The sequence below is a fragment of the Somniosus microcephalus genome, unplaced genomic scaffold (assembly GCF_052327205.1).
Source record: "Somniosus microcephalus isolate GS21.2 unplaced genomic scaffold, FLI_Smic_1.0 unresolved_chr4, whole genome shotgun sequence".
Taxonomy (NCBI): Eukaryota; Metazoa; Chordata; class Chondrichthyes; order Squaliformes; family Somniosidae; genus Somniosus; species Somniosus microcephalus.
In genome coordinates, this window is record NW_028225182.1 from 13,003,578 (window position 1) to 13,075,666 (window position 72,089).

The following is a 72,089-nucleotide window of genomic DNA, read 5'->3' on the forward strand; positions in this document are numbered from 1 at the left end:
CAGTAAACTTGTTATTAATTCCTGCAGTGAGCAACACAATGTTGTGGGTTGATTAATGATGATTGAATCAATTATGAAGGTTCTCACTGACTTGAATTATCCCTAAATACCTTCGGTTAACAAAATTCTCTCAATCGCAGATTAAAATGAACAAATGATGTTGTACCTTTGAAAGAGCTATCCAAATAGTCCCACTCCGCTGCTCTTCCCCCATAGCCCTGCTGACACTCCTGCCAGTGGAAACTGTTTCCCCCATAATTTTGAACAACTCTCTTAAATCTCCCCTGAAATGGGATTAATGGAGGTGAATGTGGGCAAATGTCAAGTCATCCACTAAGAAAGATTGGTCAGTCTATAATCTGAAAACATTGGCAGAGAATATTTTTTTTCTGTGAAATAGCCGGTCCTGTTTAATTTAACAGAAGTTGCCCCAGATCCCTGCTCTCACAAGCAATGAACATTTGAAAGCATTCTCCTAAAATACGATGTGTAAAATGAGATATGGGTTAAAAGTTCAGCACATGCAAGAGCAAAATAATCCGCTGTATTTCGACTATCCCTCAGTAACCACATTTTAATGTATTTCATTCTGCAAAAGAAAGTTATTGGCTCAAGATCAGTGAGTCAAAACAGGACAGAAGGGGGCCATTCGGACCATTGAGTCCGTGCCGGCTCTCTGTCGAGCAACCCAGCCAGTCTCATTTCCTGCTCTCTCCCCGTAGCCCTGCAAGTTTATTTCCTTCTAGTGCCTATCCAGTCTTCCCTTGAAAACATTGAGTGTCTCCGGTTCCACCACTTTGGGTCGGAAACATTTTGTAAAATATTCCCCATTAAAAATGAATTAACATGAATAAGTTAATTAAGTTTGTGGTTAACGATGAATAAAATAAAATCTCTTAAAGCACGTATAGTTTCTCTGTGCAATTCTGGGCCATCAGCAGCAGCAGAATTGTATTCAACCACAATCTGGTCGGGCAGATCCATCACTCTACCATTACCTTCAAGCCAAGGGTCCAAACCTGGTTCAGTGAGATGTGTAGAAGAGCAGGACAGGAGCGGCACCAGGTGCACCGAAAAATGAGACCATTCCAAACTGGTGAAACTGGATATGGAACCAAGGCGGGCCAATGCAGCTGAGATACAGATTATCCAGGATATAATTGAATGAAGTGTGATGAAATATGCCATTCATCAGGCACTCTGTATTCTCTGTGTTTGATTGAGCCTGTGACTGTGACAAGCAGGGGAGTTTAGTTTCAGTTTCATTTCCTTACCTGTATTGTATTGTGTGTAGGGCTCCGCCCATTCCTGGCCCCTACTTAAGCAGGCCCCAGCGTGTCTCACAGGCAGTACAGCAGAACTCTGGATGAGAGACACTTCTCCACTGTGTATTACTTTCTGAGTTAATAAAAGCCTTGCTTTGCTCCGTTAACGTTGAGTCTCGGATTCATTGAGGCACATCAATTTTATTAACTCAATTTTCAACGCAATGGATCAACTCTTGAAACCCGAACGTTTGGATTTGGACCCGCATGCTTCGGACGCATCGGCACGATTCGGACACTGGTTGTAAGTGTATGGAATTCTTCCTGGACAATTCCGCAGCCATCACAGACGCTACGGATGCTGAAAGTATGAAACTCAGAATCCTGTGGAATTGGGTAAGCCACCGGGTTTACCCCCTCATCCAAGACGCCAACACGTACCCGGCCGCATGCGACATCCTAAAGGTGCATTACCAGCAGCCTATGAATGAGGTGTACGCTAGGCATCTGCTCGCTACTCGCACACAGCGACCTGGGGAATCGCTGGATGAGTTCCTAGTCACCCTGAAAACGCTTGGCAAAGACTGCAAGTGCCAAGATGTAAAAGCCGCAGTGTACACTAACGAGCTTGTTCGTGAAGCCTTTATCACAGGCCTCAGCTCCACTTACATCCGGCAGAGACTACTGGAAAAAACGGGATTGGACCTGAAACAGGCTGTGGCCCAGAGAAACTTGGGCGCCTACTCTTCAGCCCGCGCCGCCCACGCCACCACGTGTGCACCAAGGGCGCCGCCATCTTGGAAGGCATCTTCCCCGCCCGGCAGCCCGACACCGTCGGGGCCCCGCTCTCCCCCCAGAAGCCCTACGACAGCCGCGACGTGTCGGGGCACCAACTGCTACTTCTGCGGGCAGCCGAAGCACACCAGAAACCTGTGCCCGGTGAAAGGCACCACCTGCTTTAAGTGCGGTAAGAAGGGGCACTTCAGGAAGGTGTGCAGAGGAAACCCCGCTGGTAAACCCGCCACCGCTGCGTGTGCGCCGTGGGAGCGGCCCGACCTCGTGGGGTCCGCCATCTTGTGAGCAGACAGCGTGGACGCCATCTTGTCTCGATCAGGGCCCTACAGTGGCATCGGTCAAAGTGGACCAGACCAGACCGCACCCGCTATCCAAATCAATGGTGGACATCGAGGTAAACGGGTGCGGGGTTAAATGTTTAATTGACAGTGGAAGCACGGAGAGTTTTATCCACCCTGAACTAGCACAACTCTCTCTAATGGTGGTCCCTGCTCGGGGCACCATCTCTATGGCTGATAAAACCCAGACATCGACCATTATGGGTTACTGCGCGGTACAATTGTCCGTTAACGGAACTGTATACTGTAAAGTCTGTAAGTTGTGCAGTAAATAACTTCAGAGACTTTAGGAGTACAAACAAAACAGGTCTTTACTATTCAGAGGTCTGGGCGATTTCTGCCCTAGTTAACGTATCACAACCCTTATATACTGGTGTGGTCACTATCGGTATTACAGTATACATGAGCCAATAGATAGTGCCACCCTAAAGTAGTGCTCTTAAAGGCGAACGGTTACATTCTATAGTTCCCTTAAAGGTAAACGGTTACATACACAACACTCCTCCCTTCCTAGCTTATTACTTACAGAATCCCGTTAAACATACAATCTTCAACTTTATATAAACAGTTTGCAGATATACTCTCGATGGAGTCAACGTCATATAACAATTTACAGATATACTCTCAATGGAGTCAACGTCATATAACAGTTTACAAACATACTCTCAGTGGAATCAGTTTACAGGTTCAGTCTCTGTGGGAACAGTTCATAAATTCAGTCTCTGGTATTAATTCGTTCCAGACAGCATCCTCCATAGCCTTTTTTTTTTTTAACAGCTTGTACTTTCGTCCTGTTGAACCAGCAGTGCGGACTTATACAACCCACTGGCTGTCTTGATAATGTCCCTGGATTTTTTTTACAAATTTAGCACCTTTCGTAGTGTTCGGACTGAGGTAGTAGAAGTAATAATATTTTAAACAGTTATTATTTTCTGCTTCTTCTTTTTCTTTTCTGCCTTTTTGAAACTCTCCGAGCTCTTTTCCCGGCTGCCATCTGTAGCGCCACCAACTCTCTATGTTCCTTAGACCTTAAGTGCTTCCTCAGGATTTCAGCACTTTGGGAGTTCCCATCACAATTTGGGCAGACCACATCCTCATAACATTCGGTGTCACTCAACAGGTCAAAACCCTTCTTCAAGCAATCATATTCATCCTGCTCTTCCTCGGATGTCTGCCCTTCCTTCCCTCCTGGCCTCATTTGTGCGTTCAATCCTTTCCCTTCCTTCAGGGATTTCGTTATCAGGCTATTTAATCCTTCTACTGAAGTAGCTGTTTCCCCATTCTCCTGTTCCCCTGGACGTAATTCAGCGTACTCCTCCATTTCATCCATCATTTTCTCCAATGCTTTCATCTTCTCTTCCTCTTGTACTTTGGCTTCCAGTGCTTGGAGAAGTTGCGCCTCGATGCTCTCTAGCTCATGTTCAGGGCCCATTCCCAGTTGAAACTGTTCTTCAAGTCGGTCAACCTCGGTAATTGCCGCCTCATATTTGTCTTGGGCTTCCTTCCATATTTTTATGAGTTCTGCCATGTCTTTCACCTCTACATCCTCATCTATGTATGGAACTTCTACCGATGAGTCTGTCTTGGCCCTGAGCTCCTCAAGAATTTCCTGCAGCCTTTGGACTTCTTGCTCATGTTCAACCTTTAGTTGCTCATATACTTCCAACGAAACTAGCTTTTCGGAGGTTGCTGAGTTAACCCCCTCCAGAATTGTAGTCTGGGCCTGTTCATACTGTTTTTTCAACTTCTCGCACTCTGCTTGTAAGGAGTCGTAGAGAAGAACTGGAATAAAATCCTGGCTTCCTGAAGATTCCTCTTCATTTGTTTCTTTCGCAATTTCCTGTTGGAGTTCAGCCAAGGCTGCTATGCTATCTGCCTCTCGAAGTCTCACTGCCATCAACTCTTCTTTATTCTTGCAGTCCATCTCAGCCATTTCCCGTTTACTTTCATTTAACTGAGTGAGTAGTCCCTTATTTTGGGCTGAGAGATATTGCACCTTCTCATGTAGACCCTTGCACTCCTTCTCTGCTTGACATAGCTGATTACCGCTGATTTGGTTCTGCGTTTCAAGTTCCAACATCCTTTGCTTAGCTTCTTTCAGTTTCGCCCCTATAAGCTCCTCTTGCAACATGGCCACATTATTCTCATCAGGTAAAGAAGCGTTTCTCTTTTCCATGTCCAAGATTTGTTTCTGCATCTCCTTAAGAGCACCCTGTGATTCAACTTCTCTTAACTTTGCCTGCACTAGCTCCGTCTCTAATTGCAGAACAAAATCCTCAGTGCAGCGTGATTTGCCCTTCTGCTGTATCTCTAGATCATGCAAATATTCTAACCCCTGAACATCATCAGGGAGATGTGATCGGTAATTGGTCACGATGGCTCTATGGTCGCTCTCTGCTTGAGCCAGTAGGTTCTGTTGTCTTTCCAGACTCTCCCATTCGGTGTCATAGAACTTTTTCATTGTTTTCATCTCTTGTACGAGGCGGTAACTTAATTGTTCTAATTGTTGTTGTACTTTGAAATAGCGTTGAGTTCGAGCCCGGTGTTCCTCCGTAATGCATATGTCTGTAGCTTGAACAGACTCAGAATTCTCTGTCTTTATGCACGCCATCGATTTTCCAACCTTAGTCCGTGAGTTAATGTTAACCTTGTTTTTCATACATAAGCTGGACTTATCGTCTTCCGGCTCAGAGTCTGAGCTGCTTGTCTGCACCGAGTCCTCACTCGTCATTGCTTGTCGGTAGTGCCATTCCATGTCTATTTTCTTGATCCACTCCCGTCCTAGAAGTGGTGGTCCTCCCTCAGGTAGTACGTACAAATTCATTCTTGGGTGTACTTTACCCCTATCTCTCACCTTGACTCTTATTTTCCCCATGGGGTATACGCGATGCCCCGTGTACGTCTGTAATACGAACTTGGTATTTCTTAAGGGTATGTGAGAGAATAGTCGGTGGTAGTCCTTTTGGTTGATGACTGATACAGCTGATCCCGTGTCCAGCTCCATTCGTACTTGGACTCCAGCTATTTTTAGTGTGACCCAGATCGTCTGTAGACCAGTTACTTTACCCACATTGTGGATTCTCAGACTATCCAACTCCTGGCTGTTTGGGTCTGAGTCTGAATTTTGTTCGTCTGAACTCTTTTCAGCCACCTGATGCACCTTGTTGTACTTTTCTTGTGGTGGTGGCTTCCTTTGTTTGTTGGTCTTCTTTCTGGACCTGCATACCTTCGCGATGTGACCCAGTTTGCCACATTTCCTGCACTCTTGATTCTTAAACCAGCACTGATTCTGGTCGTGCGTTGTCTTTCCACAATGGTAGCATTTGGAAATGCTTGCAGTAATTTGATCCTTCAGCACTGCTACGATCTCTTCGAAGGTCTGGTCCACTGGTTTAACTGGTGCTATTAGATGTTTCAAGAGCCCGTATGTTTTTGCTCCCATCGAATTTAACAAAGTTATTGCCTTGGCGTATATGGCTACGCAATATATTCCTATGCGTTCCCCATACGTGGCCCTGTCTTCTATTTCAGCATTAAAATCATTAATATTTCCTCGCTTAGGCATCTTCTTCTCTTTCCGAGAACAGCACAAGTATTTCTTTACTTATTATAAATTTTCTTCTCTTCTTGAGACCACAAGTATTGCTTTACTTATTTCTTGTTTCTGAAAATTCTAATTAATTTTCTTCTCTCTTCTTGAGAACACCACAAGTATTGCTTTACTTATTTCTTGTTTCTGAAAATTCTAATTAATTTTCTTCTCTCTTCTTGAGAACACACCAGCCTTTCTGAAAAATCTTATTACTTTCCTGAAATTCTTAATAATTTCCAAGATGGCGGTTTCCCGCTTCTTCCTTCTTCTTCAGCGGTTTTCCCGCGAAAAATGGCGGCTTTCCCGCGCTTCTCGGCTCTCCCCGCCCACTTTAATGGCGGTTTTCCCCGCGCTTTTCTGTTCTCCCCGCCCACGGCAATGGCGGTTTCCCGCTTCTTCCCCTGGCGGGAGGGGTACACTTTCCCCCACGGGCGACGGCCGCTGGCTACCGGTCCCCAGCCTGTGCGTCGGCTTCAGCGCTCTCCGCTGGCTTTCAGACCCCCAGCCCGCGCGTCGGCTTCAGCGCTCTCCGCTGGTTTTCAGATCCCCAGCCCGCGCGTCGGCTTCAGCGCTCTCCGCTGGCTTTCAGATCCCCAGCCCGCGCGTCGGCTTCAGCGCTCTCCTTCCCACGGCAGGCAACCGGCTCCGGGTACCCCCGATGACGGCGGACAGTTACAGCCTCTGAACTGGCTCTCGGCCAATTCCCGATTTCTCGGCTCTGTCTCACCCGGCCTGCTCCCGCTCTCAGCGCCTCTGGACCCGACTTTGTCTGGCTCCTTTCCCCCTCGACCGTGGTCGAGTGTACCGCCCTTATCCTCTGGTTTTACTCCTTCCTTATTTTCTTTTACTGTTCCCTTACTCACAGTCCGTGGCAGCCTTGCCTCTCTTGTCGATCGGCTCGCTCCTCACTGTGGCAGAAGGGACCGTCAGTGCCTGTTGCAGATGGAAGTTTTCAATGCCAAAATCTTCCTCTTTGCTATCGCTGCAGCCTCGAGTTTTCACCCAGCAGAACGACGAGGGCGGGTGCCTCACTTCGATGCTCCTTAGTTGCTTAGGAACTACTGTTGCCGCAGGGTACGATCGGCCTCGTCGCCATTGTAAAGTCTGTAAGTTGTGCAGTAAATAACTTCAGAGACTTTAGGAGTACAAACAAAACAGGTCTTTACTATTCAGAGGTCTGGGCGATTTCTGCCCTAGTTAACGTATCACAACCCTTATATACTGGTGTGGTCACTATCGGTATTACAGTATACATGAGCCAATAGATAGTGCCACCCTAAAGTAGTGCTCTTAAAGGCGAACGGTTACATTCTATAGTTCCCTTAAAGGTAAACGGTTACATACACAACATATACGATAATTTTAAATTACTAATCATGAAGAGTCTATGTGCGAGCGTGATCTTGGGCCTGGATTTCCAGTGCCACCACCAAAGCATCACGCTCAATTACGGTGGGTCCCAGCCGCCCCTCACAGTGTGCGGTCTGGCTACCCTGAAGGTAAAGCCGCTTTCGCTATTCGCGAACCTTACTCCCAACTGACGGCCAATAGTGACCAAAAGCAGGAGGTACAGCTGGGGGGACAGGCAGTTCATCGTGACGGAGGTGGACAGGCTGCTGAGGGAGCGCGTTATTGAACATAGCAACAGCCCGTGGCGTGCCCAAGTGGTGGTGGTGAGGGGTAGCGGGAAGAAACGGATGGTGATCGACTATAGCCAAACGATCAACATATACACCCAACTAGACACCTACCCACTACCCCGCATATCAGAAATGGTGAACCAAATTGCCCAATACCGGGTGTTCTCCACCATCGACCTCAAGTCAGCGTACCACCAGCTCCCTATCAGACCAGAGGACCGCCCGTACACCGCCTTCGAGGCGAACGGACGCCTCTACCAATTCCTCAGAGTCCCCTTTGGGGTGACGAATGGGGTCTCGGTCTTCCAGAGGGAGATGGACCGCATGGTCGATGACCACCACTTGCAGGCAACCTTCCCCTACCTCGACAACGTCACCATCTGTGGTCACAACCAGCAGGATCACGACTCGAACCTCGAGAGGTTCCTGAAAACTGCACAAAAACGCAACCTCACTTACAACGAGGACAAGTGCATTTTCAACACCACGCGCCTCTGCATACTAGGCAGCGTGGTGGAGAATGGGGAAATCGGACCGGACCCCGACCGACTGCGCCCCCTATGGGAGCTGCCCCTGCCCAACACTCCCAAAGCCCTGAAAAGGTGCCTGGGGTAATTTTCTTATTATGCCCAATGGGTCCCCAACTACTCCAACAAAGCCCGCCCCCTCTTGAAAGCATCCTCTTTTCCGCTCTCTGCTGAGGCCCATGCCACCTTCAAAAGCATTAAGCAGGATATTGAGTGGGCCACGCATTACGCAGTGGACGAGAACACTCCCTTTCAAGTGGAAAGTGATGCGTCTGACTTTGCCTTGGCGGCCACCCTCAACCAGGTGGGGCGGCCCATAGCTTTCTTCTCGAGGACCCTCCAAGGGCCCGAGATCAGACACTCCTCCGTGGAAAAGGAGGCCCAAGCCATCGTGGAGGCAGTGCGCCACTGGCGCCACTACCTAGCCGGCAAACGCTTCACCCTACTTACCGACCAGCGGTCGGTAGCATTTATGTTTAATAATAAACAGAAGGGGAAGATTAAAAATGATAAGATTCTCAGGTGGCGGATTGAGCTCTCCACCTTCGAGTATGACATCATTTACCGGCCAGGGGCCCTTAACGAATCCCCCGACGCCCTCTCACGAGGGATGTGTACCAGCGCCACCGGGGATCGGCTACAGACCATCCACAACGACCTCTGCCACCCAGGGGTCACACGGCTGTTCCACTTCATAAAGTCCCGCAACTTACCCTACTCGATTGAGGAAGTTCGGTCTCTGACCAGGAACTGTCGCACTTGCGCTGAATGCAAGCCTCGGTTCTAACACCCAGACAGAGCCCACTTAATCAAAGCTACACGGCCCTTTGAGCAGCTCAGCTTAGATTTCAAGGGCCCCCTCCCGTCAGTCGACCGCAGTGTTTACTTCCTGAACATTGTGGACGAATACTCCCGTTTCCCATTCGCCTTCCCCTGCCCAGACATGACCAGCGCCACGGTCATTAAGTGCCTCAACAGCCTGTTCTGCCTGTTCGGTATGCCGAGCTACATCCATACGGATAGGGGGGCGTCCTTCATGAGTGAAGAGCTACGCCAGTACATGCTGTCCAGGGGGATCGCCACGAGCCGTACCACCAGCTACAACCCCCAGGGTAACGGCCAGGAGGAGCGAGAGAACGGGACAGTATAGAAAGCAGTCACTCTAGCTCTAAGGACCAAGGGCCTCCCTATCTCCCGCTGGCAGGAAGTCCTCCCAGATGTGCTCCATTCGATACAGTCGCTATTGTGTACTGCCACTAATGCCACGCCTCATGAACGAATGTTTGTCTTTCCACGGAAATCCACCTCAGGCGTATCCATGCCGTCATGGCTCTCCACCCCAGGTCTGGTGTTTGTACGAAGGCATGTGAGGGGCCACAAGATGGACCCTCTCGTGGAGTCAGTGTACCTACTCCACGCCAACCCCCAATACGCGTATGTCCGGCACGCCGACGGAAGGGAGGACACCGTGTCCATAAAAGACGTCGCCCCAGCCGGTAATGACAACAACCACGACAACAACAGCAACAACGATCACAGCAACTCTTACCCACCCACTATCGTTTCATCACCCCCGGAAGAACATCGACCAACGGTGCCCCCACCAACTACCCCTTCAACAACCCTGGCGGCGCCACCGGCAGAGACCCAGGAGGCCACCGATGACACCCAGCCGACACCCGCGGCACCACAACAGCAATGTCGGTCACAGAGGACTATCAAACCCCCGAACAGACTAAATCTGTAGAAGGGGTGAATGTGATGAAATATGCCATTCATCAGGCACTCTGTATTCTCTGTGTTTGAGTGTGCCTGTGACTGTGACAAGCAGGGGAGTTTAGTTTCAGTTTCATTTCCTTACCTGTATTGTATTGTGTGTAGGGCTCCGCCCATACCTGGCCCCTACTTAAGCAGGCCCCAGTGTGTCTTACAGGCAGTACAGCAGATCTCTGGATGAGAGACACTTCTCCACTGTGTATTACTTTCTGAGTTAATAAAAGCCTTGCTTTGCTCCGTTAACGTTGAGTCTCGGATTCATTGAGGCACATCATGAAGGAACAAGGCTGAGGGGCTGAATGGCCCCCTCATGTTCCTATTAGTCAGTCACCATTAATAAAATGTTACGGAATGGCTTTCTCGGATCCCAATGGATGATCTCATACTCACCGACATTGTACCCAGTGCTGCAGTATATCCCATGATCTTGCAGCCAAAATACACATTTTGAAAACCTGGAAAAGGTTAACGCACCTTCACTGGGTGGGTGCGAACCACCAACTTTTCGGCTAATAACAGAACATGCTAATCGATTGCGCCACAGAGACTGGCGGAAAAATCGATTACAACATATACTAAAGCCGGAGTTTACGAGATAAAACCTCAGGTCACAGAGAGCAAGATAGCAACTGTCCAGACTCTGTTTACTTGTGCAAATTAAAGAAATGTAACCTTCATTGTTGGAGGGACTGAGGTTGTTATTTCAATGTTTTCAGCTGATTTCACAGGCGATCCCCAGCTCTGAATCCCCGAGCAGAGAATTCAAGGAGAGTTTGATATAAATGAGATTCAACATTAGTATCCGAACATTACTCCTTGATTCGGGACTCTGATCTCTCTCCAGCATGTCGCTGCTGAAGATTGAATTTGACATAATTTCACCTTGTCTCGTGATCAGTGCGGCTCAGTGAGACTTCGGCCGTCTCTCCCTTCACAACCCATCAGTGTGGAGAAAAGAACAGGGAATTTTACACATGTGTTGTGTTCTGTAACTTTATTTGAACATTTCAGTGCATTTCACGCTGTGTACAACACGGTGAGGTCCCCCCTGGTGTGTCAGCTTTGTATTTTTATCAACACCCCAGCTTTACATTAACACAACCTGAGCTCCTAGATCTGGTCGGGTCACATTGGGCGAAGTGAGGAATGAGTGAGAGGGGCAATTCCTCCCGGGGTTAGAAAATCCTCCGAAAGAATGACAGAATATTTAATTTGCTGTGAAGCCGAAATAGCTCAGTTGGGAAAGCGTTTTAAAGGTCCCTGTTTCAATCCCGGGTTTCGGCAGGTTTTAATTATATTTTCCTCCTTCACTTTAAGAGGAGCGAATCAGAGCAAGTTTTCCACTCCTGAACAGGCGTCTCCCAAAGGAATGGGAGTAAAACCGTATCGGACCCGCTCGATCCCGCTCCAACCGATTGCTGCCGGTTCGAATCCAGCCAGGGTCCCCCCAACTGTTTTTATACCGGGACTGAGGGAGGAACTGTTCAGCGATGGTGCGATAATAATTTTTAGAATGAGGTTTGTTAGATTAAAGAGCTCTTTTACTGTTACTTTCGATTTAAACTCTGCCCAGTTGTATATAGGAACAATGTCTATGCGATGTGGTCTGTTCAATGTTTGTGCAGTAACTCGGTCACCCAGTGTGAGCCTGAAAGACAATCTCCCAGCCTGGGTTCGGGCCTGCCCAACGGGTAAATTGTGACCGGTTAGCTCAGTTGGTGAGAAAGTGTGCTAATAACGCCAAGGTCGTGGGCTCGATCCCCATACGGGACATGGGAATATTTTCATAATTTTACGCATTTCCCGCACATTTCAAATACAAACTTTATAAGGAAGCCGATGCACACAGAATCTCACGGGGGATTTATTTGGATTAACATTCATTGCACCTTTGCCACCGGGGCTGAGAGACACATCTTTCTGTTTATTTGTCTTTCTGGGTTTTCTGATGAACGTTGAACAGGCGGCCTGTTCCCGATAAAGGTCACAAGCAGGTACGAGACAGACAGAGCGGCTCTGACCCCGCGAGATGGGCAAAAGGCTTCAGTTCAGGACAAATGCATCAATGAATTGTTCACCCGGCACCGAGAGAGACAACATCCAGAGAAAAACACAGGAGGAAATCGATTTCAAGTGGATGCCGACCCGCTCTTGGTGCCGTGCTTTCGCGAACACGTCTGTTGTGTTCTCATCTAAAAAGTGTCATTTTGTACAAACAGTTTGCCTGGCGCGAAAGAGTTAAAAAGGGGGCTCATACTGAAATGGACGTGGTTGCTGCGGTGGGTGAAATATGGTGACGATCTATCGTTATTATCCGAGGCGACGCTGCAGGATCCTTTCAAGGTTTCCCGCGGATCCACTGAAACCAGTTGAATGTGCAGCTTTGAGAGGGGCTTTCTGCGCCTTCAGGGCAGGAAACGGGAGTGAGGCAGGGAAACTGTCGGTATCTGTGCTGAGTGTCAGTCTGTGCAGAATTGTGCAGAGAAAATATACGGGTTCGTTGAGATTTTTAACTTTATTGAAATGTCAGCACATAATTTCTTCCATTTTCTTATATTAATTCAATTTTAATGGGGAAGGTTTTCAAAACGTGATAACCACTACACTACGGGAATCTCTGCCGTAATTAGTTACAGCAAGAACATCACAGAAGAGAACTGCGATCTGCAAATGCAGGTCCGGGATTAACTTTTGTATTAATACACGTTATTATTTGATTTTTACAAAACTCATTAAACTGTGTAAAAAGATGGACAATTGTTCTAATTGAAGAATCAACTTTCTGTTTCAGACTGAAGGAAATCCAAAGATGGTCACCGAGTGACAGGCAAAACTTTCATAAGTGTTTTGTCTTTTGCTTGTGAAGAATTTTCAACAGCAGTTGGTTAAAAATGTTCAGTGTTTGTCACACCGGGAATCTGCTGCAGCCGTTGTTCAGCTTAAGAGGAACCGACAATTGTCGCCGCTTTTACACAGGGGAAGAAACTCGCCCCTGGAGGTTCAACTGGAGCAAGTTCCAAAATCATTCATCCCGCCCTGGAGCAGAACCGAGGGCATTTCGTGTGTAAGGCGAGCTGGATAATTGCTGCAGTCCCGAAACCTCTGCTCTTTTTGTCAGCCACAAGACAGAAGGATGTGTTCAGGGAGAAGGTGACCCGCTGACTCACCTCTCTCTGCACTGATTGAGATTGTGTCGCTTCTCCGTCAAACAATATCACTTCTGTCCCACACTAAAAACTCTCAATCCTTCTCCTCCGCTCGCTTTCTATTCAAGTAATTGGACAATGAATCAGTAATAAGGTTCCCTCGGGCTTTTGCTGGTGGATTTACAGATAAACCGGGGAATTGTAAGGAAACTGGAGCACAGGCAGGGTCCTTGCGACAGACCAGACCGGCTAGCCCAGTCGGTGGAGTGTCGGATACTTCATCCCCACGGTGGGGAGTTTGCGTTTTAAATTTTTGGGCTCATTTTAAAGGCGATTCCGAGCTCCGGAATCTTGTCTCTCTCCAGCCGCCCGCTGCTAAAGATTGAACTGATTTTAATTTCACCTTGGCTCGGGGTCAGTGTGGCTCAGTGGGACTTCGGCCCGTCTCTCCCTTCACAAGCCATCAGGGCCGAAAAAAAAACGGGTAATTTTACACACGTGTTGTGTTCTGTAACTTTTTATAAACACTTCAGTGTATTTCACTCTGTGTCCAAGACTGTGAGGTCTTCCCTGGTGTGTCAGCTTCCGGTGTTTATAAACACTTCAGATTTCCTGATAATGTTGTAGAATCGCATTTTTTGAAAGAGTCATTGACCGAGAGGTGCCGGGGATTTAGAGCTGGGGATCTCCTGTGAAACCAGCCCAATAATTTGAAACACAAACCACCCCTGAGATTAAGAGTCTCAGGCTCTACCGACTGAGCTAGCCGGGCCGGTCTGACCCCGCGCACTGCTTGTGTTACAAACCATGAACCAGTTTCCCCTCAATTCCCAGGTTTACCAGTAAATCGGCCAACAAAAGCCCGAGAGAACCTTATTACTGATACTTTATCCAATCACTTTAATATGTGTTTTCTGGTTAGCAACACTTCTGCCGCCGGAAAATGTTCTCCTTGTTTACTTTATTAAAACTCTTCATGATGTTGAACACGTCGAGAAAATCTGCCCTTATCTTCTCTGCTCTGAGGAGAACAACCTCTTCTTCTCCACTGCTCCACGGAACTGAAGTCCCGCATCCGTCCTAAAGCGCAGTGCCCGAATTACACACAATACTCCAAAGGTTTGGTATAACTTCCTTCCTTTTGCCCTCTATGCCTCTGTCTGTAAAGCCCAGGATTCCGTTTGTTTTTCTAACACAGGACAAAATGCTGCGGATGCTGGAAGTTTGAAATAAAAACAGAATTTGCTGAAAATACTCAGCAGCTGTGAATGGCAGGTGAGTTGGAAAAAAGCGAATTAGGCTCGGAGTAGTGTGTAAGTGTTCCATGGTGTAATGGTGAGCACTCTAGACTTTGAATCCAGCAATCCGAGTTCAAATGTCGGTGGAACCTGGTTCCCTCTTGTCCCAGCTTTTGTAAAAGTAATTTTGATGGCAGCTGTGTGATTGGCTGCTCAGCAGCGGGAAAATGTCGAAGCTGAAGGTTTGGATGAGAAAAGGCCGGGCCAAAATGGAATGGTGGAGGTAAAATTTGTCCAGTTCTTCCAATATTGCTGCTGGGCGAGGTTTACAAGTAGCCTTGAGAGGGCAGTGATGTATCGCCATTGCAGTGCTGGTCCCCGACACAAACTCCATTCCCGAGCCTCCGACTTCATCCCAATTCCTGGTCACTGAGACTGAACCAGACAGCTTGCAACCTTGGTGCCGCATTTGACACTGAGATGAGCTTCCGCCCAAGACGGTCTACTTCCACCTCTGTAACGTCGCCCGACTCCGCCGCTGATCTGCTGCTGAAACCCTCATCCTTGCCTTTGTCACCTCTAGACTTGACGATTCTAATGTACTCCTGGAAGGCCTCCCATCACCCTCCCTCCATAAACTTCATCTCATCCAATCCTCTGCTGCCCGTATCCTAACTCGCACCATGTCCCGTTCACCCATCACCCCGGCTCTCACTCACCTACATTGGCTCCCAACCAGGCGACAACTCAATTTTCAAATTCTCTTCCTTGTTTTGAAATCCCTCCATGGACTCGCCCCTCTCTATCTCTGTAACCTTCTCCAGCCCTACACCCTCTGTGATCTCTGCACTCCTCCAATTCTGGGCTCTTACACATCCCCGATTTTAATCCTTCCACGATCTGCCGTGGTGGGATTGTGAGCTCAGGTCTCCAGATCATCATGAAGTCTGCGGCTGAGGAACAGTTTGTGGCGGGACCAGCACTGCAATGGCGATTCATCGCTGCCCCCTCAAGGCAAACCTCTCCACCAGCAAGCACTGGACAATTTTTTCCCCACCATTCCACTTTTCCTCTGGATTACAGGTCGAGTAACATAATCACTATGCCGCCATACCCCATAATTAATTGATTGAAGAATCGTTAATGAGCAGCGCAGAATCTGAACCAGGAAGAGTCAATTAGAATAGGGAATTCAATGTCCAATCAGGCACAGAAAGAGAAATAAAGAGAGGAAAATAAATGTTGGATTAAGAGGGAGAAAAGAAAGAGACAAAAGTAAAAACATTTTTATAATATCAAAAATCTTCAACAACAATTTATATCTGAAGGAATGAGATTCCACACTTATAAAAGTTAATTTTCAGTGCTAGGGAGGTTACTTGGTGGAAATTAAGACGACTTCGACTGAAATGGACGGGGTTGATGCGGTGTGTGAAATATGGTGACGATCTATGGTTATTAGCTGAGGCGACGCTGCAGGATCCTTTAAAGTTGTCCCGCGGATCCTCTGAAACCGGTCGATTGTGCAGCTTTGAGAGGGGCTTTCTGCACCATCAGGGCAGGAAACGGGAGTGAGGGAGGGACACTGTCGGTATCTGTGCTGAGTTTGAGTCTGTGAAGAATGGTCCAGGATCAGATAATGTACAGCCTCTATGAAATATTTTATTTTATTCCTTTATAATTACAATATGATTTCTTCCATTGTTCATTTTTATTAAATTGAAATAGGAAAGGTTTATTTTCAGTTTGAACCACGCACCAATTCTAGAACATAATGTTTCCCCCCAGGATCGAGCCGGAGACTTTTCGCCTGTGAGGTGAACATGATAAACCGCTACACTACGGGAACCTCTGCTTAGCTAAACATCCAGAAAGAACTGTTCAGCGAGAAGGTGAAATGCTGAATTCCAGATTCTGGAATAATTTCCTTTCACTAACATTTCTCGAACCGAAACTGCACAAGTCAAAAATGTTCCTTTCAAAATCATTAAACTCTCGAATTTCCAGGTCGCCCCCGAATCTTCTGAATCAGATGCCTCCAGTTTTCCCACTCAATCAATGTCCCTTTGCAATTTTCTGCTCCTATCCTCACTAATTACTGTGCCACTGTCAGACTTGGTTTACAGTTATCGATCGTAGGATCCGGAATGCACTGGCTGAAAGGGTGCTGGAGGCAGATTCAATCGTGGTTTTCAAAAGGCAGTTGCATAAGTAGCTGTATGATTGTATGATTCACTGAGATCACCTCTCGTTCTTCTCAACTCGAGAGAGTATAGGCCCAATCTACTCAATCGCTCCTCATAGGACAGCCCTCTCATTGCAGGAATCAGTCTGCTGAACCTTCTCACACCCCATCTAAGGCAAGTATATCCTTCAACAGGTAAGGTGACCAAAACTAAAATACGGTTTTGATCTGCTGGTAGTAAGCGAGCAAGGATCTGCGAGATATTGCAGTTTGTACAAGTGTTCCCTGGTGGTCTAGTGGTTAGGATTCGGCGCTCTCATCGCCGCGACCCATTGGTTCTTACAAAATTGTTTAATAAAATAATTCAAGTCTGTTAGACACTTAATAATTCTCTTAATCGACCCACTGCTTTTTGTTGCACACTGAAGGGAATGCTAACATGTTTTCCAGGTGAGAGTCAAACTTTAGTAACATTTTTGTAGAATCAGACAGCACAGAAGGAACCCATTAAGCCCCATCGTGCCTGTGCCGGCTCTTTGAAAGAACTATTCAATTAGTCCCACTGCCCTGCTCTTTCCCCATAGCCCTGCAAGTGTTTCTTTTTCAACTACATTTCCCATTTGAAAGTTAATGTTGAATCTATGATTCTATGACACTGTTTTTATTTTTACACGGCCTGGTTCACAGTTCTGAATATTGTCCATACGCCGCAAGTTTAATTGTTGTTCAGAAGCTGCTCGACCAGTTGTGTATTTTGAGCAGTTTCCCAGTTTATTTCCCTGTGATGTGATGATTGTGGGGGCTCGGTGTGTGTAACTGGATTTGCTGCAGTCCGCCGGCAGCAGGTGGTGAAAGCGGGCCAGAGACAGTGACTGCCAGGTGAGCTAGATTTCCTTACGCACCTTGGAATTCAGGAGAACCTGGTTCATGGTTTGCAGAGCAAACTGCTGAAATAAAGTGTGTAAAATGAGAAGGGAACAAATTCATGACATGCAAAGCATGGAAATTACTGTGTGAAATGGGCCTCGGATATTATTAACGTCAATATTTTTCTGCCTGACATGGTGGTGGAAGCAGATTCAATATTAACTTTCAAAGGGGAAGGAAATTGAAAAAGAAACACTTGCAGGGCTTTGGGAAAAGAGCAGGGCAGTGGGAATAATTGGATCGCTCTTTCAAAGAGGCACAGGCACTATGGGCCGAATGGCCTCCTTCTGTGCTGTCTGATTCTATGATTCTATAATAAGTTATCGCAGTTTGTCTGTCACCCAGTAAACTTGTTATTAATTCCTGCAGTGAGCAACACAATGTTGTGTGTTGATTAATGATGATTGAAACAATTATGAAGGGTCTCACTGACTTGAATTATCCCTAAATACCTTTGGTTAACAAAAATCTCTCAGTCGCAGATTAAAATGAACAATTGATGTTGTACCTTTGAAAGAGCTATCCAAATAGTCCCACTCCGCTGCTCTTCCCCCATAGCCCTGCTGACACTCATGCCAGTGGAAACTGTTTCCCCCATAATATTGAACAACTCTCTTAAACCTCCCCTGAAATGTGATTAATGGAGGTCAATGTGGGCAAATGTCAAGTCATCCACTAAGAAAGATCGGTCAGTCTATGATCTGAAAACATTGGCAGAGAATTTTTTTTTCTGTGAAATAGCCGGTCCTGTTTAATTTAACAGAAGTTGCCCCAGATCCCTGCTCTCACAAGCAATGAACATTTGAAAGCATTCTCCTAAAATACGATGTGTAAAATGAGATATGGGTTAAAAGTTCAGCACATGCAAGAGCAAAATAATTCACTGTATTTCGACTGTCCCTCAGTAAGCATATTTTAATGTATTTCATTCTGCAAAAGGAAGTTATTGGTTCAATAATGGTTATTAAATCAATTCTTATTTTATCACATTAGATGCATGTTATTAATTTAATAAAATTACTTCGCATTAATTAATTAAAAACGGTGATATCAAAATTAATTCCCTAACCGGGAATCGAACCCGGGTCAAAGTGTTGAAAGGAATCGGTTATGAATCGTTTAAAGTTGTCCTAGAAAAAATTCACACTGCTAAATTAAAATCACGGTTACAATGTGACAATACAAACGCTAGGCAGCGCCCGCGGTAAGACAATGCTTAAATTTAAACAGATAGTAGCGAAGTAACCGCTGAGCTGAAGCTGACACCAATAAAAAAAGTGGGAAACAACTCAATATAAAGGATGAGCTCACATATATCAGGGCCCGTGCAGTCTGGTCAACGTCAAGCCCCTCCTTTCTTAGTCAGAGATGTGAAAGGGAGTCAGACGCCACAAACTTGAATTAAAGGCACAAATACGAGTAACACTTACTTCCAAATCTTTTCACTGTAAATTAATTTCACTTTATTTCTCAGCTGTTTGCGTTGAATCTGAAATTCAGCACAATGGGATTTTATGTTCACTACTGATTCTATTTTCTGTGCACGGCAGAAATAACCGGTCCTGTTAAATTTGACCAAAGCTCCCCAGATTCCTGGTGTCATCAGCAGTGACCATTTTTAAACCAGACTCCTAAAGTTCTGTGTGTATAATGAGATATGGGCAACGGTACAAATTATTGAATTATCGACTCTACCACTGTTAGCATTTCTTTCATTGTGCAAAAGAAGATTATTGGTTAATTAATGATGCTTTCCCGTGAAAGCAACATAAAGTTTATCAAAATGCTTTCGCCCAACGTGGGGTTCGAACTAACGAACATTGAAATTAAGAGTCTCACACTCTGGCAACTGAGCTCGCCGGGTCTGATCACTTTGAACGTCTTTGTCGCTGCTTGCAGCCAGGTGCCTGGTGGCTCCGCTCCAGGGGTTTAACTTGTCCTGCAAACCATGAACCAGGTTCTCCTGAATTCCAAGGTGTGTAAGAAAATCAAGCATCAAAAGCCCTTTCATTAACCACAGGGCTTCAGGCAATGTTCTGATCGCAAAGCGCTTTTAGACACAAAACTACGGCATCTTTCCAGCAATCTGAGAAGTAGAGTTCTCATCTTCAGTTTCTTCAGGTAATCCACTCCCCAGGTCATTACCTTCTTTATTCAGGGCTATGGGTAGAACCAAGTGCCAAGAGAGGACAGGTGGGCTGGCAATATCAGCAATCTTTATAAACCCAGTATATCCAGCTCTGTGCTGATAGTTTTTGGGACCGGATCCAGTTCTTCATCAATGATGACAGGTTCTGGTCTCGGAAACATCTGCTTGTCAATATCTCTTGCCGATTTCCCGGTGTTTCCCGATTCTGTCTGTCTCTCTGGCTCTGTTTATTCTATGTGTGGCCACCTGCAGGTTGACTTTGAACGAATAACTGTATTTGTGAATAGTAAAATTAAATACATGAGGGCATCAGGCGCTTCTCTCCCTGACACTGGGGAAACAGTGAGACAGACTTTAGAGCAAGGGTCTGGTTATCGTGAAACAGCAAAGAAAATATTAATTACGGGATTATCCAAAAAAACGATGACCTCGACGTGATTTGAACACGCAGCCTTCTGATCTGGAGTCAGACACGGTACCGTTGCGCCACGAGCTCCACACTGCAACCAGCGATGTTTGTATATATACACGTTCATCAAACACTGTTTCATTTCTCCTGCCTTGGAGTAATGAACGGGCTTTATAATCCCCGCCCACTCGAGTCCCCCGGGTGTCAGACAGCATCAGAAGCAGCGCTCACCTGTCACTCACCGTCTCACGCCCGCTTTCACCACCTGCTGCCGGCTGACTGCAGCAAATCCAATTACACACACCGAGCCCCCACAATCATCACATCACAGGGAAATAAACTGGGAAACTGCTCCAAATACACAACTGGTCGAGCAGCTTCTGAAAAACAATTAAACTTGCGGCTGGAAGCAATATTCATAACTGCAAACAAGGCCGTGTAAAAATATAAACTGTGTGTGTGAGCCGAGGCCCTAAGCTCTGGAATTCCCTCCCTAAACATCTCCGCCTCTCTTTCCTCCTTTAAGACGCTCCTTAAAATCTACCACTTTGACCAAGCTTTTGGTCACCTGTCCTAATATCTCCTTATGTGGCTCGGTGTCAAATTCTGTCTGATAATCGCTCCTGTGAAGCGCCTTGGGGCGTTTCACTACTTTAAAGGTGCTACATAAATGCAAGTTGTTGTTGTTGTTATGTATATGTGTGTGGTGTTTATATATAAAATGGGTGTTTATAGAATGAGTACAATGCTGTGCACGTGTGTCAGTTGTAAATAGTGGTGAACGGTTATTTTTCAGACTGGAGGGAAATACACAGTGCTGTTCCCCAGGGGTCGGTATTAGGACCAATGCTCTTTCTCATATACATTAATTACCTGGACTTGGATATACTGGGCATAATATCAAAGTCTGCAGATGACAGGAAACTCAGAACTGTCGTAAATAATGAAATGGGCAGAGACATAGCAGATGTGTGAAGTGATCCATTTTGGTGGGATGATTGAACTGAGGCAATATAAACTAAATGATACAATTTTAAATCGGGTGCAGGAACAGAGAGACCTGGGGGTGTAAATATCTATCTCTGAATGTGGCGGGACAAGTTAAGAAGGCTGTTAAAAAGCACACGGGATCCTTGGCTTTATTAATAGAGGCATAGAGTACAAAATCAAGGAAGTAATACTGAGCCTTTATATATCATTGGTTAGGCCTCAGCTGGAGGATTCTGGGCACAACATTTCAGGAAGAATGTGAAGGCAGAAAAGATTTACAAGCTTGTTTCAGGGGATGAGGGACTTCAGTTAGGTGTATAGATTGAGACGTTTTCGTTGTTCTCCTCAGAGTAGAGAAGATAGCGATGAGATTTGATAGATGTGTTCAAAATCAGGAGGGGTCTTGCATGGTCAAGGAAACCTCCAGCTGATTACCACATACTGCTCTCCCTCAGCTGATGAATCAGTACTCCTCCATGTTGAACATAGATACATAGAAGATAGGAGCAGGTGTAGGCCATTCGGCCTCTCGATCCTGCTCCGCCATTTAATGAGATCCTGGCTGATCATCCAAATTCAGTACCCTGTCCCTGCTTTATCCCCATATCACTTGATCCCTTTAGCCTGAAGAAATATATCCAACTCCTTCTTGAATATACTTAATGAATTGGCCTCAACTTCCCTGTGTGGCAGAGAATTCCACAGGTTCAACGTTCTCTGGGTGAAGAAATTCCTCCTCAGCTCAGTCCTAAATGGCTTAATCCTTATCCTTAGACTGTGACCCCTGGTTCTGGACCCCCCCGCCATCGGGAACATCCTACCTGCATCTAGTCTGTCTAGTCCTGTTAGAATTTTATAAGTTTCAATGAGATCCCCTCCCATTCTTCTAAACACCAGCAAATGTATGCCTAATCGATCCAATCTCTCCTCATACATCATTCCTGCCATCCCAGGTATCAGTCTGGTGAATCTTCGCTGCATTCTCTACATGGCAAGAACATCCTTCCTCAGATAAGGCGACCAAAACGGCACAGAATACTCAAGGTGTGGTCTCACCAAGGCCCTGAACAACTACAGCAAGACATCCTTGCTCCTGTACTCAAATTCTCTCGCTATGAAGGCCAACATACCATTTGCCATCTTAACCACCTGCTGCACCTGCATGCTTACCTTCAGCGACTGGTGCACAAGGACACCCATGTCTCCTTGCACTTCCCCTTCTCCCAATCTATTGCCGGTCTGATAATAATCTGTCTTCCTGTTTTTGCCACCGAAGTGGACAACCTCGCATTTATCCACAATATACTGCAATTGTCATGCATCTGCACAATCACCTAACCTGTCTAAATCATACTGGAGTTTATCTGCATCCTCCACACAGCAGAGACACCCACCCAGCTTTGTGTCGTCTGCAAACCTGGAGATATTACATCTAGTTCCATTGTCTAGATCATTTATATATATTGTGAATAGCTGGGGTCCTCGCACCGATCCCTGTGGTACCCCACTAGTCACTGCCTGCCACTCAGAAAAAGACCCGTTTATTCCAACTCTTTGCTTCCTGTCTGCCAACCAGATATCTATCCAAGTAAGTACCTTACCCCCAATCCCAGGTGCTTTAAATTTACACGCTAATCTCTTATGTGGGACCTTATTAAAAGCCTTCTGAAAGTCCAAATACACAACATCCTCTGGTTCTCCCTTATCTATTCTACCAGTTACATCCTCAAAATATTCCACTGGATTAGTCAAGCATGATTTACCTTTGGTAAATCGATGTTGACTTTGTCACTGTTTTCCAAGTGCTCTGCTATTACATCTTTTATAATTGACTCTAGTACTTTCCCCACTACCAATGTCAGGCGTACCATTCTATAATTCCCTGTTTTCTCTCTACCACCCTTTATAAATAGTGGGGTTACATTAGCTATCCTCCAATCCATGGGAACTGTTCCAGAGTCCATAGAATTTAGGAAGATGACCAGCAATGCATCTACTATTTCTAGGGCCACTTCCTTAAGTATACTAGGATGTACATTATCAGGCCCTGGGGATTTATTGGCCTTCAATCCCATCAATTTTGCTAACACCATTTCCCTACATATATTGATTTCAGTCAATTCCTCCCTCTCATTAGACCCTATGTTGCCCGACATCTCTGGGAGGGTAATTGTGTTCTCATTTGTGAAGCCAGAACAAAAGTATGTATTTAATTGGTCAGCCATTTCCTTGTTCCCCATTATACATTCCCCTGATTCTGACAGCAAGGGACCGATGCTTGACTTCACCAATCTTTTTCACTGCACATATCTATAGAAGCTTTTACAGTCAGTTTTTATGTTCCCTGTAAGCTTACTCTCATAATCTTTATTCCCCTATTAATTAATCCATTTTTCCTCCTTTGCTGAATCCTAAACTGCTCCTAATCCTCAGGTTTGCTGCTTTTACTGGCCAAAATATATGAACACCACTTGGAAGAAGAACTGAGAGTATAAGGGCACAGAATGTACTCTGGGTGGAGGACTTCAATGTCCATCACCAAGAGTGGCTCAGCAGCACCACTACTGACCGAGCTGGCCGAGTCCTGAAGGACATAACTGCCAGTCTGGGACTGTGACAGATGGTGAGGGAAAAACCTCCTTGACCTCTTCCTCTCCAATCTACCTGTCGCAGATGCTTCTGACCATGACAGCATTGGCAGCAGTGACCACCGCAAAAACACTGTGGATACGAAGTCCCGTCTTCACTCTGAGAACAGCCACCTTGGTGTTGTGTGGCACTACCACTGTGCTAAATGGTATAGGTTCAGAACAGACTAGCAGTTCAAAACTGAGCCTCCAGGAATCGCTGTGGGCCATCAGAAGCAACGAATTGTATTCCACCACAATCTGTAATCACATGACTAGGCATATCACTCACTCTACAATTACCACCAAGCCAGGGGACCAACCCTGATTCAACAACGAGTGTAGAAGAGCATGCCAGGAGCAGCACCAGGCGTACCTAAGAATGAAGTGCCAACCTGGGGAATCTGCAAAACAGGACTTAATACCAGACGCAGCATGCAATAGACTGGGCTAAGCGATCCCACAATCAACAGATCAGATCAAAACTCTGCAGTCCTGCCACACCCAGTCGTGAATGTTGGTGGACCATTAAACAACTAATGGGAGGTGGAGGCTCCAAGAATATCCCCATCCTCAATGATGGTGAAGCCCAGCACGTGAGTGCAAAAGACAAGGCTGAAGCGTTTGCAAACAACTTCAGCCAGAAGTGCCGAGTGGTTGATCCATATCGGCCAACTCCCGAGATCCGCACCATCAAAGAAACCAGTCTTCAGCCAATTCCATTCACACCATGTGATATCAAGAAACGGCTGAGCGCACTGGATACAGCAAAGGATATGGACCCGGACAACATCCCGGCAATAGTGCTGAAGACTTGTGCTCCAGAACTAGCCGCGCATCTGGCCAAGCTGTTCCAGTACAGCTACAACACTGTCATCTATCCCACAATGTGGAAAACTGCCCACAAAATGTAGGGCAAATCCAACCCGGCACTTTACCGCCCCTTCAGTCTATTCTCAATCATCAAAACATGAAGGAAGGAGTCATCGACAGTGCTATCAAGCAGCACTTACTCACCAATAATATTCTCACTGATGCCCAGTTTGGGTTCCGCCAGGAACACTCGGGTCCAGATCTCATTACAGCCTGGGTCCAAACATGAACAAAGGAGCTGAATTCCAATTGTGAGGTGAGACTGACTGCCCTTGACATCAAGGCAGCATTTGACCGAGTCTGACATCAAGGAGCCCTAGTAAAACTGAAGTGAATGGGAATCAGGGGGAAAACGCTCCACTGGCTGAAGTTATACCTAGCACAAAAGAAGATGGTTGTGGTGGTTGAAGGTCAATCATCACAGCCCCGGAACATTCCTGCAGGAGTTCCTCAGCGCCATGTCCTAGGCCCAGCCATCTTCAGCTGCTTCATCAATGACCTTCCCTCCAACATAAGGTCAGATTTGTGGATGTTCCCTGATGACTGCACAGTGTTCAGCGCCATTCAGAACCCCTCAGATAATGAAGCCGTCCATGCCCGCATGCAACTCGACCTGGACGACGTTCAGGCTTGGGCTGATACGTGGCAGGTAACATGCGTGCCACAGAAGTGCCAAGCAATGACTATCTCCAAGAAGCCAGAGTCTACCCTCCTCCCCTTGACATTTAATGGCATTACCATCGCCGAATCCTCCACTATCAACATCTTGGTGTCCCCATTAACCAGAAACTTAACTGGACCAGCCAAATAAATACTGTGGCAACAAGAGCAGGTCAGAGGCTGGGTATTCTGTGGGGAGTTAATCACCTCCTGACTGCTAAAGCCTTTCCACCATGTACAAGGCGCAAGTAAGGAATGTGATGGAATAATCTCCAGTTGTTTGGATGAGTGCAACTCCAAAAGCACTCAAGATGCTCGACACCAGCCAGTACAAAGCAGCCCGCTTGATTGGCACCCCATCCACCACCTTAAACATTCACTCCCACCACCACTGGTGTACCGTGGCTGCAGTGTGTACCATCTACAAGATATACTGCAGCAACTCGCAAATGCTTCTTCGGCAGCACCTCCCAAACCCGCGATCTCTTCCACCTAGAATGACAAGGGCAGCAGGCACATGAGAACACCACCACTTCTAAGTTCCCCTCCAAGTCACAAACCTTACTAATGTAGAAGTATATCATCGATCTTTCATCGTCACTGGGTGAAAAACCTAGAACTCCCTACCGAACAGCACTGTGGGAGCACTATTACCATACGGACTGCAGCGGTTCAAGAATGCGGCTCACCACCACCTTCTCAAGGGCAACTAGGGATGGGCAATAAATGCTGGCCTTGCCAGCGACGACCAGATCCCATAAATGCTTAAAAAAGAAAGAAATGCAGTGTGCTAGGCCCAACCACCTGCAACTGCTTCATCAATGACCTTCCATCCAAAATAAGGACAGAAATGGGGATGTTCCCTGAAGACTGCACAGAAGGGAATGCAATGGATGTTGTCCACAGGGATTTTAGGAAGGTGTTTGATAAAGTACCACATAGAAGGCTGGTTAACAAAATTGATGCTCATGGAATAGGTGGTCAGTGGCAGCTTGGATAAGGAACTGGCTTAAGGACAGAAAACAGCAAGTTGTGGTAAATAGCTGTTTTTTCACACTGGAGGAGGTCCCCCAAGGGGCAGTGCTGGGGCCATTACTTTTGTGATATTTGTAAATGATCTGGATATTGGAATAAAGAGTAGAATTTCTAAATTTGCCGACGACACCAAACGTGGGTGTGTAGCAAACAGTGAGGATGATACCAATCGACTGCAGCAAGAAATAGAAAGCCTAGCAGAATGGGCAGACAAGTGGCAGATGGAATTTAATACAGAGAAGTGTGAGGTGATGTATTTTGGCAGAAGGAACAGTGAGAGGCAATATACACTTCATGGCACAGTTTTAAGAGTGTGCAGGGACAGAGGAGCCTGGGAGTTAATGTGCATAGGTCCTTGATGGTGGCAGGACATATGGAGAGAGTGGTTAAAAAAAACATATGGGATTTGGGCTTCATAAATAAAGGTAATGAGTACAAAGGTAGCGAAGTTATGTGGAACCTTTATAAAGCACTGGTTAGGCTACAACTGGAGTACTGCATCCAGATCTGGTCACTGCACTTTAGGAAGGATGTGAAGGCCCTTGACAGGGAGCAGAGGAGATTTACCAGAATGGTCACGGTGATGGGGGATCTGAGCTACAAGGACAGGTTGGAGAAGCTGCATTTGTTTTCATTATAACAACAAAAACGTGTATTTATATAGCACCTTTCACGTAGTAAATCGTCTCAAGGCGCTGCACAGGAGCATTTAAAGACAAAGGCGTTTATGGGGTGATTTGATAGAGGTGGACAAGATTATGATGAGCTTGGCTAGGTTAGATGGGGAAAGGCTGTTCCCACTAGTTCATGTTAATGGACTCGGGGACACAGATTTAAGGTATTGGGCAAGAGATACAGGGGGGACGTTCGGTAAACTTTTTTTACGCAGTGAGTGGTGAGGACCTGGAATTCGCTGCCGACAGAACTGGTGGAAATGGAGACACTCAATGTTTTCAAGGGGAGACTGGATAGGAACTTGAGAGAAATAAATGTACCGGGGTACGGGGATAGAGTGGGAGAATGGGACTGACTGGATTGCTCCACAGAGAGCCGGAACAGAATTGATGGACCGAATGACCTCCTTCTGTGCCGTTTTGACTCTATGACTATGAACTATAGAGTAGTGATAATGGGGGCTTCAACTTCCCTAATATATCTGAGAATCAGGCTAAATATAGAAAGTTCAGAGGAGAAGTGAAAAGGAAAATAAGAGGGAAAAGACAGGGTATGAGATTAGAATGACAACGAACATAAAAGGTAATCCAAAAGTCTTCTATATGCATATATTACCAAGGTTAACGACACTAATATAGTGGCAGAGTAAGTAGTGCAGATGGGAGCAGGAAATTGCAAAGGGACATAGATTGTGTGGGTAAAATCAGAGGCATCTGATTCAAAAGATTCGGGAGAAGGAATTTAGGGACTTTAATGAGTTTGAAAGGAACATTTTTGACTTGTGCAGTTTTGTTCAGAGAAATGTTAGTGATGGGAAATTAAACCAGAATCTGGGATTCAGCATTTCACCTTCTCGCTGAACAGATCTTTCTGGAGAAGTTGGGCATCAGTTGTTGTAGGTTAGCGGTTATCACGTTCGCTTAACACGTGAAAGATCCCCGCTTCGAGCCCGAGCGGGCGCATTATGCTCGAGACTATTATTTATGTGAAATTAATTGATACACAGTGTGTAAAATCAGATAGGTGATAAAACTTCATCAATGAATAAAGTTTCACAAATTATTAAAGTTTAGTTATTGAAGATTCGACTGTCCCTCAGTGTGAGCATTTCTTTCATTCTGCAAAATCAACGCTATCAGTTAATAAATGGTGATTAAAGCAATTAAACCACTAAACTACCAGAAAACACTTTGAAGAGTTTATCACAATTGCTGACATTTCTTCTCTTTTTTCTTGTGTTTTTTCAGCTCTTGGTCCTTTTCAGCTCCTGACTGCGGATATTCCTCTGATTTAAAGTGAACAAAATGCAATATCTCGCAGCCCCGGCCTCGGTTAACACCAACAGATCTAAGCCACATTTCAGACACGGAAACAAACCCATTAATTATTCGCTCTTCCCCAGCTCCAGAGCTCAGATTGTTATTGTCCACCCCAGTGACCCGGGCCAAACCTCCCCATACACCGAGCACAGGCTCAGGAAATCCCCAGGGGAGATGATAGCACAGTCACTGAGCCTTCGAGAAACATTGAACAAGCACCAGGACTGAAACATTTTAAATGCAGAAGTGAGCAAGTGAGTTTTCTAGCATTGAGGAGCGGTCTAAGGCGTCTGCGTTTAGGTCGCAGTCTCTTCTGGTAGGCGTGTGTGCAAATCCCACTTCTGACATTCTGCATATTTAATTACTAAGTGCAACTCATTTCTTTTGACGCCGCTGTGAAGCGCTTTGGGACATCCCTCAAAAGTGGGATTCAGCGGTTCACCTGCTCGCTGAGCATTCCCATCTGACCCGGTACTGAATGTGGAGACGTTTCCGCAGTGTGGGAGCTATCACATACGCGGAATCATTTTGATGGATCTTGCTCCTCATGCATGTCCAGGGGCGAGTTTGCTCTCCTGTGAAAGGACGTAAGAAAATAAGAATGAAATAATTAGGAGCAGGAGTAGGCCATATGGCTCCCGAGCCTGCTGCGCCATTCAATCAGATAATGGCTGATCATCGACCTTAACTCCACTTTCCTGCCTATCTCCATATCCATTGATTCCACTACAGTCCAAAAATCTATCGATCTCTGCCTTGAATATACTCAACGAATGAGCATCAGCAGCAGTTTGGGGCAGAGATTTCCAAGGAAAGCGGCTGAAATCCATTTAAATCTAACAATGGCTGATGTCACAAGCACCGAACATTTTTAAGCAAACTTCTAAATTAGAGTGTGTAAAATCAGAAGTGATAAAAATTCATGGCATGCAAAGCATGGAAAGTACTGTGTGAAATGGGACTTGGATAATATTAATGTAAATATTTTTCTGCCTGACATGGTGGTGGAAGCAGATTCAATGTTAACTTTCAAAGGGGAAATAATTGAAAAAGAAATATTTGCAGGGCTTTGGGAAAAGAGCAGGGGAGTGGGAATAATTGGATTGCTCTTTCAAAGAGCCGGCACAGGCACTATGGGCCGAATGGCCTCCTTCTGTGCTGTCTGATTCTATGATTCTATATTAAGTTATTACAGTTTGTCTGTCACCCAGTAAACTTGTTAGCAATTCCTGTAGTGAGCAACACAATGTTGTGGGTTGACTAATGATGATTGAAACAATTATAAAGAGTCTCACTGACTTGAATCATCCCTTATTACCTTTGGTTAACAAAAATCTATCAATCGCAGATTAAAATGAACAATTGATGGAGCATTTTTGAAAGAGCTATCCAATTAGTCCCACTCCGCTGCTCTTCCCCCATAGCCCCGCTGACCCTCCTGCCAGTGGAAACTGTTTCCCCCATAATTTTGAACAACTATTAAATCTCCCCTGAACTGTGATTAATGCAGTTCAATGTGGGCACGTGTCAGATCATTCACTTTGGGTCTAAGGAAGATCGGTCAGTGTTTGGTCTGAAAAAACTATGTCAGGGAATATTTTTTCTGTGAAGAAAACGGTCCTGATTAATTTAACAAAAGTTTCCCCAGATCCCTGCTCTCACAAGCAATGAACATTTTAAACTATTCTCCTAAATTACAATGTGTAAAATGAGATATGGGTTAACAGTTCAGCACATGCAAAGAGCAAAATAAATGACTGAAGTTTCGACTGACACTCAGTCACCAGATTATAATATTTTTCATTCTGCAAAAGAAGGCTGTCGGTTAATTAATGGTGATTAAAACATTTCTTATTTTTTCACATTAGTTGCATGTTATTTATTTACTCAAATTTCTTCGCTTTAATTAATTAAAACCAGTGATGTCAAAGTTACTTCCCTAACCGGGAATCGAACGCGGTCACACTTACGGATCAGAATAGCTTATTGAATCATATAAAGGTGCCCTCGAAAAATATCACTCGGCTAAATTAAAATCACGGCTGCAATTTGTTTCGGTGTAAAATAAGGAGATTGAAAATGACAAAAAAACGCCAGGCAGCGCCCGCGGTGAAACAGGGCTCGAACTTAGAATTAAGTTGGTGCTGCGAAGTAACCGCTGAGCTAAAGCTGACGCTGATCAAAGACTGAAAAACCGCTCAATATAAAGGATGAGCTCACAGATATCAGGCGCAGTGCAGTCAAATGTCAAATCCCTTGTTTTTTATTCAACAGAGGAAGAAGAGACATGAGCGGGAATCAGAAGCCACAAACTTTAATTAAAGGCACAAATACTTACTGACAAATCTTTTCACTGTAAAATTCTTTCACTTTATTTCAACGCTGACTGCGTTTAATCTGAATGTCAGCACCATGGGATTTTAAATTCAGAACTGCTTCTATTTTGTGCGCATGGTAGAAATAACTGGTCCTGTTCAATTTGACCAAAGTTCCCCAGATTCCTGGTGTCATCAGCAATGATCATTTTAAACCAGACTCCTAAAGTACAGTGTGTAAAATGAGATATGGGTAACAGTACAAATTATTGAACTGTTGACTCTCCCTCAGTTAGTATTTCTTTCATTGTGACAAAGAAAATTGTCGGTTAATTCATGAGGCTTTACCGTAAAAGCAACAAAGAAAAAGTTTAACAAAAACCTTCAACCAACGTGGGCACGAACCCAGGAGCCTGCGACCGACTGAGCAAGCATGGCCTGATCAATTTGACTATCAATTATCACTGATCGACAGTGGCACAATAATTAGTGTGGATGGGAACAGGGAATTGCAAAGGGACATTGATTGAGTGGAAAAACTGGAGGCATCTGATTCAGAGGATTCGGGGGCGACGCGGAAATTCGAGAGTTTAATGACTTTGAAAGGAACATTCTTGACTTGTGCAGTTTCGGCCAGAGAAATGTTACTGAAAGGTAATGAATCCAGCATCTGGGATCCAGCATTTCACCTTCTCGCTGAACAGTTCTTTCTGGATATTTAGCTAAACAGAGGTTTCCATATTGTAGTGGTTATCACGTTCACCTCACAAGTGCAAACTCCCCGATTCAATCCCGGGCGCAAGCATTATGTTCGATAAATGGTCCCCGGTTCAAAACTGGAAAGAAACCTTCCCCATTTCAATTGAATAAATATGAAATTGGAAAAATTCATATTGTAATTAAATATCAATAAAATAAAATATCTCATAGAGCCCGTATATTATCTGAGCCCACACCATTCTTCACAGTCTCAAATTTAGCACAGATACCGACAGTGTCCCTCGCTCACTCCCGTTTCCTGCCCTGATGGTGCAGAAAGCCCCTCTCAAAGCTGCACATTCGACTGGTTTCAGTGGATCCGCAGGAGATCTTAATATAATCCTGCAGAGTCGCCTCTGCTAATAATGATAGGTCATTACCATATTTGACACACCGCCGAAACTCCGACCAGTTCAGTCTAAGTCCCCTTTTTAACAGTCTTAATTACTGCCAAATAACCTCTCTGGCACTGAAAATATATTTTATAAGTGTGGAATCTCATTCCTTCAGATATAAATTGTTGTTGAATATTTTTTTTTTAATAAAAATGTTTTTACATTTTTCTATTTTTCTTCTCTCTCTCTAAATCCAACCTTTATTTCGCTCTATTTATTTCGCTTTCTGTGCCTGATTTGACATTGAATTCACTGTTCTAACAGATCCTGGTTCAGACTGCGCTGCTCATTAACGAATCTTCAATCAATTATTTATGAGGTAGGGCGGCACAGTGATTATGTTAATCGATCAGTATTCCAGAGGAAAGGTGGAATGGTGGGGAGAAAATTGTCCAGTGCTTGCTGGTGGAGAGGTTTGCCTTGAGGGGGCAGCGATGAATCGCCATTGCAGTGCTGGTCCCGCCACAAACTGTTCCTCAGCCGCAGACTTCATGATGATCTGGAGACCTGAGCTCATAATCCCACCGCGGCAGATGGTGGAAGGATTAAAATCGGGGATGTGTAAGAGCCCACAATTGGAGAAGTGCAGAGATCTCAGAGGGTGTAGGGCTGGAGAAGGTTACAGAGATAGGGGGAGGCGAGTCCATGGAGGGATTTGAAAACAAGGACGAGAATTTGAAAACTGAACTGTCGCCTGAAGGGAGCCAATGTAGGCGAGTGAGACCCGGGGTGATGGGTGAACGGGACATGGTGCGAGTTAGGATACGGGCAGCAGAGGATTGGATGAGCTGAAGTTTATGGAGGGAGGGTGATGGGAGGCCTTCCAGGAGTACATTAGAATCGTCAAGTCTGGAGGTGACAAAGGCAAGGATGAGGGTTTCAGCAGCAGATCAGCTGAGGCAGAGGCGGAGTCGGGCGATGATACGGAGGTGGAAGTAGACCGTCTTGGGCAGAAGCTCATCTCGGGGACAAATACCAAGGTTGCAAGCTGTCTGGTTCAGTCTCAGTGGCCAGGGATTGGGATGAAGTCGGTGGCTCGGGAACGGAGTATGTGTCGGGGACCAGCACTGCAATGGCGATACATCACTGCCCCCTCAAGGCTACTTGCAAACCCCGTCCAGCAGCAATATTGGAAGAACTGGACAATTTTAACTCCACCATTCCATTTTGGCCCGGCCTTTTCTCATCCACACCTTCAGCGTCTACACTTTGCCACTGCTGAGCAGCCAATCACACAGTTGCGATCAAAATTTGTTTTATTTGTCCCCAGCTGGGACAAGAAGAAACCTGGTTCCACCGAGACTCAGATCGCTGGATTCAAGGTCCAGAATGCTCCCCATTGCAGCATGAAACCCTTATACAGCATTTTTGAGGCCAATTCGCTTTTTTCCAACTCGCCTACCATTCACAGCTGCTGAGTATTTCCAGCGAATTCTGTTTTTATTTCAAACTTCCAGCATCCGCAGCATTTTGTCCTGTGTTAGAAAAACAAACGGAATCCTGGGCTTTACAGACAGAGGCATAGAGGGCAAAAGGAAGGAAGTTATACCAAACCTTTGGAGTATTGTGTGTAATTCGGGCACTGCGCTTTAGGACGGATGCGGGACTTCAGTTCCGTGGAGTAGTGGAGAAGAAGAGGTTGTTCTCCTCAGAGCAGAGCAGATAAGGGGAGATTTTGTCGACGTGTTCAATGTCATGAAGAGTTTTAATAAAGTAAACAAGGAGAACATTTTCCGGCGGCAGAAGTGTTGCTCACCAGAAAACACATATTAAAGTGATTGGATAAAGTATCAGTAATAAGGTTCTCTCGGGCTTTTGTTGGCCGATTTACTGGTAAAGCTGGGAATTGAGGGGAAACTGGTTCATGGTTTGTAACACAAGCAGTGCGCGGGGTCAGACCGGCCCGGCTAGCTCAGTCGGTAGAGCCTGAGACTCTTAATCTCAGGGGCGGTTTGTGTTTCAAATTATTGGGCTGGTTTCACAGGCGATCCCCAGCTCTAAATCCCCGGCACCTCTCGGTCAATGACTCTTTCAAAAAATGCTATTCAACAACATTATCAGGAAATCTGAAGTGTTTATAAACACCAGAAGCTGACACACCAGGGAAGACCTCACAGTCTTGGACATAGTGAAATACACTGAAGTGTTTATAAAAAGTTACAGGACCCAACACGTGTGTAAAATTCCCCGTTGTTTTGTCGGCCCTGATGGGTTGTGAAGGGAGAGACGGGCCGAAGTCCCACTGAGCCGCAATGACCCCGAGCCAAGGTGAAATTAAAGTCAGTTCAATCTTTAGCAGCGAGCGGCTGGAGAGAGACAAGATTCCGGAATCAAGGAGAGATTTTCTTATTTTGTTGAACCGCATTTATATGAAACACTCATTGACCGAGCTGGGAATCGCCTTTAAAATCAGCCCAAAAATTTTAAGCGCAAACTCCCCGCCGTGGGGATGAAGTATCCGACACTCCACCGACTGGGCTAGACGGACTGGTCTGTCGCAAGGACCCTGCCTGTGCTCCAGTTTCCTCTCAATTCCCCGGTTTATCAGTAAATCCACCAGCAAAAGCCCGAGGGAACCTTATTACTGATTCATTGTCCAATTACTTGAATAGAAAGCGAGCGGAGGAGAAGGATTGAGAGTTTTTAGTGTGGGACAGAAGTGATGTTGTTTGACGGAGAAGCGACACAATCTCAATCAGTGCAGAGAGAGGTGAGTCAGCGGGTCACCTTCTCCCTTAACACATCCTTCTGACTCGCGGCTGACAAACTGAGCTGAGCTTTCGGGACTGTTGCAATTATCCCGCTCGACTTACACCCGAAATGCCCCCGGTTCCGCTCCAGGGCGGGATGAATGATTTTGAAACTTGCTCCAGGTGAACCTCCAGGGGCGAGTTTCTCCCCCTGTGTAAAAGCGGCAACAATTGTCGGTCCCTGTTAAACTGAACAACGGCTGCACCAGATTCCCGGTGTGATAAACACTGAACATTTTTAACCAACTCCTCAAATACCGTCTGTAAAATGAGAACTGGTGAAAATTCTTCACAAGCAAAAGACAAAACACTTATGAAAGTTTTGCCTGTCACTCGGTGACCATGTTAGGATTTCCTTCAGTCTGAAACAGAAAGTTGATTCGTCAATTAGAAGAATTGTTCACCTTTTTAAAGAGTTTATTGAGCTTTGTCAAATTCAGATAATAAAGTGTATTAATGCAAAAGTTAATCCCGGACCTGCGTTTGCAGATCGCAGTTCTCTTCTGTGATGTTCTTGGCCCAACCAATGGCAGAGTTTCCGTAGTGTCGTGGTTATCACATTCGCATAACACGGGAAAATTCCCCGGTTTGTAACCGGAAGGAAACATTTTGAAAACGTTCCCCATTAAAATTGAATTAATATATAAAAAAGGAACAACTGATCTTGTGGTTAAATTTCAATGAAGTGAAAAATCTCGCAGAACCCGTATATTTTCTCTGTACAATGCTGCACAGACTCACACTCAGCACAGATGCCGACAGTGTCCCGCCCTCACTCCCGTTTCCTGCCCTGACGGTGCAGAAAGCCCCTCTCAAAGCTGCACATTCGGCTGGTTTCAGTGGATCCATGGGAGCTCGTTAAAGGATCCTGCAGCGTTGCCTTGGATAATAACAATAGATCGTCACCATATTTCACCCACAGCAGCAACCCCGTCCATTTCAGTCTAAGTCCACTTTTTAAATATATCACGCCAGGCAAACTGTGTCTACAAAATGACATTTCAGGTGAGAACACAAAAGACATGTTCGCGCAACCACAGCACCAAGTGCGGGTAGGCATCTACCTGAAATGCAGTGAGGTGAACTATTAGCACAAGCTCCAGATGTACATGTTTCCATGTCTAAAATGCACGCACCGAACAATGCAGCTCCTGGGAAAACTGCAAATCCACGCAGGGCTGCCCTGCATCATTTGAAACAACAGTCAGACACAAGATTCTGCCAGTTTCCAATGTCTTCTCCTTCTGCTCCTATCACTTCTTTCCCTCCAGCTTCCTCTGCTCCTCCAGCCTGCAGGTGAATTAGATGCTTGATGTAAACGCAGCGGGTTCATGACACAAACCCTTCCCTTTCCCTCCGAGAGGATGACACACTGTAGGTTGCTCCGTAACCGCAATAGCTCAGTGGGGAGGAGCAACTTGAAGAGTTATAAAAGTACAAAACTAAAATACTGCGGATGCTGGAAATTGGAAATAAAAACAGAAACTGCTGGAAATACTCAGCAGGTCAGGCAGCATCTGTAGAGAGAGAAACAGAGTTAACGTCAGACGAACGGTCATCGACCTGAAACGTTAACTCTGTTTTTCTCTCCACAGATTTAATAATGGTCCCTGATTCAATCCCGGGATTCGGCAGTTTTCAATTCATTCCAGTTACTTTCCGCTGCCATTCTCGAACTGAACGATTTAATCAGGAGTTATTTTCTGGCACTGAAGGATTAGCGATTGAATGGACAAACATCAAGTATGGGAATTATTTATAACGTTTTAGATTGATCGATTTCCTCCTGTGTTTTTCTCTGGATGTTGTATCTCTCGGTGCTGGGCGAACAATTCATTGATTCATTTGTCCTGAACTGAAGCCTTTTGCCCATCTCGCGGGGTCAGAGCCGCCCTGTCTGTCTCTTACCTGCTTGTGACCATTATCGGGAACATGCCGCCTGTTCCACTTTCAACAGCAAACCCAGAAAGACAAATAAACAGAAAGATGTGTCTCTCAGCCCCGGTGGCAAAGGTGCAATGGATGTTAATCCAATTAAATCCCCCGGGAGATTCTGTGCGCATTGGCGTCCTTATAACGTTTGTATTTTAAATGTGCGGGAAAAGCGTAAAATTATAAAAATGCTCCGATGGCCCGCACGGGGATCGAACGCGCTAACTTGGCGTTATTCGCACCACGCTCTCACCAACTGAGCTAACCGGCCACAATGCTCTGCTTGGGCAGGCTCGAACCCAGGCTGGGAGATTGTCTTTCAAGCTCACACTGGGTGACCGAGTTACGGCACAAACATTGAACACACCACATCGCTTAAACATTGTTAACTGTTCCTTTATACAACTGGGCAGTGTGTTAATCGAAAGTAACAGAAAGACAGCTCTATGGTCGAACAAACCTCATCTAAAATTTATTATCGCACCACAGCCCCTCCCACAAACACTGTCCCAGTATAAAAGGAGACGGCGGGACCCCGACTGGATTCGAACCTGCAGCGGACGGTTGGAGCCGGATCCAGCATGTCCGATGTGGTTTCACTCCCATTCGTTTGGGAAACGCGGCATCAGGAGCGTAAAATTTCTCCTCATTCGCTCCTCTCGTAGTGAAGGAGACAGAAAGTAACTAAAACCTACCGAAACCCGGGATCGAACCAGGGACCTTTAGATCTTCAGTCTAACGCTCTCCCAACTGAGCTATTTCAGCTTCACATCAAAAGCAGTATACTGTTGTTCTTTTGGAGGTTTTTCTAACCCCGGGTGGAATTGCCCCTCTCGCTCATTCCTCACTTCGGGCAATGTGACCCGACCAGACCTCGGAGCTCAGGTTGTGTTAAAGTAAAGCTGGAGTGTTGATAAAGATACAAAGCTGACACAGCACGGGGGACCTCACCGTGTTGGACACAGCGTGAAATGCAATGAAATGTTCAAATAAAGTTAAAGAGCACAACACATGTGTAAAATTCCCTGTTCTTTTCTCCACATTGATGGGTTGTGAAGGGAGAGACGGGCCGAAGTCTCACTGAGCCGCACTGATCACGAGCCAAATCAAGTTCAATCTTCAGCTGCAGGTATGGTGCTGAGCCCGACACAGAAGTGAAAATGCCTGTGGTTCTTAGTTCCTCACACAGTGGGCTACTGAGCAATACAGGAAGGGCTAATGAACATCTTAATGCTCAAGTTATCACGGGCCACGGACTCTCTGATTCCAGTCTTGCACACGTTGCTAAGTTTCAAATATTGCATTTTTCACACTGGCAATGAATTGATTGATAGCCGTGCCTGTGATAAGGTAAGTTTGTTAGGGAGATGCAGTGGGCAAGAAGATACACGGAAGACTGATAAAAACCGTGACTGCCCTGACACTGTGAGCTGCAGTTAAATGTTGGCAACATTTAAAGTCAGCCAGTGTAAAAGTTGACAGAAATCAATTCCTGCTGACTTTGAAACCGGTGTATTTGGTATCGCTGCATGAAGAGTGATATTCAGCAGTGGTGTGGAAAGTTGTGTGGTGGCAATTCAAACAGACCGAAAACGCACTGTTCCCTGACCGGGAATCGAACCCGGGCCGCGGCGGTGAGAGCGCCGAATCCTAACCACTAGACCACCAGGGAAGCTGCAGCCAGCCTCCTGCCAGCAACACAGTTTTTCCTGCCTGCTCCTTTGCAATTCAGATCATTTCGCGCCAGGCAAACTGTTCGGACAAAATTATATTTTTTACTTATGAACACAACAGACATGTTCGCGAAAGCACGGCACCAACTGTAGGTAGGCATCCACTTGAAATCGATTTCCTCCTGTGTTTTTCTCTGGATGTTGTCTCTCTCGGTGCCGGCGAACATTTCATTGATGCATTTGTCCTGAACTGAAGCCTTTTGCCCATCTCGCGGGGTCAGAGCTGCTCTGTCTGTCTATTACCTGCCTGTGACCTTTATCGGCAACAGGCCGCCTGTTCTACTTTCAACAGCAAACCCAGAAAGACAAATAAACAGAAAGATGTGTCTCTCAGCCCCGGTGGCAAAGGTGCAATGGATGTTAATCCAAATAAATCCCCCGTGAGAGTCTGTGTACATTGGCTTCCTTATAAAGTTTGTATTTTATATTTTCGCAAAAACCGTAAAATTAGGCTGATGGCCCGTCCGGTGATCGAACCCGCGCCCTTGGCGTTATTCGCCCCCCCACCGTGCTCAGTGTTCAGACGCTCAGCAGAGTCGGCAGCATGAAGTTGGCAAACTGCCTGCAGTCCTTCGAACGGGCCTGGGTTGCGAGCCCATCTCGATCCCCGCACCCATTCTCGGGGAAAGGAATCTCTCGGCCTATCTCCTATTGATAAACTCACGGTCTGCTGGAGCACAGAGCTCTCAGCCTTTACTCACTGATCTTCACACGATGTGATTGTGTTTTGTAAATCTCTCACTCGCTCTCCTCGTGGTCAAACACAACGTTTACCGGCTGTGTTTTCCAGCAGCCAGTAAGTTGATTTGAAAAGGCCATTGTGACAGGGTTTGGGCTCTGAGTCCAGTCACAGGTCGGGTTGTGATGCCTTGTGGCTCAAGCGGTCACCTGACCTGCCAGCTGATGACCTCACTGCTGATGATGACCTCATAATTAACCCCGTCGTACAGCTGTGGGCTGATGTTTAAATTGATGTAAAATTATTTCCCTGAAAGCCAATCAAATCTAATCGACATAAACTAGTTGATGTTATGAATTTGTGCTCCCAGTGGGAATACCTGCAGAGTCTGCTGGTGTTCATCTCCCCAATTCCCCACAGGAAGCTCTGTGTTCAGAGTCTATACTCATTACATCGACATTACACAGTATTATTACACGGCCACATCTAAAACTGGACACATTAATAGGGAGACAACAGTGTGAATCGTAGGGTGGGAGAGAGAGGGAGCGAGAAAGAGAGAGAGGGGGGAGGGAGAGAGAGAGCGGGGAGGGAGAGAGAGACAGGGAGAGAGAGAGACAGGGAGGGAGAGAGGGGACGGGAGGGAAAGGGGGAGGGAGGGAAAGGGGGAGGGAGGAAAGAGAGCAGGGGGGGAGGGGGAGAGAGGGGGGTAGGGAGAGAGGGGGGAGGAAGGGAGGAGGGAGGAGGGAGGAAGGGGGACGGGGAGGAAGAGGGAGGGGGGGAGGAAAGAGAGGAGGAGGGAGAGGGGGGGGAGGGAGAGACGGGGGGGAGGGAGAGAGGAGGGGGGGGGGAGGGAGAAAGGAGGGGGAGAAAGGGGAAGGGGGGGAGGGGGAGGGAGAGAGAGGGGGGGAGGGAGAGAGGGGGGGAGGGGAGGGAGGGGAGAAAGAGGGGGGGGGAGGGAGAGGGGGAGGGAGAGGGAGGGAGAGAGAGGGGGGAGAGAGAGGGGGGGAGGAGGGGTAGAGAGAGGGGGGAGGAGAGAGAGGAGGAGAGGAGAGGGGAGAGAGAGGGGGGGAGGGAGGGAGAGAGAGGGGGGAAGGGAGAGAGGGGGGAGGGAGAGAGAGGGGGGAAGGAGGGGAGGGGGGGGGAGGGAGAGAGAGGGGGGAAGGGAGAGAGGAGGGAGAGGGAGGGAGAGAGAGAGGGGGGGAGGAGGGGAGAGAGAGGGGTGAGAGAGAGGGGGGAGGAGGGGTAGAGAGAGGGGGGAGGAGAGAGAGGGGGGGAGGAGGGGTAGAGAGAGGGGGGAGGAGAGAGAGGGGGGGAGGAGGGGTAGAGAGAGGGGGGAGGAGAGAGAGGAGGAGGGGGGGGAGAGAGAGAGAGGGAGGGAGGGGGGAGAGAGAGGGGGAGGAGAGAGAGGAGGAGAGGGGGGAGGGAGGGAGAGAGAGGGGGGAGGGAGAGGGGGAGGGAGGGAGAGAGAGGGGGGAAGGAGGGGAGGGAGAGAGAGGGGGAAGGAGGGGAGGGGAGAGAGGGAGGGGGAGAGAGAGAGGGGGGGGAGGGAGGGAGAGAGAGGGGGGGAGGAGAGAGAGGGTGAGAGAGAGGGGGGGAGGAGGGTGAGAGAGAGGGGGGGAGGAGGGGTAGAGAGAGGGGGGAGGAGAGAGAGAGGAGGAGAGGGAGGGGAGAGAGAGGGAGGGGGAGAGAGGGAGGGGAGAGAGGGGAGGGAGGGAGGGGAGAGAGAGGAGAGGGAGAGGGAGAGAGAGTGGGCGGGGAGGAGAGGGGAGGGAGAGAGAGGGGGAGGGAGAGAGAGGGGGAGAGAGGGGGGGAGAGAGGGAGGGAGAGAGGGGAGGGGAGGGAGGGAGAGGGAGGGGGGGAGGAGGGAGAGAGAGGGGGGGAGGGAGAGAGAGGGGGGGAGGGAGAAAGAGTGGGGGAGGAGGGGAGGGAGAGAGAGGGGGGAGAGAGAGAGAGGGGGGTAGGGGGAGGAGGGGAGGGGAGAGAGAGAGAGGGGGGTAGGGGGAGGGAGGGGAGGGGAGGGAGAGAGAGGGGGCGAGGAGGGGAGGGAGAGAGAGGGGGAGAGAGAGGGGGGGGGGAGAGAGAGGGGGGGAGGGAGAGAGAGGGGGGGAGAGAGAGGGGGGAGGAGGGGGAGAGAGAGGGGGGGAGAGAGAGGGGGGGAGGGGGGAGAGAGAGGGGGGAGGGAGAGAGAGGAGGGGGGGGAGGGAGGGAGGGGTGAGGGGGCGGGGAGAGGGAGGGGGAGGGAGAGGGAGAGAGAGGGGGAGGGAGAGGGAGGGGGCGGGGAGGGGGAGAGGAGAGGGAGGGGGAGGGAGAGGGAGGGGAGAGGGAGAGGGAGGGGGCGGGAGAGGGAGGGGAGAGGAGAGGGAGGGGGAGGGGGTGGGAGGGGGGGGGAGAGAGAGGGGGAGAGAGGGAGGGAGGGAGGGAGGGGAGGGGAGGAGAGAGGGGGGGGAGGGAGGGGGGGAGAGAGAGGGGGAGGGAGGGGGGAGACAGAGGGGGAGGGAGTGGGGGAGAGAGAGGGGGAGGAGGGGGGAGAGAGAGGGGGAGGGAGGGGGGAGAGAGAGGGGGAGGGAGGGGGGGAGAGAGAGGGGGAGGGAGGGGGGGAGAGAGAGGGGGAGGAGGGGGGGAGAGAGAGGGGAGGGAGGAGGGAGGGAGGGAGGGGAGGGAGAGAGGGAGGGGAGGGAGAGGGAGGGAGAGAGGGGAGGGAGAGAGGGGAGGAGAGAGGGGGAGGGAGGAGGGGGCGGGAGAGAGGGGGAGGGAGAGGGGGGAGGGAGAGAAGGGGGAGGGTGAGAGAGGGGAGGGAGAGAGAGGGGAGGGGAGAGAGAGAGGGGAGAGAGAGAGGGGAGAGAGAGAGGGGGAGGGAGAGAGAGGTGGTGGGAGAGAGAGGGGGAAGGAGAGAGGGGAGGGAGAGAGAGGGGGAGGAGAGAGAGGGGGAGGGAGAGAGAGGGGGAGGGAGAGAGGGGAGGGAGAGAGAGAGAGAGGGGAGGGAGAGAGAGGGGAGGAGAGAGAGAAGGGGTGAGGTGGTGATAAACGCGGTGGTAAACACTTCAGCCTTGTTTTTTGCGCTCATGTACTGGGCACCGCCATCATTGAGGATGCGGATATTCATGGTGCCTCCTCCTCCCGTTAGTTGTTTAATTGTCCACCATCATTGGCGACTGAATGTGGCAGGACTGCAGAGCTTTGGTCTGATCCATTGATTGTGGGATCACTTCACCCTGTCTATAGCATGCTGCTTCCGCTTTTTAGCACTTCATTTTTGGTACGCCTGCTGCTACTCCTGGCATGGTTTTCTGCACTCCTTATTGAACCAGGCCAGGCCTTGGTGTTACAGATTGTGGTTGAATACTATTCTGCTGTTGCTGATGGCCCACAGCGCCGCATGGATGCCCAGTTTTGAGCTGCTAGATCTGTTCTGAATCTGTCCCATTTAGCACGGTGGTTGTGCCACACAACACGATGGAGTGTGTTCTTGGTGTGAAGACGGGACTTCGTCTCCTCAGTGACTGTGCGGTGGTCACTGATGCCAATGCTGTCATGGAAAGATCCATCTGCGACAGGTAGATTGGTGAGGACGAGGTCAAGTAGGTTTTTCCCTCATGTTGGTTCTCTCACCACCTGCCGCAGGCCCAGACTGGCTGATATGTCTTTCCAGACTCGGCCAGCTCGGTCAGTAGTGGTGCTACCGAACCACTCATGGTGATGGACATTGAAGTCCCCCACCCAGAGTACATTCTGTGCCCTTGTTACTCTCAGTGCTTCTTCCAAGTGGTGTTCAACATGGAGGAGCACTGATTCATCAGCTGAGGGAGGGCGGTAGGTGGTAATCAGCAGGAGGTTTCCTTGCCCATGACTGACCTGAAGCAACAAGACTTTTATGGGGTCCGGAGTCAATGTTGAGGACTCCCAGGGCCACTCCATCCTGACTGTGTACCACAGTGCCGCCACCCCTGATGGGTCTGTCCTGCCGGTGGGACAGGACATACCCAGGGATAGTGATGGAGGAGTTTGGGGCATTGGCTGAAAGGTATGATTCTGTGATTATGACTATGTCAGGCTGTTGCTTGGCTAGTCTGTGTTACAACTCTCCCAATTCTGGCACAATTGCCCAGATGTTGGTGAGGAGGACTTTGCAGGGCCGACGGGGCTGTGTGTGCCGTTGCCGTGTTCTTAGCTGGTGCCGAGTTTGATGCCGGGTGGTCCCTCCGGATTGAGCAAGTTTAAAACACACGAGAGTGATGTAAGCCCCCAAAGTGTGGACTGAGTGATATACACAGTCGACAACACTGGCTTGTTGTAAGAAAGACAGACCCAATAATTGAAGTAAAAACGGTTTATTCAGGCCTGGGGAGCTATGGCTCTTGCGTCCCAACACAAGGCTCCAACTCCACCGAATCTCTTGAGGTTTACACAGTTATACACATATTCCGAGACCTCCTACTCCAGAGGTCCAATCGATTTAAAAGTCTATACATTAATCACTAATTAGGTGTGCCTAACTTCTACAAGGTAACCAATAACATAAGTTTCACTTTTCACTGTATGGGCCTGTGGCCCCTCTGATTTCTTGGAAATTAGTCATCAGGTCATGCGATTTCTGAGAAACGAGACCCTCTCTCTCTTGACCACTACTGAGTTTCGTTTTTCCAGAAAAGGGTTATGTCATTGTCTCTTTTTGTAAGTTTCATCTCTCTAAACTGGTATGGTCATTTCTGCAATTAAACATACGAGTAATTAGTACATTTCATCTTTAAACATTTTGCTGCGCAATTGCGTTCTACTAAACGTGCCCTGTTACGCTCATTTTTAAATCTTACTTCAGTCCCTCCTTTTGACCTTTTGGACAATTGTTCCAAAACAGGTCAACATGCATGTCCACTGCCTGGTGTCTGCCAGAGCGTGCACTCCCTGGCCTTCTACCAGTCTAGGTTATACATGTATATGTCCTATCAATTGGGAGGCCGACTTCCCCCCTCTGTGGTATGGTGGTCTTTCCTCTACGGTGGGCTTTCCTTTAGGGTGGGCTTTCCTTTATGCACTCCTTCTGGTGTAACCATTCCCGGGGCCCCTTAGACCCTGCACTAATGGTTGAGGCTTTTCTGCTCAAGCCTGTCCCTCATTCCCACGTGGGGTGTGTGACGTGCCAATTCGAGACTGTCATCACACACCAGTCCTCATTCACCACCCTCCTTCTGCCACCTCCATCTTACGGTTGGCCGGCCCGGTCTTTAATTACCATGCCCAATTAATCCCATATAATTTCAGGGCTTCCCATCGCGTCTTACACCATTTGCCTTGGAGAGGCGGGGGAGTTGTCCATTCTTAACATCGCTACCTGCCCCTCCTCAGGCTCTACTTCTTTCACCGCACCACTTTCGGCCTTACTCATTCTGGCACAAAGGCACTGGAGAAATAAAAATACACAATATATCAGAATAACAATCAAGAGGAATATCATTATGCCTTGTACCACCGAGGCGCCCACAGTCCCCGACCATCCTGGTCCCCAATTATCAAAATATGAGGAAGTGGGTGAGTTTCCTCTAATGTTGTACTAATGTCTTTCTGTTGTTTCTTTAAGCCTTCTTCTATTTTATGATAGTACTTTAAAATTTCCTTCGTTTCCTGCCGTAACTTCTGCCAAGCTTCGTCTAACTTAGGAATTGCCTTGGGCTCTGGTATGACATAAGTTTCAACCCTTTTTAGTAAGTCCCATATTATCAAATGACCAGGTTTTCCTATCTGTGTAGGTATCTTTAGACCAATACAACGGTTTGGTTGGGGAATGGTATGAGCCATATCTTGATATTCATATTTCTGTTCAATTGTGGTGACACAACAGGTCCCATTGTTCCTTGATGCTACCCAGGTCTGGTGTATCCCCTTGGGTGAACCTCGAGGGTGCAATTGGTAATTTTCGTAAATCCGTACTCGGATGTGTCTCCCTCGGTGGGGGGGTGTGTGCACACCCATGTCCTTCCCTTGTGGTGGCACCCGTCCACTACCACCCCCCTTTAGGTTTCATTCTTCTGTTTATTATCTTCATCCCTTTCCCAAAGCGCCTTGGTAGGGACATCATGATATTTAACCCACTATCCCTTTGTACTTCTCCTATATTAATCACATCGTATCGGGGTTGTCCCCCTTCTGGGAATTGAGGGATGGCCAGTACAAAGCCAATCATCTTAGTCCATGGGGTCAGACAATCGCCTGCCCGGTATACTTGTCCCATTTTACATTCCTTACATAGGCTTTTATTTGTGTCAATCCAAGGTTCCAGATCCTTATTAGTAATCCAATCAGGGATCTGTTCATTATTTATTTGCCTCATGTTATGCTGAGCATTCGACAATAGCCATGAGCCCTACGTGGCACATATTAGTTCCTTATCGGTTTGGCGAGAAGCATTATTAAGTCTATCAATAATTGTATTGATTGTTTCTGCATGGGGGGCTACTATCTCTTCCACCCCCGACAATTGCATTATTGTTTGGTTTCCCTGCCAGTGTCAATTGCTGGCTATTTCCAGTAGCTTGTTTTAGTAACTTCTCTATTTTTGCTTGTAATTCTTCTACTCCTTCGTTTATCCTTCTATGTCCAAGCTATTAACTGTTGCTAACCCGGCCGCATACCCTGCTCCGGTCGTTTCCAATACTCCCCGTTTCTTACATCTTTGTAAGATAGAGTTTTTTCTCCTGTGGATCCTCTAATTGTTTTACCCACAGGGAGTTCCAGGTTTGTTTTGTATCTCAAAAGTACTCATATTAATGGCAAGCTTAGTAACTCTATGTGCTACACTAGAATACACCTCATCCTGTGTTCTCCTTATTACTAATCCCCCTCGATAATGGCAATACTTATATTTATCCCTAGAATCAAGGCGAGGACGCTCCATCTCATTCCGGACGTCCAATGTTCCTGTAATTACAAAAAGGGGGCTGGTCGTCACCAGCCAGTTAGAATTATTCTGCTCTTATACATTTTATCAGTTCAAAATGCTGTACATCTGGTTCATTTCTTGTTCTGTGGCTCTGTCCCCAGACATACCTGAAGATGCAAACTATGGCATATAATATCATCATACACAGCCCTTTCATTGATATATGTAGTAACTCCCCTTCCCATTCTTTATATCTTCTAGTATACTCCTCACTCTGTCAAAAAGGGCACCATCTCTGGTTTACTCATTGTCTTTCTTATATATTTTTAACTGGGTCCAGTGTTTCCACCTTCCTTTACCCGTTCCAGACCCATCTACATGAGCACGTGTCATTATTCATTAATACTTCATAAGGTCCTGACCATCTGGGTGCTAGCCCTGGTTTGGCTGGTATTATTTCTGCTATCACTTTGCTGTCTTATTGCAAAGACCTCCTTCTGGTCGTCCCGTGTATCCTGTTCTCGATCCCGTATAATCTGTTGGTCTTTGGCCTCATGTCTCTAACTATCTGTCCAGATTTATCTTTGGGTAACAGGACAGCCTCCCCAGCAGTCTCCCGGCCGTTTGAGACGGTGCTGCAATTAGTTTATAAGATAACTTCCATTTATCAAATCCTAATTTTCCTTCTATCACTGTGGGGAAATATCAGCTTAACATTATCCTTCTATCACTGTGGGTAAATATCAGCTCAACATTAAGAAACTTAAATTTAATAATGTCCAATATCTTTAAATTCTATTCAGTAATACTGAAGTTGTTGCTTGGTGAACTCAAACAGCTGTCAGTGGAAAGGGTTAACTCCTTCGCAGGCTTTTGAAGGTGGAGCTAAACATTATTGCGTCACTTCACGCAACCCAAAAAAACATCCCTGACTGAAAGACAGTTGTGGTTTCACACTTTGATTCAACATGAACATTTGGGCTTCATTGGTCAGATTCCCTCTCTCAGTTGATCGTTTAGCTGCCCATCCTCTTGTGCGCTTTAATTTATTATTACAGACTCTTTGGGTAGGAGAGAGGTTCCTACTAATTCTTTGATTATATTCTTGTCTCTTACGGGTCTTCTCCTGGTGTCATATATCCCTGCCTACTCCCGTTATCATGTAATCAGACACCACCCCAAAGGCATTCCGACTATCTATATAGGTTTACACATTTTCCTTTGGCTACCCCCCTTTGATCAAATCCTGTATAGGCTGGGCCATTTCTACTTTGTTTCCCGGGCCTGCCTGTTTGTTTGACTTATAATCTGGGGGCCAGTACACTTCATTCGCTTTAGGGTCGACTAAAGCTCCTACTTCTCGCAGTATATCTATCCCTAGGATTGTTCCTTCGGTGTTCTCGCATACCCACAACTGGGTAGGTATTATTATACATCCAATTTCTAGTAAGACTGTTTCGCTCTTATAAGCCCTGATTCTTCGTCCACCGATTCCTGCCCTACTAACTGAAAGTTTCGTTCGGGGCAAGGGTAAGTCTGTCAATGAGATTGTGGCTCCTGTGTCTATTAACATTTTGCACTGTCGGCCCCCTACCAATGCATCAACAAACATCCTCGGATCCCCCTCCCCTCTCTGGCGTGGTCCCTTCCTGCTGCCATCCCTAGAAGCTTGCGAGCAATCAAAGCACGCAGCCAGTCCTAATGCCCCTCCCATCTGTTTTTGGGCATTTGTCTCTTCCCTTGTGTCACTATGTATCCTAGGTCGACTACTTCATCCTTCCCTACCTATACCTTTCTAAGGTTTAACTCTAGTCCCGCCTTCTATAAGGCTTCCAGTACCATAGTCAATTAAATATTGTAAAGGGACCTGCCACTATCGGATATTCTTGCGGAGTTGAGTTATCTTATTCAATTTGGACTACACCAATTTACATCAACCAGAATTTCACTGTGGCCACAATGAAAGTCTGGTTTTAATAGGTTAATTTACCTCATAACTCCAAGGTTAGATCTTAGACTTAAACTTAATCTTTCATTAAACAAACTTTTTGTTGCTCTTCTCAGTTTTTACACTTCAGCTTAACTCAAATTGTAATAGGTTTTTTTTCATTCTAAGGGCACAATCTTATTTGCACATTCTTAAACTTCCAAAATCCCCGACAAGACAAAGGGGTTAAATGCTTTTACTTTAACACAGAGAAGTGGGTGGAGCTACAACACACAGCAGACAGTTCTTTTTCTTAACGGACAGATTTTCAGACAAAGGAATATTGAATCCTCTTAAACATTCCTAATCAGGAAAACATCCACACTCACACATTTTTATACAAACTGTAATTCCAGCATATGTCTAAGGTTCCTTTCACTCAGCAAATCTCGTGTTTTACTTGTCTTGGTACAGATGCTAATAACTTCCATGTTGGTAAAGCTTTAAGTTTATCTTTTCCTTCCTTTTTAAATCTGACTCAACAGCTTTCCCTAGTTTCCAAATCCCTGTTTGTTTGTTTTTTTTTTTGCTGGGGTTTCAAATTGGTTCGCCTGCAAATTAGATCTTTTTCCTTCTTTATCTCTCCCTTCTGTTTCAATTCCTTACATTATCTGTTGCCTCTTTATCTTTAGCTCCTCCCCACCAAGCCTTTGGCTCTCTGCACTGTTTCTTTTTATTTTCCAGGAGTCGGGTTATAGAATCCAGGTCCCTTGAGGATTCTTCTTCCACCCTCTTAGTCATAACTAACTGCTATGTTTCACGCATAATTCACGATGTTGAGGAATTAGGTTTGTACGCTACGTTGTTCGCCCCATAGCGTCACCTTCATTAGTTTCTTGCTTTCTATTAGTCACTTCGTTTCGTTAGACACACACCAACCCTTTAGTCCCGAGGTTTCGGTACTGTGGGGTCTGTAGCTCCCGGCGTCCTACTTGATCCTGGCCGTCACGTGGGACTACTGTCCTCTTAATTCAGGCTCAGGCTAGGTGCTTGGGACAGACCTCACCCTTGTCCGTTCTAACCTCTTTATGACCGTAGGGTTTTATCTCATTCACTCACCACGGTGCACCCATTCATTCAATTGTTGAGATTTTGCCGTCTCACGGATTTTAGGGAACTACCTGCCCCTAACTGAGGTATCACCACCTCACCGGTCCTTAGGGAACTACCTGCCCCAAAGGTTGGTAGGGAACTACCTGCCCCTACCGAGGTTTTCCCGCCTCACGGTCCTTAGGGAACTACCTGCCCCAAAGGTTGGTAGGGAACTACCTGCCCCTACCGAGGTTTTCCCGCCTCACGGTCCTTAGGGAACTACCTGCCCCAAAGGTTGGTAGGGAACTACCTGCCCTTACCCCTACTGCAGTTTACTTTTTAACCGCCTTCAATTAAAGGTGTCTTTCTTTTTATAGTTCTTTTATACGTCGATTCTGACTCAACGTCTCGCCAGCGATTAACCCCTAATTTTACAGGTGGTAATTAAGACATACTCACCCGTCTTAGGTTAACGCTGTCCGAGAGTCTGGTTCAGAACGCATATCCCATCCTCGTCGCCAATTGATGTAAGCCCCCAAAGTGTGGACTGAGTGATATACACAGTCGACAACACTGGCTTGTTGTAAGAAAGACAGACCCAATAATTGAAGTAAAAACGGTTTATTCAGGCCTGGGGAGCTATGGCTCTTGCGTCCCAACACAAGGCTCCAACTCCACCGAATCTCTTGAGGTTTACACAGTTATACACATATTCCGAGACCTCCTACTCCAGAGGTCCAATCGATTTAAAAGTCTATACATTAATCACTAATTAGGTGTGCCTAACTTCTACAAGGTAACCAATAACATAAGTTTCACTTTTCACTGTATGGGCCTGTGGCCCCTCTGATTTCTTGGAAATTAGTCATCAGGTCATGTGATTTCTGAGAAACGAGACCCTCTCTCTCTTGACCACTACTGAGTTTCGTTTTTCCAGAAAAGGGTTATGTCATTGTCTCTTTTTGTAAGTTTCATCTCTCTAAACTGGTATGGTCATTTCTGCAATTAAACATACGAGTAATTAGTACATTTCATCTTTAAACATTTTGCTGCGCAATTGCGTTCTACTAAACGTGCCCTGTTACGCTCATTTTTAAATCTTACTTCAGAGAGAAAGACACACACTGAAAGAGACAGACTTTTATCACAGCAGGGGGGGAGTGTGAAGCAGGAATTTCGACTGCTCGTGTGGAGAAGAGACAAACGTTGTCTTTGTAATAAAAGTTGGAAGCGATCAAACATCCAAGGCTTCCCGAACAAATGAGAACCACTGTATCATCAGGATACCCACAGGGAGGGAGTGATGGTTTATGATTCACACACGTGTCCCAATATGAAAAATATAAGAATACAGCAATCTGAAGCTCAGAGTAATAAAAAAAGGGGAACTCTTCAAATCGACTCTTTGAGGAGCAAAGCCGGTATCTCTGGGGTGTGTGAGTTTTATTGGTACCGATATCACATATACACTGCATGGAAGGGGTTATATTTCAGTATCTGATTGACTTCGTTCAATAAAGTTATAATCAAAGGTTTTTTCACTGTTTCTCTTCACCTCGAACTTGTTTTGGAGATAAAGGATGTTTGACAATATCCTGTAATACATCCACACGGGAGATAGGAATATATGACAATCTCCTACAGCCAAGGACAAAGTGACTGAGCACGGAGAGAAATGTGAGTTGATTAGAGCGAGGCAATATGGATGTGTAGAGGGCAGGTCATGTCTAACGAACCTCATTGAATTTTGAGGAATTAGCTGAAGTAGTAGACAGAGGAATGTCTGTGGATATGTTGTATATGGACTTCCAGAATGGATTCAATGAGGTTCCGTATAAGATACTGTTAGCTAAAATTAAAGGTCATGGAATTGAAGGCAAATTATTGGCCTGGTTGGGAGATTGGTCAGGTGGTGGGAGACAGAGAGTAGGGTTAATGGGAATGTACTCAAATTGGAAGGAAGTGACTTGTGGTGTCCACAAGAATCTGTGCTGGGGGGTCAACTATTCACTATATTTATTAATGACAGGGTTAACATAATAGAGAGCCATATATCCAGGTGTGCCGATGACACAAAGATAGGTGGCACAGTAAGTAGTGCAGAGGGGAGCATAAAATTACAAAGAGACATTGATAGATTAACTGAGTGGGCAAAACTGTGGCAGCTGGATTTCAACACAGTTAAATGTGAGGTCATCCATTCTGGACCAAAGAAAGACAGATGTGAGTATTGTTTAAATGGTGGAAAGCTGGGAACAGTGAAGGTCCAAAGACATTTAGGGGTTTGTGTAAAGAGATCACTAAAATATAGTGATCAGGTACAAAAAATTATCAACAAAGCCAATGGAATGTGAGCCTTTATATCGAGAGGGCCAGAATACAAGGGGGATTGCTCGAGCTATACAAAGCCCTGGTTAGATCACATCTGGAGCACTGTGTACAGTTCTGGGCACCGCACCTTGTAAAGGATATCCTGGCCTTGGAGAATGTTACCAGGGCCCAAAGGGTTAAATTATAAGGAGAGATTACATAAACCTGGCTTCTATTCCTGGAATATAGAAGGTTAAGGGGCAAGTTGATTCAGGTTTCCAGGATTCTGAAAGGAATTGATCGGATAGACAGAGAAAACCTTTTTCCACTGGTGGAGGAATCTCAGACAAGGGGTCATAACCTTAAAATCAGAGCCAGGCCACTCAGGAGAGAATTTAGGAAACACTTCTTCACACAAAGGGTGGTAGAAGTGTGGAACCCTCTCCCACAAAAAGCAGTCGATGTCAGCTCAAATAATAGTTTCATATCTGAGGTCGAGAGATTTATCATCGCCAAGAGTATTAAGGGATCTGGAGCTAAGTCGGGTGGATGGAGTTAGGACACAGATCAGCCTCGATCTCATTGAAAGAAGGAACAGGTTCGATGGGCTGAAGGGCCTCTTCCTGTTTCTATGTCCTGTGTTTCTCATATTCCACATCAGGGCAATAGGGATATATGACAATATCCTCCAATACCTCAATAAGAGCAATAGGGATATATGACAATATCCACCAATACCTCAATAAGGGCAATGGGGATATATGACAATATCCTCCAATACCTCAATAAGAGGAATAGGGATATATGACAATATCCTCAAATACCTCAATAAGGGCAATCGGGATATATGACAATATCCTCCAATACCTCAAAAAGGGCAATAGGGGTATATGACAATATCCTACAATACCTGAATAAGGGCAATAGGGATATATGGCAATATCCTCCAATACCTCAATAAGGGCAATGGGGATATATGACAATATTCTACAAAGCTTCGACATGAGGGCAATACAACAACAACTTGTAATTATATATCGTCTTTAACGTAGTAAAAATGGTAAAAAGTCCCAGGATGATTCACTGGAGCATTTCAGACAAAATTTGACACCGAACCACATTAGGGTAGATGGCCAAAATGTTGTTCAAAGGTTTAAAGGAGGAAAGAGAGGTAGAAAGGTTTAGAGAGGAAATTCTGAGCTCAGGGCCTAGGCAGCTGAAGGCACAGCCACTAATGGAGGAGTGATTAAAATCAGGGATGTTCAAGAGGCCAGAATTAGAGGAGCACAGATACCTCGGAGGGATTTTTGTGGGGCTGGAGGAGATTACAAAGATGGGGAGGCGTGAGGCCCGGGAGGGATTTGAAAACAAGGATGAGAATTTTAAAATGAGCCGTTGCCTAACCGGGAGTCAATGTAGGTCAGCGAGCACAGGGGTGATGGGTGAACGGGACTTGGTGCGATTTGGACACGGGCAGCAGAGTTTTGGTTGACCTCAAGTTTACGGAGGGGAGGTGGGACGCTGGCCAGGAGAGCGTTGGAATCATTAAGTCTAGAGGTAATAAAGGCAATGGATGATTGAGGTAGATCCCAAATCCTACAATACACCCACAGAACAGGAAAAGCAATATGACAATTGATGTAAGAAAACTACTGGGCACTTGGTCTAAGCATTAAACAAAGCTTTAATCAAATGCTTTATAAGATGGAGGTCCAGTTGTGTCCTTCACTAGTTCCTGTTAAGTATGTCCTGCGCAAGTTGGGCCCGTGCCCTAGTTTTCGCACTCTCCCTGGACAGCGCCAACCGCAGGCTGCTCAGTTGATTCATGTCAACAATATCTATGTTACCCCCACATACGGCCAATAAGGATGTATGACAATATCCTGCAATGTACCCACAGTAGAAAAACATGTGGAAACAGAAAACTTAATAAAGAATAGTCAGGACGGATTTCAAAAGGGAAGGTCATGCACGACTAACCTTATTCAATTCTGTGAAGTAGTAACAAAGAGAAGACAAGGATCATACAGCAGATGTAATAGATTTGGATTTTCCAAAGGCCTTCGATAAAGTACCGCATCGTAGACTCATGACTATGGTCATAGCATGTTGAGTCAGGGGACTGGTAGCAGAATGGATAGCAAGCAGGCTGCAGAACAGAAAACAGAGAGTCGGGGTTAATGGGAGCTACCCTGACTGGAAAATGTTGGGAAGTGGTGTTCCACAAGGATCGGTGCTGGGACCACTGTTCACAATTTACACAAACGATTTGGACTTGAGAATCGGAAATACAATTTCAAAATTTGCAGATGACACCAAATTGGGGGAGTTTAGTTAATACTGAGAAAGGCTGCGAGAAAATACAAGAGAACATTAATAAACTTGCAGAATAGACGTGTAATTGTCAAATTAATTTCAATATAGATAAGCGAGAGATTTTACATTTTTGTATGAAAAATAAGGAGGCCACAGGCTGCTTGGAAATTAATAGTCTAACTGGGGCAGATGATCAAAGTGATCTGGGGGACAGATACTCAAATCACTAAAAGTAACGACGCTGGTTAATAAGGCCAAAAAAAACAAACCAACCCCTTGAGTTAGTTTCTAAAGGGATCGAATTGAAAAGCAGACAAGGTTTGTTAAACTTGTATTGAACCTTGGTTAGACCACATTTAACTTTAATGTTCACAGTTCTGGTCTCCATATTATAAAATGGATGGAGAGACACTGAAGAAGGTGCAAAATAGATTTACAAGGATGATCCCAAAACTAAGAGGTTATAATTATCAGGAAAGGCAGAACAGGCCTGTAGAAAAGAGAGGGCTGAGGGGTGAGCTCAGAGTTCTATAAGATTATGAAAGGGTTTGATAGGGTAGACGTGGAGAGATTCTTCCACTTGTGGGGGGAGACCAGAACTGGGCTCCATAAATACAAGCTGGCCATTAATAAATCCCACCGGGAATTCAGGAGAAACTTCTTTGCCCAGAGAGTGGTTAGAATGTGGAACTCGCTCCCACAAGGAGTAGTTGAGGTGAACAGCACAGGCCCATTTGAGGGGCAGCTTGATCAGCAGCTGAGGGTGGAAGGAATAGAAGGAGATGCTGAAACGTGAGGTGAAGAGGGCTGGGAGGAGGCTTGTGTCAATCACAAACACCGCGATACACCAGTTGGACCCAATGGCCAGTTTCTGTGCTGTAAATTCAATGCAATTCAGGGCAAAAGTGCGATAGGAATATCTGACAATAGCTATAATAACAAAGAAAGTACATTGAAGTACTTTTGAAGTGGAGTTGCTGTTGTAATGTGGGAAACGCAGCCGCCAATTAGTGCACAGCAAGCTTCCACAAACAGCAATTTGATAATGACGAGATAATCTGTTTCTGTTATGTTGGTTGAGGGATAAATATTGGCCAGGACCGCTGGTCATCCTCGAAATAGTGCCATGGGATCATTTACATCCACCTGAGAGAGTAGACGGGATCTCGGTTTAACGTCTCATCTGAAAGACTGCACCCCCGACAGTGCAGAACTCCCTCAGCACTGCACTGGAGTGTCAGCATAGCTTTATGTGCTCAAGTCTTTGGAATGGGACTTGAAACCACAACCTTCTGAGAGAGAGTGAGTCTGAGAGAGACTGTGAGAGACAGTGTGTGAGAGAGACAGTGTGTGAGAGAGTGAGTCTAAAAGAGACAGTGTGTGAGAGAGTGAGTCTGAGAGAGACAGTGTGTGAGAGAGTGAGTGAGTCTGAGAGACGGTGTGTGAGAGAGTGTGATTCAGAGGCAGATGATGAAGTCCAACTCCACCTTCAGTTTGCTGGTGCAGTTTTCGGTCGCTTGAGGAAGAGCGTGTTTGAAGACCAGGACGTCGAACCCGGCACCAACTCATGGTCTACAGAGCAGTCGTGATTCCCGCCCTCCTGTATGCTTCAGAGATATGGACCATGTCCAACAGGCAACTCAAATCCCTGCGAAGGTATCTCCAACGCTGCCTCCGCAAGATCCTGCAAATCCATTGGCAGGATAGGCGCATGAATGTATGTGCTCTCGCTCAGGCAACAGCCCCAGTATTGAAGCTTTGACCACGCTCGATCAGCTCCGATGGATGGGCCACATCGTCCGCATGCTCGATACGAGACTCCCAAAACTAGCGCACTACTCGGAGCTCCGACACGGCATGAGAGCCGCAGGTGGGCAGAGGAAACGCTTCAAGGGCACCCTAAAAACCTCCTTGAAAATTTGCAACATCCCCACCGACACCTGGGAATCCCTGGCCCAAAACCACACAAAGTGGAGGAGAAGCATCCGGGAAGGCACCGAACACCTCGAGTCTCTTCAACGGGAGCAAGCGGAAGCCAAGCGCAAACAGTGGAAGGAGCGCACGTCAACCCAGGCACCACACCCACCCACCCCTTCAAGCACTGTCTGCCCCACCTGTGACAGAGACTGTAGTTCCTGCATTGGACACATCAGTCACTTGAGAACTAATTATCAGTAATGAAGCAAGTCATCCTCTGTTCCAAGGGACTGCCTAAGAAGAAGTGAGAGTCTGACAGAGACCGTGTGTGAGAGAGAGACCCAGAGGCTGTGTGTGAGGGAGTAAGTCTGACAGAGACAGTGCATGAGAGAGTGAGTCTGAGAGAGACAGTGTGAGAGAGAGTCTGAGAGAGACAGTGTGTGAGAGAGTGAGACTGAGAGAGAGAGTGTGTGAGAGTGTGAGTCTGAGAGAGACAGTGTGTGAGAGAGAGTCAAAGAGACAGTGTGTGAGAGAGTGAGTCTGAGAGAGACAGTGTGAGAGAGAGTCTGAGAGAGACTGTGTGTGAGAGAGGGTCAGAGAGACAGTGTGTGAGAGTCAGTCAGAGAGATAGTGTGTGAGAGAGTGAGACTGAGAGAGAAAGTGTGTGAGAGAGTGAGTCGGAGAGAGACAGTGTGTGAGAGAGAGTCAGAGAGACAGTGTGTGAGAGAGTGAGTCTGAGAGAGACAGTGTGAGAGAGAGTCTGAGAGAGACTGTGTGTGAGAGAGAGTCAGAGAGACAGTGTGTGAGAGTCAGTCAGAGAGATAGTGTGTGAGACAGTGAGACTGAGAGAGAAAGTGTGTGAGAGAGTGAGTCGGAGAGAGACAGTGTGTGAGAGCGTGAGTCTGAGAGAGACAGTGTGAGAGAGAGTCAGAGAGACAGAGTGTGAGAGAGAGTCAGAGAGACAGTGTGTGAGAGAGAGTCAGAGAGATAGTGTGTGAGAGAGTGAGTCTGAGAGAGACCGTGAGAGACCAGCTATTCACAATATAAATAAATGAGCTAGACGAGGGAACTAGATGTAATATCTCCAAGTTTGCAGATGACAAAAAGCTGGGTGGGCATGTGTGCTGTGAGGAGGATGCCGAGAATCTCCAGTGTGATTTAGACAGGTTGGGTGATTGGGCAGAAGCATGGCAGATGCAGTACAATGTGGAAAAAAGTGAGGTTATCCACTTTGGTGGCAAAAACAGAAAGGCAGATTATTATCTGAATGGCAATAGATTGGGAGAAGGGGAAGTGCAACGAGACCTGGGTGTCCTTGTGCACCAGCCGCTGAAGGTAAGCATGCAGGTGCAGCAGGCGGTTAAGAAGGCAAATGGTATGTTGGCCTTCGTAGTGAGATGATTCGAGTACAGGAACAAAGATGTCTTGCTGCAGTTGTACTGGGCCTTGGTGAGACCACACCTTGAGTATTGTGTGCAGTTTTGGTCACCTTACCTGAGGAAGGATGTTCTTGCCATGGAGGGAGTGCAGTGAAGATTCACAAGACTGATACCTGGGATGGCAGGAATGACGTATGAGGAGAGATTGGAGCGATTGGGCTTATACTCACTGGAGTTTAGAAGAACGAGAGGGGATCTCATTGAAACATATAAAATTCTAACAGGACCGGACAGACTAGGTGCAGGAAGATGTTCCCGATGGCCAAGGAGTCCAGAACCAGGGGTCACAGTCGAAGGATAAGGGGTAAGCCATTTAGGACTGAGATGAGGAGGAATTTCTTCACCCAGAGAGTGGTGAACCTGTGGAATTCTCTACCACAGAAGGCAGTTGAGGCCAATTCATTAAATATATTCAAGAAGGAGTTGGATATATTTCTTAAGGCTAAAGGGATCAAGGGATATGGGGAGAGGACAGGGACAGGATACTGAATTTGGATGATCAGCCATGATCTAATTGAATGGCGGAGCAGGCTCGAGGGGCCGAATGGTCTATTCCTGCTCCTATCTTCTATGTTTCTATGTGTGTGAGAGAGAGAGTCTGAGTGAGACAGTGTAAGAGAGAGTGAGTCTGAGAGAGAGTGTGAGAGAGAGAGTGAGTCTGTGAGAGAGTGTGTGAGAGAGTGAGTCTGAGAGAGACAGTGAGTGAGAGAGTGAGTCTGAGAGAGACAGTGTGTGAGAGAGTGAGTCTGAGAGAGGCAGTGTGTGAGAGTGTGAGTCTGAGAGAGACAGTGTGAGAGAGTGAGTCTGAGAGAGACAGTGTGTGAGAGAGTGAGCCTGAGAGAGACAGTGTGTGAGAGAGTGAGTCTGAGAGAGAAAGTGTGTGAGAGAGTCTGAGTGAGACAGTGAGTGAGAGAGTGAGTCTGAGAGAGACAGTGTGTGAGAGAGTGAGTCTGAGAGAGATAGTGTGTGAGAGAGTGAGTCTGAGAGAGACAGTGTGTGAGAGAGTGAGTCTGAGAGAGATAGTGTGTGAGAGAGTGAGTCTGAGAGAGACAGTGTGTGAGAGAGTGTGTCTGAGAGAGACAGTGTGTGAGAGAGTGAGTCTGAGAGTGACAGTGTGTGAGAGTGAGTCTGAGAGAGACAGTGTGTGAGAGAGTGTGTCTGAGTGAGACAGTGTGTGAGAGAGTGAGTCTGAGAGAGACAGTGTGTGAGAGAGTGAGTCTGAGAGAGACAGTGTGTGAGAGAGTGAGTCTGAGAGGAACAGTGTGTGAGACAGCGAGTCTGAGAGAGACATTGTGTAACAGAGTGAGTCTGAGAGAGACAGTGTGAGAGAGAGTCGGAGACAGACAGTGTGTGAGACAGTGAGTTTGAGAGACACAGTGTGAGAGAGTGAGACTGAGAGAGACAGTGTGTGAGAGAGTGAGTCTGAGAGAGACAGTGTGTGAGAGAGTGAGTCTGACAGAGACAGTGTGTGAGAGAGTGAGTCTGTGCGAGACAGTGTGTGAGAGAGTGAGTCGGAGGGAGCGAGACGGAGGGAGCGAGTCGGAGGGAGCGAGTCGGAGGGAGCGAGTCGGAGGGAGCCAGTGGGAGGGAGCCAGTGGGAGGGAGCCAGTGGGAGGGAGCGAGTGGGAGGGAGCGAGCGAGTGGGAGGGAGCGAGTGGGAGGGAGAGAGTCGGAGGGAGAGTCGGAGGGAGCGAGTCGGAGGGAGAGAGTCGGAGGGAGAGAGTCGGAGGGAGAGAGTCGGAGGGAGAGAGTCGGAGGGAGCGAGTCGGAGGGAGCGAGTCGGAGGGAGCGAGTCGGAGGGAGAGAGTCGGAGGGAGAGAGTCGGAGAGATAGTGTGTGAGAGAGTGAATCTCAGAGAGACCGTGTTTGAGAGAATGAGTCGGAGAGACACAGAGTGTGAGAGTGTGAGTCTGAGAGAGACAGTGTGTGAGAGAGTGAGTCTGAGAGAGACAGTGTGTGAGAGAGGGAGTCTGAGAGAGACAGTGTGTGAGAGAGTGAGTCTGAGAGAGACAGTGTGTGTGAGAGTGAGTCTGAGAGAGACTGTGAGAGACCAGCTATTCAAAATATATATAAATGAGCTAGACTAGGGAACTAGATGTAATATCTCCAAGGTTGCAGATGACACAAAGCTGGGTGGGCATGTGTGCTCTGAGGAGGATGCCGAGAATCTCCAGTATGATTTGGCAGGTTGGGTGATTGGGCAGAAGCATGACAGATGCAGTACAATGTGGATAAAAGTGAGGTTATCCACTTTGGTGGCAAAAACAGGAAGGCAGATAATTATCTTAATGCCAATAGATTGGGAGAAGGAGCAGTGCAACGAGACCTGGGTGTTCTTGTGCACCAGCCGCTGAAGGTAAGCATGCAGGTGCAGCATGCGGTGAAGAAGGCAAATGGTATGTTGGCCTTCATAGCGAGAGGATTCGAGTACAGGAACAAGGATGTCTTGCTGCAGTTGTACCGGGCCTTGGTGAGACCTCACCTTGAGTATTGTGTGCAGTTTTGGTCGCCTTTTCTGAGGAACGATGTTCTTGCCATGGAGGGAGTGCAGTGAAGATTCACCAGGCTGATACCTGAGATGGCAGGAATGACATATGAGGAGAGATTGGGTCGATTGGGCTTATACTTGCTGCAGTTTAGAAGAACGAGAGGGGTCTCATTGAAATTTATAAAATTCTAACAGCACTGGACCGACTGGATGCAGGAAGGATGTTCCCGATAGTCGGTAGACCAGAACCAGGGCTCACAGTCTAAGGATAAGGGGAAGGTCATTTAGGACAGAGATGAGGAGGAATTTCTTCACCCAGAGAGTGCTGAACCTGTGGAATTCTCTGCCACACAGGGAAGTTGAGGCCAATTCATTAAATATATTCAAGAAGGAGTTGCATATATTTCTTAAGGCTAAAGGGATCAAGGGATATGGGGAGAAATCAGGGACAAGGAACTGAATTTGGATGATCAGCCATGATCTCATTGAATGGCGGAGCAGGCTCCAGGGGCCGAATGGCCTACTCCTGCTCCTATCTTCTATGTTTCTATGTCTCTATGTGTGTGAGAGAGTGAGTCAGAGAGAGACAGTGTGAGAGAGTGACTCAGAGACAGTGTGTGAGAGAGTGAGTCTGAGAGAGACAGTGTGGGAGAGAGAGTCTGAGAGAGACAGTGTGTGAGAGAGTGAGTCTGAGAGAGACAGTGTGGGAGAGTGAGTCTGAGAGAGACAGTGTGTGAGAGAGAGAGTCTGAGAGAGACCGTGTGTGAGAGAGCGTGTCTGAGAGAGACAGTGTGTGAGAGAGTGAATCTGAGAGAGACATTGTGTGAGATAGTGAGTCTGAGAGAGACAGTGTGAGAGAGAGTGAGTCTGAGAGAGACAGTGTGTGAGAGAGTGAGTCTGAGAGAGGCAGAGTGTGAGAGTGAGTCTCAGATAGACAGTGTGTGAGAGAGTGAGTCTGAGAGAGACAGTGTGTGAGAGAGTGAGTCTGAGAGAGACAGTGTGTGAGAGAGAGAGTCTGAGAGACAGTGTGTGAGAGTGAGTCTGAGAGAGAGAGAGTGTGTGAGAGAGTGAGTCTGAGAGAGACAGTGTGTGAGAGAGTGAGTCTGAGAGAGACAGTGTGTGAGAGTGTGAGTCTGAGAGAGACAGTGTGTGAGAGAGTGAGTCTGAGAGAGTGTGTGAGAGAGTGAGTCTGAGAGAGACAGTGTGTGAGAGAGTGAGTCTGAGAGAGACAGTGTGTGAGAGAGTGTGTCAGAGAGAGACAGTGTGTGAGAGTGAATCTGAGAGAGAGTGTGTGAGAGTGAGTCTGAGAGAGACAGTGTGTGAGAGAGTGAGTCTGAGAGAGTGTGTGAGAGAGTGAGTCTGAGAGAGAGTGTGAGAGAGTGTGTCAGAGAGAGACAGTTTGTGAGAGTGAGTCTGAGAGAGTGTGTGAGAGAGAGTCTGATAGAGACAGTGTGTGAGAGTGAGTCTGAGAGAGACAGTGTGTGAGAGTCAGTCTGAGAGAGAGTGTGTGTGAGAGTGAGTCTGAGAGAGACAGTGTGAGAGAGTGAGTCTGAGAGAGACAGTGTGCGAGAGAGTGAATCTGAGAGAGACAGTGTGAGAGTGAGTGAGTCTGAGAGAGACAGTGTGTGAGAGTGAGTCTGAGAGACAGTGTGTGAGAGAGACAGAGTGTGAGAGATTGAGTCAGAGAGAATCAGACAGAGAGAGAGTCTGAGAGAGAGAGTCTGAGACACAGTGTGTGAGAGTGAGACTGAGAGAGACAGTGAGACTGAGAGAGACAGTGTGTGAGTGAGTGAGTCTGAGAGAGACAGTGTGTGAGAGAGTGAGACTGAGAGAAACCGTGTGTGAGAGTGAGTCTGAGAGAGACATTGTGTGACAGAGTGAGTCTGAGAGACAGTGTGTGAGAGTGAGTCTGAGAGAGACAGTGTGTGAGAGAGTGAGTTTGAGAGAGACCGTGTGTGAGAGAGAGAGTCTGAGAGAGACAGTGAGAGTGTGAGTCTGAGAGAGTGAGTCGGAGAGAGTCTGAGAGAGTGTGTGTGTGAGAGAGTGCGACTGAGCAAGAGTGTGTGTGAGAGAGATTCTGAGAGACAGTGTGTGACAGATTGTGTGAATCTGAGAGAGACAGTGTGTGAGAGAGTGAGTCTGAGAGAGACATTGTGTGAGAGTCTGAGAGAGACAGTGTGTGTGAGAGTGACTCTGAGAGACATTGTGTGAGAGAGACAGAGTGTGAGAGAGACAGTCTGTGAGCGAGTGAGTCGGAGAGAGACAGTGTGTCCATTGAGTCGAATTGTTTCTGGGACAACTTGAAAACACTCCACAAAAAACAACATGACGATTTGTCCATTCAAAATGGGGACACATGGGTAAACCACTTTGAAAAATTATACCAGAAAAACACACTAAGGCCAGAGCAACACCAAATACGCAAAAAACTGGAAAAGCTTGAAATGGCCATAAAAGATAACCAAAACCCGCTAGACGCCATAATAACAGAAAAAGAACTTCTTGAAAAACTCAAGGACCTGCGACCAGGAAAAGCTTGCGGGACAGACGGCATACTAAACGAGATGATTAAACACGCAGACGACAAACTGAAACTGGCTATCCTAAAACTCTTCAACTTGGTTCTGAGTGTCGGTTATTTCCCTGACATCTGGAACAAAGGACTCATAACACCCATATACAAAAGTGGGGACAAAATCGACCCAAACAACTATCGAGGCATCTGTGTAAACAGTAACCTGGGGAAGGTATTCTGTAGCATCATAAACAAAAGACTTATAAACTTCCTTGAAGAGCACAATGTCTTGAGTAAAAGCCAAATTGGATTCCTGCCAAACTATAGAACATCCAATCATATCTTCACCCTACAGACCCTAATTGACAAACACGTTCACCATAACAAAAGCAAAATCTACGCATGCTTTGTAGATTTCCAGAAGGCTTTCGACTCCATCTGGCATGACGGTTTATTCCTGAAACTTATCGAAAGCGGGGTAGGAGGGAAAACATATGATGTAATTAAATCAATGTATACAAACAATAAATGTGCAGTTAAAATTGGAGACAAACAAACAAAATACTTCCCACAGGGGCGGGGGGTGACGCAGGGCTCGCCAATCTCACCGACACTCTTTAATATTTACATTAATGGATTGGCAAACTACTTGAACAATCTACAGCACCCGGCCTCACCCTATATGAATCCAAGGTTAAATTCCTCCTCTATGCCGACGACCTGGTTCTGCTGTCACCAACTAAGGAGGGTCTACAGCAGAACCTGGACCTGCTGGAGTCGTACTGCCAGACTTGGGCCCTGACAATAAATCCCCCAAAAACCAAAGTCCTTGTGTTCCAGCAAAGATCCAAACAACATGGACCCACGATAAATTTCACAGTAGGAACAACCAAAATTGAACAATCCACTCACTACACATACTTGGGCTTAAAAATCAGTTCTACGGGAAACTTCAAACTGGCTGTGAATGAACTGAAAGAGAAAGCAAGAAGGGCTTTCTATGCCATCAAAAAATCAATCCAAATAGAAATCCCAATTAGCATTTGGCTCAAAATTTTCAAATCAGTAATTGAACCAATTGCACTCTATGGCAGTGAGGTCTGGGGACCACTAACACAACAAGATTTTGCAAAATGGGACAAACACCCAATTGAGATCCTACATGCGGAATTCTGTAAAAGTATCCTCCGGACTCGAAGGAAAACAGTAAACAACGCATGCAGGGCGGAACTAGGCCAATACCCATTAATAATCTCTATCCAAAAAAGAGCCACCAAATCTTGGAATCACCTACAAATGAGCAACCCCCAATGCTGTCACTACGACGCCCTGAAATGCCAAGTGCTGACCATAAAGAAGAATACCCTCAGTCAACTAGTCCTGGGACTCAATAAAGTAACTAATAACAATACTAACAATAACCAGTCCCAGGACAGTGACAGGGTAACACAAAGAATTCGACCCAACACAATCGTCGCTAAGCAAAAGGAAAAATATCTGTCATATTGGGCAGAAACAACAAAAACCTAAAGCAAACTCAATTGCTACTTGGCCCTAAACAGACAATACAACATAGCTGATTACCTGACCATGGTAAAGGATAACAAACTGAGAAGAACCTTGACAAGGAACAGACTTAGCGAACATAGCCTAGCGATCGAAAAAGGCAGAGACAGGCAGACCAGGCTGCCAAGAGAAGACAGGATATGCTCTCACTGCAGTCAGGGAGTAGTTGAGACAGAGATGCACTTCCTCACAGCCTGTGGAAAATATCAGGGCATCAGAGAGAATTTCTACCAAAAATTCTCACAAATATGCCCTGAATTCAGAAATCTGACTGACAACCAAAAACTCCCATTCCTACTGGGGGAGGAGAGAAGCTGTGTAACACTGGCGGCACACTATGTTACAGCTTGCCATGAACAGAGGGACAACCAGTAAACTAAGACAAGAGTATGTATAAACAAGGCGAATGTATATTTATAAACTCAGGGATATACCTGTTTATACACTGTATGAATGGAACCGCGTTTATGTGTTCAACCATAAAGGTATTTTGATGCTTTGGCAACATAAGATGTACCTTATCATGCCAATAAAGCGATTTGTATTGTATTGTATTATTGTGTGAGAGAGTGAGTCGGAGAGAGACAGTGTGTGAGAGTGAGTCTGAGAGAGACAGTGTGTGAGAGAGTGAATCTGAGAGAGACAGGCTGTGTGAGAGTGAGTCTGAGAGAGACAGTGTGAGGGAGAGTGACTCTGAGAGACAGTGTGTGTGAGAGTGAGTCTGAGAGAGACAGTCTGTGAGAGAGTGAGTCGGAGAGAGACAGTCTGTGAGAGAGTGAGTCGGAGAGAGACAGTGGGTGAGAGTGAGTCTGAGAGAGACAGTGTGTGAGAGAGTGAGTCTGAGAGAGACAGTGTGAGAGAGAGTGAATCTGAGAGAGACAGGCTGTGTGAGAGTGAGTCTGAGAGAGACAGTGTGAGGGAGAGTGACTCTGAGAGACAGTGTGTGTGAGAGTGAGTCTGAGAGAGACAGTCTGTGAGAGAGTGAGTCGGAGAGAGACAGTCTGTGAGAGAGTGACTCGGAGAGAGACAGTGTGAGAGAGAGTGACTCTGAGAGAGCCAGTGTGCAAGAGAGAGAGTCTGAGAGACAGTGTGTGAGAGAGTGAGTCTGAGAGAGACAGTGTGCAAGAGAGTGAGTCTGAGAGCCAGTGTGCAAGAGAGAGAGTCTGAGAGACAGTGTGTGAGAGAGGGCGTCTGAGAGAGACAGTGGGTGAGAAAGTGAGTCTGAGAGAGACAGTGTGTGAGAGAGTGAGTCGGAGAGAGACTGTGTGTGAGAGAGAGTCTGAGAGAGACAGTGTGTGAGAGAGTGAGTCTGAGAGAGAGAGTGTATCAGAGAGTGAGTTTTTGAGAGAGGCAGTGTGTGAGAGAGTGAGTGTGAGAGAGACTGTGCGAGAGAGAGAGAGTCTGAGAGAGACAGTGTGTGAGAGAATGAGTCTGAGTGACTGTGTGTGACAGAGTGAGTCTGAGAGAGACAGTGTGAGAGAGTGAGTCTGAGAGAGACAGTATTTGAGAGAGTGAGACTGAGAGAGACAGTGTGTGAGAGAGTGAGTCTGAGAGAGACAGTGTGTGAGAGTGAGTCTGAGAGAGACAGTGTGTGAGAGAGTGAGTCCAAGAGAGACCGTGAGAGACCAGCTATTCACAGTATATATAAATGAGCTAGACTAGGGAACTAGATGTAATATCTCCAAGTTTGCAGACGACAGAAAGCTGGGTGGGCATGTGTGCTGTGAGGAGGATGCCGAGAATCTCCAGTATGATTTGGACAGGTTGGGTGATTGGGCAGAAGCATGGCAGATGCAGTACAATGTGGATAAAAATGAGGTTATCCACTTTGGTGGCAAAAACAGGAAGGCAGATAATTATCTTAATGGCAATAGATTGGGAGAAGGGGAAGTGCAACGAGACCTGGGTGTCCTTGTGCACCAGCCGCTGAAGGTAAGCATGCAGGTGAAGCATGCAGTTAAGAAGGTAAATGGTATGTTGGCCTTCGTAGTGAGAGGATTCGAGTACAGGAACAAGGATGCCTTGCTGCAGTTGTACCGGGCCTTGGTGAGACCTCACCTTGAGTACTGTGTGCAGTTTTGGTCGCCTTATCTGAGGAAGGATGTTCTTGCCATGGAGGGAGTGCAGTGAAGATTCACCAAGTTGATACCTGGGATGGCAGGAATTATGTATGAGGAGAGATTGGGTCGATTGGGCTTATATTCGCTGCAATTTAGAAGAACGAGAGGGGATCTCATTGAAACATATAAAATTCTAACAGGACTGGACAGACTGGATGCAGGAAGGATGTTCCCGATGGCCAAGGAGTCCAGGACCAGGGGTCACAGTCTAAGGATAAGGGGTAAGCCATGTAGGACTGAGATGAGGAGGAATTTCTTCACCCAGTGAGTGGTGAACCTGTGGAATTCTCTACCACAGAAGGCAGTGGAGGCCCATTCATTAAATATATTCAAGAAGGAGTTGGATATATTTCTTAAGGCTAAAGGGATCAAGGGATATGGGGAGAGGACAGGGACAGGATACTGAATTTGGATGATCAGCCATGATCTCATTGAATGGCAGAGCAGGCTCGAGGGGCCGAATGGCCTACTCCTGCTCCTATCTTCTATGTTTCCATGTCTCGATGTGTGTGAGAGAGTGAGTCAGAGAGAGACATTGTATGAGAGAGTGAGTCAGAGAGACAGTGTGTGAGAGAGTGGGTCTGAGGGACACAGTCTGTGAGAGAGTGAGTCTGAGAGAGACAGTGTGTGAGTGAGTGAGTCTGAGAGAGGCAGTGTGTGAGAGAGTGAGTCTGAGAGAGACAGTGTGTGAGAGACTGAGTCTGAGAGAGACAGTGTGTGAGAAAGTGAGTCTGAGAGAGACAGTGTGTGAGAGAGTGAGTCTGAGAGAGACAGTGTGTGAGAGAGTGAGTCTGAGAGAGACAGTGTGTGAGAGAGTGAGTCTGAGTGAGTGTGTGAGAGAGTGAGTCTGAGAGACAGGGTGTGAGAGAGTGAGTCTGAGAGGGACAGGGTGTGAGAGAGTGAGTCTGAGAGAGACAGTGTGTGAGAGAGTGAGTCTGAGGGAGTGTGTGAGAGAGTGAGTCTGAGAGAGACAGTGTGTGAGAGAGTGAGTCTGAGAGAGACAGGGTGAGAGAGAGTGAGTCTGAGAGACAGTGTGTGAGAGAGCGAGTCTGAGAGAGACAGGGTGTGAGAGAGTGAGTCTGAGAGAGACAGTGTGTGAGAAAGCGAGTCTGAGAGAGACAGTGTGTGAGAGAGTGAGTCTGAGAGAGACAGTGTGTGAGAAAGTGAGTCTGAGAGAGACAGGGTGTGAGAGACTGAGTCTGAGAGAGACAGTGTGTGAGAGAGTGAGTCTGAGAGAGACAGTGGGTGAGAAAGTGAGTCTGAGAGAGACAGTGTGAGAGAGAGTGAGTCTGAGGGAGACAGTGTGTGAGAGAGAGTCTGAGAGAGACAGTTTGTGAGAGAGTGAGTCTGAGGGAGACAGTGTGTGAGAGAGTGAGTCTGAGAGAGATAGGGTGTGAGAGTGAGTCTCAGATAGACAGTGTGTGAGAGAGTGAGTCTGAGAGAGAGAGAGTGTGTGAGAGAGTGAGTCTGAGAGAGAGAGAGTGTGTGAGAGAGTGAGTCTGAGAGAGACAGTGTGTGAGAGAGTGAGTCTGAGAGAGATAGAGTGTGAGAGTGAGTCTCAGATAGACAGTGTGTGAGAGAGTGAGTCTGAGAGAGAGAGAGTGTGTGAGAGAGTGAGTCTGAGAGAGAGAGAGTGTGTGAGAGATTGAGTCTGAGAGAGACAGTGTGTGAGAGTTTGAGTCTGAGAGAGACAGTGTGTGAGAGAGTGAGTCTGAGTGAGTGTGTGAGAGAGTGTGTCAGAGAGAGACAGTGTGTGAGAGAGTGAATCTGAGAGAGAGTGTGTGAGAGAGTGAGTCTGAGAGAGACAGTGTGTGAGAGAGTGTGTCAGAGAGAGACAGTGTGTGAGAGTGAGTCTGAGAGAGTGTGTGAGAGAGTGAGTCTGAGAGAGACAGTGTGTGAGAATGAGTCTGAGAGAGACAGTGTGTGAGAGTGAGTCTGAGAGAGACTGTGTGAGAGTGAGTGAGTCTGAGAGAGACAGTGTGTGAGAGTGAGTCTGAGAGACAGTGTGTGAGAGAGACAGAGTGTGAGAGATTGAGTCTGAGAGAGAGTGAGTCGGAGAGAGAAAGTCTGTGTGTGAGAGAGAGTCAGAGAGAGAGTCTTAGATAGTTTCAGAGAGAGAGAGTCTGAGAGAGGCAATGTATGAGAGAGACAGTGTGTGAGAGAGTGAATCTGAGAGAGACAGTGTGTGTGAGATTGAGTCTGAGAGAGAGAGTGTGTGAGAGAGTGAGTCTGAGAGAGACAGTGTGTGAGAGAGTGAGTCTGAGAGAGAGAGTGTGTGAGAGAGAGTCTGAGAGAGACAGTGCGGGAGAGAGAGTCTGAGAGAGACAGTGTGTGAGAGATTGAGTCAGAGAGAGTCAGAGAGAGAGAGAGTCAGACAGAGAGTCAGAGAGAGAGAGAGAGTCTGAGAGAGAGAGTCTGAGACACAGTGTGTGAGAGTGAGTCTGAGAGAGACGGTATGTGAGAGAGTGAGACTGAGAGAGACAGTGTGTGAGTGAGTGAGTCTGAGAGAGACAGTGTGTGAGAGAGTGAGACTGAGAGAAACCGTGTGAGAGTGAGTCTGAGAGAGACATTGTGTGACAGAGTGAGTCTGAGAGAGACAGTGTGTGAGAGCGTGAGTCTGAGAGAGACAGTGTGTGAGAGAGTGAGTTTGAGAGAGACCGTGTGTGAGAGAGAGAGTCTGAGAGAGACAGTGAGAGAGTGAGTCTGAGAGAGTGAGTCGGAGAGAGAGAGTCTGAGAGAGTGTGTGTGTGAGAGAATGCGACTGAGCAAGAGTGTGTGTGAGAGAGATTCTGAGAGACAGTGTGTGACAGATTGTGTGAATCTGAGAGAGACAGTGTGTGAGAGAGTGAGTCTGAGAGAGACATTGTGTGAAAGTCTGAGAGAGACAGTGTGTGAGAGAGTGAATCTGAGAGAGACAGTGTGTGAGAGTGACTCTGAGAGACATTGTGTGAGAGAGACAGAGTGTGAGAGAGACAGTCTGTGAGAGAGTGAGTCGGAGAGAGACAGTGTGTGAGAGAGTGAGTCGGAGAGAGACAGTGTGTGAGAGTGAGTCTGAGAGAGACAGTGTGTGAGAGTGAGTCTGAGAGAGACAGTGTGTGAGAAAGTGAGTCTGAGAGAGACAGTGTGAGGGAGAGTGAATCTGAGAGAGACAGGCTGTGTGAGAGTGAGTCTGAGAGAGACAGTGTGAGGGAGAGTGACTCTGAGAGACAGTGTGTGTGAGAGTGAGTCTGAGAGAGACAGTCTGTGAGAGAGTGAGTCGGAGAGGGACAGTCTGTGAGAGAGTGACTCGGAGAGAGACAGTGTGAGGGAGAGTGACTCTGAGAGAGCCAGTGTGCAAGGGAGAGAGTGTGAGAGACAGTGTGTGAGAGAGTGAGTCTGAGAGAGACAGTGTGCAAGAGAGTGAGTCTGAGAGACAGTGTGTGAGAGAGTGAGACGGAGAGAGACAGTGTGTGAGAGAGTGAATCTGAGAGAGACAGTGTGTGAGAGAGTGAGTCTGAGAGAGCCAGTGTGTGAGAGTGTCTGAGAGAGACAGTGTGTGAGAGTGAGTGTGAGAGAGATAGTGTGTGAGCGAGTGAGTGTGAGAGCGACAGTGTGTGAGAGAGTGAATCTCAGAGAATCAGTGTGTGTGAGAGAGTGAGTCTGAGAGAGAGTGTGTGAGAGAATGAGTCTGAGGGAGGCGGTGTGTGAGAGTGAGTCTGAGAGAGAAAGTGTGTGTGAGAGTGAGTCTGAGAGAGACAGTGTGTGAGAGAGTGAGTCTGAGAGAGACAGTGTGTGAGAGTGAGTCTCAGAGAGACAGTGTGTGAGAGTAAGCATCTGAATGAGGGAGGATCAGAAAGGGAGGGAGTGCGAGAGATGGTGTGGATACAAGAGTGAGAAGGAACGAGACTAGGGGCGACAAAGGGGAGAGACTGTATAATTGAGAAGGACAGAGAAAAGGGGAAAAGTGTCTGTTTGTGTCCGAGAACTAAGTGATAAAAAACGTGAGAGTTTGGATAGGAGGGACAGGGAGAGGGAGAGAGAGACAGAATGGGTAAATAACAAAAAACTGAGTTGTGGTTAACAGCTGTTATTTGCACTGGAATGATTTAAACAATAGTGATCCCCAGGGGTCAGTGTGGGCACCATTACTTACCTCAATATATGTGGATATGATTGACCTGAATTTGGGTGTTTGGAGCACAATATCAAACATTGCAGCTTCCACAAAGATAAGGAGTGAGGTTAACCATGAAGAGGACTGTAGACAACTTCAGGAGGAGGTAGACAGGTGAGCAGATTGGACAGGTCGATGTCAGATGGAAATTAATGCAGAGATGTGAGGTGAGAAGAATGAGAGGAAATAGACACTATACGGTAAAACTGTAGAAGGAGTGGAGGAGCAGAGAGATTCAGGGATTCAGATACACAAATCTTTAGAAGTGGGAGGCAAGTTGATAAAGCTGTTTTGCAAAATTCCACATGGAATACAAGGAATTATAAATAAGGACACAGAGTATAAATGGAGAGTTAATGCTACACCTGGGCACATCATTGTTTGGGCCACAGTCAGAATATTGTCTCCAGTTTTTGGTGCATTACTTTAGTAAGAATGTCGGGGCCATGGAGAGGTGCAGAAGAGATTCACTGAGATGATCCCAAGGACGGGAGACTTCACAGAACTTTTCTTATGAGAAGAGAAGTTGAAAAGGGGTCAGATAAAAGGGTTCAACATTTTGAGGGTGTTTTTGTTCAATTAACTGATAAAAAAAACTATCCCCACTGGTTAGTGAGTCGGTAACCAGAGGATATCAATTTAAGACCAAAATAATTAAGTGCCAGGTTGATTTTTCCTTTTCTACACAATGTCTTCCTGAACACATTTACAGTCTCATTACTGTTTGTCAAACCTTCTACTTTTGTGCCATCAGCAAATGTTGAGATTGTGAAAATCCGAACAGTCTCTGTATAGAGAGAAGAAAAGTGGGCCCAGCACTGAGCCCTGGGGTAACCACTTCCAACCCTTCCCCAATCTGAGCAACTCCCATTAACACTGAGCCTCTGCTTTCGATCCTCAGCCAACTTTCTCCCCGCACTGTTCCACTTCCTTTTAAACTGCCCACCTGAACAGAGTGGCCATTACCCCGGGGATCCCCAGTTACCTGAACAGAGTGGCCATTTACCCGGGGATCCCCAGTTACCTGAACAGAGTGGCCATTACCCCGGGGATCCCCAGTTACCTGAACAGAGTGGCCATTACCTCGGGGATCCCCAGTTACCTGAACAGAGTGGCCATTACCCCAGGGATCCCCAGTTACCTGAACAGAGTGGCCATTACCCCGGGATGTGAGAGATTAACAAATCAGGTGGGTCGGTGAACGAGGTCGAGGAAATAATACCGATTCAGGTAACACGGTGACCTGGACAGGTTTGACAATGAAAGAACCATTTGATTGTGCGGCGCACACAGATGAGAAGGTGATTTATACATGTGACAAGATGAACTTGGTGGGAGATAACGTTAGATTGAAAAGTGAGAAGGTGGATTAAAGAAGTGCGAAAGCACACAAAACGGAATAGTTGGTGAACTAGATTAACTAAGAGTGTGAACTTTGACTGGTGAGTAGGTGAACTAAACATCTGAGACAATACAGCAGGTGATCACGAAGATGATTGTAGCATATTCATTCAGCACGTCGGTACATCGCCAACTCTCATGCTCTCTGCGCTCGTCATGCTGAAGGTCAGGATATTCTGGGGCCTGAGGTCAACTGTAACGGTGAGAGAGCCAATTGCTTCTGCTTATTATTTTATCATTTCCAGACCATCAAGCTACAGGTTGCAAGTATCGTGGAAATGCTGTGTGCAGTCCATACTTGTCACGTGCCCTTAATGACGGCTCGGAGGTCAACTTTCTGACCTGAATATTGGTGACGTAGCCACATCTCCGAATATGGTGGTTGCAGCAGTGATGCAATTGGAACACTGGATCAATTTGGGCCTGGTCTGCATGCGAGACAGTTCATATCTCTGATGTATCCAGGATAATTGGATTGATGCGCGTTTTATAAAGGACAAGCTTTGTTGGAAGCAAGGAATACGATGACCAAAATTTGTTGTCCACGTTCAGCTTTACGGAGCGCCTTCGGGCAATTCTGTATCGTAGTTCAGGAAAGATTGAACATGACTCCTGGCTCAGAGATCCTAGATTTGTAAACCGCTTCACGCAAGCCACAGTTTTACCTGCATTCTCCAGATTAGACGGATGCGAGAGAAAGCTGCTGAGTGAATGGATCAGTGTCTTTTTTCAGTTAACTGGTATGCCTCAGGGGCCAATTATAAAGTCAACTACATAAGTCAAACGCTTAACTAGACAACTGAGAATGTGGACTAGTCAGTTAAGAAGCTGGACTACACAAGTGATAAGATTAAATAGGCATGTGAAAAAGATGAATAAACAAGTGAAAGGTGAAAGAGGCAAGTCAAAACATGAAATAAGCAGGTGAGCTGCTGAACCAATAGTAGAGTTTGTGAACTGTTGTGGTAAGAAGATTAACCAAACGGGTAATAGAGGAATTATCAGGTGAGATGGTTAAGAAATTAAGTGCGATAGTGAACAGGGCAGTTGAGAAGGTGAATGTTAGTGTTGCGTTTATAGCGAAAAGTTAGCAGCCCGGAGATCATGAATTGAAATATCACCAGGATAATCTGTTTAAACTCAATTTGATCAAGCTGGTAATTTGAGCAATAGGTGCAGAACGAGTTTGCTTCCATATTGTCGTAAAAATGCATCACAAAATGTGTAGTAGACGATGGA

At 46.8% G+C, this 72,089-nt stretch overlaps 3 non-coding genes across 3 annotated transcripts; all 3 read right to left on the minus strand.

Annotated features, from left to right (window-relative positions):
* Positions 1-20,002: 20,002 nt before the first annotated feature.
* On the minus strand, positions 20,003-20,074 carry trnaw-cca (transfer RNA tryptophan (anticodon CCA)). The gene has a single exon. It is a non-coding gene; the product is annotated as a tRNA-Trp (tRNA).
* Positions 20,075-37,009: 16,935 nt separating this feature from the next.
* On the minus strand, positions 37,010-37,082 carry trnaf-gaa (transfer RNA phenylalanine (anticodon GAA)). Its single transcript has one exon. It is a non-coding gene; the product is annotated as a tRNA-Phe (tRNA).
* An 835-nt stretch (positions 37,083-37,917) lies between these two features.
* trnae-cuc (transfer RNA glutamic acid (anticodon CUC)) lies at positions 37,918-37,989 on the minus strand. The gene has a single exon. It is a non-coding gene; the product is annotated as a tRNA-Glu (tRNA).
* Between the last annotated feature and the right edge of the window lie 34,100 nt (positions 37,990-72,089).